This window comes from Eretmochelys imbricata, chromosome 21 (assembly GCF_965152235.1).
Source record: "Eretmochelys imbricata isolate rEreImb1 chromosome 21, rEreImb1.hap1, whole genome shotgun sequence".
Classification (NCBI taxonomy): Eukaryota; Metazoa; Chordata; order Testudines; family Cheloniidae; genus Eretmochelys; species Eretmochelys imbricata.
In genome coordinates, this window is record NC_135592.1 from 8,848,111 (window position 1) to 8,918,425 (window position 70,315).

The 70,315-nt window shown below is 47.9% G+C and overlaps 3 protein-coding genes across 4 annotated transcripts in view; 2 read left to right on the forward strand and 1 right to left on the reverse strand.

Moving 5' to 3' along the window:
• Positions 1–13,544, forward strand: part of CCND3 (cyclin D3) — a 21,007-nt gene extending 7,463 nt beyond the window's left edge. Inside the window, exons 3-5 of the mRNA XM_077839029.1 lie at positions 4,922–5,081; positions 6,091–6,233; positions 11,476–13,544. Coding sequence (XP_077695155.1) covers positions 4,922–5,081; positions 6,091–6,233; positions 11,476–11,646 — 474 coding nt within the window. The 3' untranslated portion in view covers positions 11,647–13,544. The remainder of the gene's footprint in view (positions 1–4,921; positions 5,082–6,090; positions 6,234–11,475) is intronic.
• Positions 13,545–21,107: 7,563 nt separating this feature from the next.
• BYSL (bystin like) lies at positions 21,108–29,165 on the reverse strand. The gene is made up of 7 exons (XM_077839411.1): positions 28,846–29,165; positions 27,073–27,238; positions 26,312–26,450; positions 24,796–24,929; positions 23,646–23,806; positions 22,758–22,860; positions 21,108–21,864 (listed from the first exon to the last, which is right to left on the reverse strand). Exons 1-7 carry the CDS (start codon positions 29,123–29,125, stop codon positions 21,516–21,518), a joined length of 1,332 nt encoding a protein of 443 aa, XP_077695537.1. The 5' UTR covers positions 29,126–29,165; the 3' UTR covers positions 21,108–21,515.
• A 2,404-nt stretch (positions 29,166–31,569) lies between these two features.
• MED20 (mediator complex subunit 20) lies at positions 31,570–43,953 on the forward strand. 2 transcript variants are annotated; one of them, XM_077839362.1, is made up of 4 exons: positions 31,570–31,762; positions 37,086–37,240; positions 40,067–40,320; positions 41,657–43,953. In XM_077839362.1, the coding sequence occupies exons 1-4, from the start codon at positions 31,593–31,595 to the stop codon at positions 41,870–41,872; spliced, it is 795 nt and encodes a 264-aa protein (XP_077695488.1). In that variant the 5' UTR covers positions 31,570–31,592; the 3' UTR covers positions 41,873–43,953. The 2 variants fall into 2 exon arrangements, with proteins under 2 accessions (XP_077695488.1, XP_077695489.1); XM_077839363.1 differs by lacking the exon at positions 31,570–31,762 and having other exon boundaries at positions 37,128–37,240; positions 40,072–40,320.
• Positions 43,954–70,315: the final 26,362 nt, after the last annotated feature.

Sequence of the window (70,315 nt, forward strand, 5' to 3'; positions counted from 1 at the left end):
TTAGACAGATAACACAATGAATTGTGCCAGCAGCCCATGGTAGGTAGAGATAGGGAAAGAGAGACAGCAGTAGACTGTGGGAAGTGATGACTGCTCTTGGCAGAGCATTTCCAAGGAAAGCAGATCAGGCAAGTTTTGCTTAATTCTTGGGTGCAACTGATGTGACCGTTCTGTTCGGGAGTTGGAAGGGGGCAGAAATTGTTCCAGCCTTTACTATACACTGGAGCCTGAGCTCCAATCCTTCACAGGAGACAGACACAAAGAGTTAACCAGAGTTTCCTATTTGCAAATGGACTTTCACATGCTGCTCATTTCAGTAATTCTGCATCTGTTGCTAAGTAGGCTAGGTGACCAACTGCAGCTTTGGAGTTTCTTCCCACTCACTTCTTGAGTCAGCCGAACGAACGTAGAGGAAGGAGGTCGGAGCTGCTCAAATCTGCTGTTTCTAATATAAAGTGCCAGTCTGCTGTGAAAAGTGAATTTACAGTGGCACCTTGCTGCTCATCAGCTCTGCTGACTGTAGTGACAAAAATTAGCATGAACTTCATCTCCCATTACTCCTGCAGAGCCAGCAGAGTGACGGGAAAGTGAGCCGGCTTCCATTCCTCCTTGGGCGTCTTGAACAGAATTGCTTCCTAAAGTCCAGTCATTTAAACTAATGCAAACTCATCGAAGGCAGTGAGGTTGCACAGGTATTTCTGAGGGTAAAATTTGACCTGCAGCATCTTTATTGAGAATGAAGATCTACAAGAAGGAAAGGACCCAGCTTGACTCTCAGATCCAGGTTGAGTTTGCAGGGCTGCAAAACAGTAAAAACATCTTTATACACGTAAGCACTTGAGCTAGAAATCACTGAGACATGTTAAACACAGGGTCCCTTGAGGCTATGTTTCAGAGTAGAACCACATTTTGGTGTCATCTTGACAGGAGAAGGGGAGGTAACGCACAGTGGAAGCTGCATTACTAAAACCAGTACTGGATGCAGTGGGGAGAGATCAAGAGAGCAGATTTGCTGGTGAAGAACCTGATTGTGTGTGCTCTCCATGCATAGAAATCCCAGCCAAGTGGAGGGGTGTTCTGCACACTGAGTATCCTGCAGGACTGGGACCTGACTTTCTCTCAGTACAGAGAAAATGCCGAGCTAGCTGGGAAGTGTTGATGGCTCTCCAGAGCGATGATAAACGCTGCAGTCTAAAGAAACAAAGGATAATTTCCTATTTTTAATTTTTTTTTAACCATTCGGAGCAAGCCAATTAGATGCCAAGGAAACTCCAGGAAAAGGATGTTTGTGATCTTGAGAACACTGTCGCTTTGGTGTGCTGCTCTCCTCTCTGGTACAGCCTTTTGTTGTGCTTCTTCTAGTGATTAAGAAATTCTGACACGCAGTTCAAAGCTGGAAGCCAGGGAGGGAGGGTGGGGGGCAGAGAGAGTAGCGAGAAGTTTTTATTGGACAGGGTGGCGCAAAGCTTCCATGAGAATGATCCTTTGAGGTGCTGAGAATCTGTAGCTCCAAGACTGTTTTGAGCCTCCCTGCATACCCTGGGAAGAGCGGCTGCTTTGTCTTTCGTGAAAGGACAGATTGAGTCACCCAGACAGGTAATAAAACCAGATCAGTGTCAGTGCTGCAGGGGGGAAATAACCCTCCACACACTCTAAGCCTGGCCTGGTGTGTCCAGGGTGAGCTCCCATGGGCCGCCAGCTTTCTCAGCTGGGCTTCAGTTTTTCCTTGTAGGTGAAAGGGGATGATCTTCTGCCAAACATTTCCTGCAGTTGGGACAGGCTCCCTCTGTCTCTTGTTCGCGGTTGGTATGTCTTGTGTCTCTTCGGTGCTGGGTGGGAGGTCCCAGACTGACAACCTTTGAGGCTTCAGTCTCCTGTTAGTAGAGTCATAGAGTTTATGGCCAGAAGGGACCATTAGATCATCTAGTCTGACCTCCTGGGTAACACAGGCCAGAGAATTTCATCCAGTAACTCTTGTGGTAAGCCCAATAACTTGTTTGACTAAAGCTTATCTTATTAGCCACAGAGCAAAACTGAGCAGTAGCCATGCTTGCTTTCCCATCAGTGCCCCAACCCCACAAAGAGGCCTTTGGGCCTGACCTGGACAGTCTACATATCGGGGCAAAAGGGAGTGTTCGCTTCAGTACGTCAGCCTTCCCGGTGACATTGGCAACAAAGGGATTCGAACCCCGATTCCCAAAGACTTGGATTGAGCCTCGGCAATCTCATTTCACACAGGCAGGCAGCCATCAGGTGGTAACAACTTTCAGTCAGGACTGCCCGAGGCTGTGTCCTAATTAGGAAGAGCTCTGTATCCCATTCCCGATCCCTGGGCTCTCCAGCAGAGGTCTGTTTCTGGGTCCTCTTGCTAGTCTTCTTCAGCAGCTCAGACTCCCCTGTCTGTAGCCAAGCCTGATGTCTGTTCTATATTCTCCTGTAATATGGTGCATCCCAAATGACCTTTTCCTGTGATCTTCAAGACCTGTGGTTTACAATCAGTCTTCTACTTGCTCCTTGCTTTTCCTCACTGCATTTAATTGAAGAGTGTATAGGTTGTTGGGTAGATGCTGTTCTTATGTGCTGCGAAGGTGGAAAGTAAGCTGGTCAGTATAAAAGACCAGGAAACCCATCTGGGGCCAGGAGGGATGGGGACCCAACACCCTAAAACAACCCTGATTCTAGCAAAATGCCATCCACTGGCAGGAAATGGCCTTGTAGCCACACAGTGATGATACCATGCGTTCTGCCCAGTGGGCAATTCAAAACAGGTTGAGCAATGCTGTTGTTTAACAACTCAGAACTGGTACTGTTGTGTAAGGAGGAAAGGTGGGGTTTTTGGTTTTTTTGTTTTTTTTTTGCTTTTAAATAAGCTAAGCCAGATCCTTCTGAAAAATCAATCTCACTTCTTCAAAACTGCTTATCCTGGCAGAATTGGCTGCCCTGTCAGTTTCTCTGGGGGGGCAAAATCAACCCTGTAATCTATTTCCATTTAAAGATAATGGGACTTCTGGTAATGGGAACTACACTCTGAAATCAAGTGACCTAGTTAAGGCCAAGTGATGTCAAGAGGTAGAGACACCACTTTATTTGTTGCACTTACATGGCCTCCATCCCAGTAATATCGGAGTGCTTCACACAAGCTTTAATATACCTGTCTTCACAACTCCCCTGTGGGGCCGGGCAGTGCTATTCTCCCCATTGTATAGGTCATCTTTCCTGTTGAGGTGGCCATGGAATGAAAGGGCTAGTTTTGTTTTGTTTTTTATTTTGTTTTTTAACAAAAGGAGGAAGTGACACCTATTGGCTACAGGAGATCCTGGATTCTATTCCTGGCTCTGCCACAGACTTGCTGTGTGATCTCGAGCAAGCCGCTTGACCTCTTTGTGCCTCGCTTTCCCCCTCTGAAGTGGGAATAAGGCTCAGGGGGCTCTTTGGAAGCTCCATTGGCATGATCCTGAGAGAGGGCAAGCAGCTGCCACTCCAGCTGAAATCAACGGGCGTGCTAGGGCACGGCACCTCTAGGGATCAAGCCCAGAGTCCGTAAAGTGCTTTGAGCTCACCTTGTGGAAGGAGCTATAGAAATGCTGCAGGCTCGTGTTCGAAAGGGTCCCTGTCATTCTGTCTGTTTTCTAGTCCTTCCATGTTTAAAAGTTGCTCTTGCAGCAGACCTGTCATCCCGCCTCACGCTGGGGTCTCACCAGGTCTTTTGAGCCAAGTGGGGTCAAGTTTGTTGGACAAGAGACCCTTCTGGAAAGGTGTTGAAGGAAGTGGGGTGGTGACTGGGTTATGCTCTTCTTTACGAGTTGGTAGTGAGCCAGTGACCCAGCCTGGTGCTAGGGGGCATGGTACTGTTGGAGGTGCTGTAAGTAGGCATCCTGACCGTTTGTTGTCACTAAAGACCCCAGTGCCCTGTTCCCCAGTAATACTGGATACTAAGCTTGGCATTGTAGCCAAATTCTAACGTAATCCCCCAGTTAAACATCCCTGTAGATGCCGTTGGAAAAGTTACTCTTCCTTTTCTAAAACAAGAAATGCATCACATAGTGTCGCGGTTATAGAATGGCTTCAGTGCTCCAACCTAGAGGTGGCTGCATTTCATTAGTCTGTGAAGCAGTCAGTATATACGGTCCAACCGTAAAGTGGTTATAGATGGAGGGTATTAAGGTTCATGCTCCAGGGTGAATTCTGTGATTTTTTTACTCTGGCAGACACCTATTACCATCAATGGGAGGTTAGGTTGAGTGAGGACTGTGCAATTTGGCCCGTAGGTTGGCTTGGTTTAGCTGCACACTCATTCTGTGCCTCGCTGTTGTAAGCATGTAAACTGCATCCACTGCTGGAATATTCAGGGCCGTCCCTTGTAAACTGCTGTGACCTTTCTTAGGTGCAGAACTCATCCGTGCCCGATAGCCCCTTCAGGCTGCACAGTCATAAGCCAGGGGCGTCTCCAGCAAGCACAGAGGAGGTGTACCCATCTCTGTTCCCCTACTTCAGGGAGACATTTTGGGAACGGAGAGGGGGAGTGGCCAGGGGGTGCCTACACCCTGCTTATTCTGCACTGTCCCAGAGGGGTTATTGCAGCAGGTTTGCAAGTTAAGGAAGCCTTTAGTGCTAGTTAAATAGAGGAGAGGCCTGTTGCTTCCTCTCTTGATCCCTACGCAAGGCTGTGCATCAGTGCAGGCATGGATTTGTCCCCCAGTCAGACTGGGGGGAGATGAGTCCCCCTGGCAGGAACTTTGCTTCCCCTCTTTCTGTCCTGCCTCATAGCACTGCAGCATGGATGGTGTGCCGCGGGGCTGGCTCCTCCCCAAGCACCGTGCTCTCACGCTCTTGGCTCTCGCTAACTCTCTCTGTAGCAAAGCACTTTCTGTACAGAAAAGTCTGACCTGTTTGTGTAACACTTGCTCTGTCCCCTGCTCAGGACTGTGAGGTTCTCGTCCTTGAGAAGCTAAAGTGGGACCTGGTGTCGGTGATAGCGAATGACTTCTTGGTTCACATCCTCCATCGGCTCCCGCTGCCCATGGAAAAGGTAGAGTTGGTGAAGAAGCACGCACAGACCTTCATCGCCTTGTGTGCCACAGGTACGGGGCTGCTTGTTGTGCTGGGGGCAGCAGAGCTGTCTCATTGGGGCCGGCCAGGCTAGAGCAAGCAACAAGGGCGGGCTGGTGGTTACATCACAGGACTGGGAGCCAGGTAACCTGGTTCTGATTCCTGCGTCTGCCATTCTGACTTGCTGAGCAAGTCACTTGGGGCCTGATTTCCAGAGAGGCTCAGCACCCACATCTGCTGGGGAAATCAAGGCCCTTAACCTCTCAGTGAGTTCATCTCCCGGTCTGAAAAACTGGGGATGATAATACATGGGGTTGCAAGGCTGAGCGCACTAATGTTTGTAAATTGCCTCGAGACCCTCGGCTGGAAGCTGCCACAGAAGGGCAAAGCCCCAATGTGAATATTATTACAATGGCTAAAGCCTGGCATGGTGCAGTCAGCTGTCTGCTAAAGTTACCATTTTGCCTGTGGTCAGCGTCTGCTCTTACCACCCAGCTGGGCCTCTCAAGTGGCGAGAACGGCACAAACACACCACTCCTGAGCGTCCCCCACCACCTGGCCCCTTGGCTCTAGGCCAGAGTTTTAATGTCAGATTCCAAAAGTTAGAGATGGCAAAGGCTTGTTGGGGTTTCCCAGGCCAGTGCAGCATCACTCCCTTCTGGGTGCTCTCCAGTCTAGATCTAACCACCCAAGCAATGCGGTTTCCAGCACTTCCCCCGCGGAGCTGAGATCTCAGTGCATTCCTGACATTCAGGCTACGCTTTCCTTTGCTTAGGGCTTGTCTACACGGAGTCTTACTCCAGAATAGCTATAGCACTTTAATTCACACCCAACCTTATTGTGGAATAACTTCCCTGTGTAGACAAGCCCTTAGTTTTACCCCTTGTTTCCTAGTCCTATCTACTGCACCACTGTAAGCCATGCCTCTTCCTGTCTTGGACTGCGCCACTTGTTAGTTTGACAAGGTTGCTGGAGGACGCAGCCACATTCACGAGGATCCTTGCTAACACTCCTTACTCCTTTCCCTGCCTGGGTTTGTAGATTACACCTTTGCTATGTACCCTCCGTCCATGATTGCAACGGGCAGCATTGGCGCAGCGATTCACGGCCTGTCTGTCTCGGCTAACTCTTTCTCCGGCGAGGCACTCACGGAGCTGCTGGCCAGCATTACTGGCACAGAGGTGGTAAGTACTGGTTTGGGGGAAGTGCAGCACAGAGGTCTGGGAGTCAGGGGACTGAGGATTCGGTTACTGGATTCACTGCGTGTCCTTGGGCATTTCAGTTCCCCTCTCTGTGCCTGAGTTTCCTCATCTGTAAAATGGACACCAGAATGCTGCTCGCCCACCTATGTAAAGGGCCTGGGGATTATTAGCTGGAAGGTGTTTTATAATGCAAAATAGTATTTATTATCTCTGCCCAGGCACTGCCAAGCTGATCAGACCACTGGATGTTGCTGTTCTGGGATGGGGAGACCACCAGGAATCTGTTTGGGGGTAAAGAGTTGGAATCTAAGTGAGAAGGCAGCACAGGGGCTAAGCGATTATGCCAAGGAAAGTCTGTCACCTTCACCCTGTTGGGTAGTTGGATTAAGCTAGATCTAGAAGGTCCCAAGGCATTTGTGCTTATTCCTAGTCTCCCAGCAGAGGTGCATGGGCTGGGGCTTAAGGCAGAGGAGAGGCTGCATACATACGTTGGGGAGAGAAACCTGTGTCATCAGGAATGGCCAGGCAGGGATGGGAGAAGTAGCTGCTCAAGCCAAGAAGTGTTACAGGGCTTCAGTGCCCAGGCCTGAAGTCTCATTCTGCAGGGAGGGAGGGATAGTTCTCTTTCTCACAGTCAGGTTTGGGGTCTAGGTCTCCTTTATTCTCCAGCTTCAGATATAGGGGTTGCTGCCCGCCCCCCATAAGTGACCCTCAAAGTAGAGAAGGGACAGGGCTTGGCCGTCATGGAACGAAATGGGATTCTTCACTGAGGCTGCTGGACACAGGCAGACCCTGTGGTTCTCTCTAGCTCCCAGACTAACTTGGTCTATGCTGCCTAGTGTCCTCACGCCAGGTCTCCCTTCGTCCTGGCCTGGACTAAGCAGTCATGGAAGGGATGCTGACTACACTATATCACCCAAATGTCCAGACTGTGGTAACCCTTTGAGTGTTTTTGTTATTGGAGTCCCCAGTCTCTCCCCGAGCATCTGGTTTCCCCTCCTTCAGGGCTGCTTCAGCCTCCCACCGTCTGCTCCTTCTCTCCTTGCTGCCGGAATTACAATGCTGGGAGGGGCGGCAGTGTGGCCTCCTGCAGACTGCTGTATATGCCTGCCATCTCGTCAGCCCCATCCTCTCCTCCCCAGCTGCTGTCCTTAGACTGAACGTATCTTCTCCACGCACCGTGTTGGCTCAGAAAGCTGTGGCTGAAGCTAGGCAGAGACTGGCTTTTTGGCCTGAGTCTGTACAACGCCTAGCACAGTGGGGGCCAGGGCCGTGACCGGGGCACCAAGATGCTACCATAATACAAATAATTAGTAATACAAATAGTGCTGGCCCTTGCCAGGGCTAGGTAGGCACAAGGGGCTGTGAATCTTCACTGGCCAGCAGTCACTGGCAGGGATGCCCTGGAAGGAAGCGTTAAAGATGCCGCTCCTCTCCTGCCTTTTCCAGAGCGTAACTACGCTAGCCCGAGGTACTATTCCAGTTCATAGCATGCAGCGGGGTGCGTGGCTGCTGCGTGCCGAGGTCTGTTCCCCCACTGCCCGGTCGTACGATGGCCCGGATCGCTTTCTCCTTTTGTCCCGCATGATGGGGGGCGTGCAGGAAGCCTTTGAAAAGCAGGCACAAAGGGAGGCACCCGCTCACCTGAGCGGACAGGTGTTAACGGGATTGGGTTGACGGTGCTGGGGGAAAACAGGCTCGGCAGCTGCTAACCTTGCCCAGTGTCCGATTGCTGCTGCTCTAAGCGTGGGCGGGTAGGGAGCCAGAAGCGGCTTGCCATTCCGGGACTCGTGATCAAAGGTGGATGCGCAAGGAGCCGTAAGGCAGGAGTGAGGGGAACTCGACCCTCAGCACCTTTTGGGGAGCAGGTGGGGGGCTTGAACTAGGATGGTTCAGTTCCCTGTCTTCAGTCATCCCTTGCTCTGAGCACTGGACCTCGGGAGCCCCTTTGATTTCGGCGTCTGCCCAGGCACAGAATGCTTGAACTCTGGCGCGGAGTTCGTTACCCTCCCCCAATAGCCGCTCTGGGGAATTGGGAGGTTTGGGGCTGTACTGGAGCCAGGAGAGGGATAATCACAGCCTAGCATTGTCAGAGGAGGGCTGGGGGGGGGCTCACTTTATTTGCTCAGCGGTTTTTGTTTGAGCCTTTAAAAAGTAACTTTGAATTGCCTGCAGCCAGCTGCTCGCAAGCTGCTTCAGTGAATGGGGCAGCGGCTGAATGCTGCCCTGGGAGCAGAGTTAATTGGAGCTGGCGGAGGAGAACAGGTGGGAAGCAGGGAAGATTTCAAAGGCCTGCGAGGGGGAACACAAAGGAAAGATTAGAGGGCACTGGAGTCGCCGAGACCCAGAGCTGTTACTAGGCTGCCTCCCCTTATGTAACCCCATCGGCGTGTGCGCTCAGTGCAGTCTTTTCTCCCAACCCCCTCCCCGTTTCCTTCAGCTTCACTCCAACTTCTCCATGCCAGTCCTGTCTTCAGGGCCCATCTCCTGAGCTTCGGCTGTTGTTATTTATTCTTTGTATTACTGCAGTACCTAGAAGCCCCCTTCCTGGACTAAGACCCCATTGTGCTAGGTGCTGTACAGACAAAGAGCAAAAAGTTGGTCTCTATCCCAAGAGACAGCCATGTCCTCTCTAGCTGCAGTAACCTTTCTTTGGGCTACTTCCACTGGAGTTCTAGTGGGTGGAACATGGGGGAAGGATTCCAAGCTTGGGTTCCTGGGCCCCGACTCCGCCACTGATTCAGTCCCTGAGCTTGGCCAGGTCTCTTCCCCTTCCCGTGACTCAGCGTCTCCACTCCTTAAATAGAGGATGATGATAACCTCCTTCCCTGAACCCTTAAGGCTTAATTCATGAATGCTGGCGGTGGTGCAGAGGCATTAAGGACATGCAAGGACTTAGCATTCTGCAGGCTGTGCTGCATTGCTCTGTTCTGCCTCTGGTACCAGGCTGATAAATTCCTGCCAGGGGTATCTGGGCCGTAAGGACTCAGGGCCTCAAGCATCGAATAGGTTTGTTAATCCTTAATGATTTTATCTTAAGCGTATGATCACCGAGGGATCCCGTTTACTACTTAACAAGTCTTTGCTCTCTGATAAACGTGCCCCATCCAAGGTTTGAATAGGAGGGTGCAGCATTAACCTGCCTGTCTCCCTGGGGATAGAGTCCTCCTCCCCCTTCCCTGTAAGGCATGGGACCATACCTCATTTTTTAAAGAGGCATCTGGTGGAAGGTGACAGCCCTAGATTCTGGGCTCCTTTACACAACAGGTATTGCAGGGGCAAGGGGCAGGGCAAGCGTCCCACAGCATACTCAGCCAGCGTGCAAGGCCCCTCCAGAGAGCCAGAGGAGAGCTCCCTCTCGATGCCTAGACAGTCCATAGCATCTCTGCCGAAATCACCCGCAACGGGGCAGGTTGCAGTGGTGGCTTTTATGAGACACAGACCTCTGTCTCGGTTCCTAGTAGACCTAGCCGCTGAATTCAGAGAGGCCATCCAACAGTGGCAGCTTCTGGTTACTGCCGACCTGGGCTGAACTCAAACCAGGGTCTCCTTGTCTATCCCCTGCCCCTGCAGCCCATAGACGTGGCCTGCCGGCTGTCCCCTCTCCTTCTCCTGCCCTGGGTCTAACACAGCAGGGAACTGGCCAAGAGGGGGTTTAGAATGGCTGTTGCTGGGGCCCCGTGTACAGCTCTTTTCGCCTCGTTGCTGCGGGTAGAAGGCTAGAGGCTATGCTTACTGGAAATGACTTGGGGAAGGGGAGGTGGGTGTTGCTATTTTTGCTTGCCACATCCTCTGTCAGTTTCTAAGAACCAGTTGTGGATTCCTGGTAAGAGGTTCTATGTATGACACAATCCTGTGAACAGAGACGGCCCAGAGTCCAGCCGGGCTCTGGCCAGAACCCCAGCTCTCGCATGTGCAAAATGCCACCATCCCTCATCAGAAACTGGGGGCAGAGGGCAACCTCTGCCCTTTATAGATGCAGGAGGTCCCAGATTCCGCTGCATCTTGTGCAGCACTCTGGTGAGTCACTTGCAATCTAGTGTCAAACTGGAGGAGTTTCCTCACCCTGCAGAGGCTCTAGGGGGATTGTCTTCCATACTTGCCAGGCTCTGCTAATTAAAATCATTCTTGCTTCAATGTTTCCCTGAGGCTGGGCATTTCCCTTGCACCAAGCAATGCATTGGACCTAGGATCCTGGACAGTGTTGCTAGGAGACGCAGTATTGGGCTCCCAGTGCATGAAGAATCTAGGGAAAATGAGATGAAGCTCTCTGATGGTATAGAAAGTGTAAGAGCCTAGTGAGGAGCATACTTCATCATGTAGATGTACCTGCATCCTAAATGTGTTAATGTCCTCTGCAAAAACTGAGAGCTTTGCATGAGACCCTTGGATTGGGATAGCTGACTGGAGTCTGAGAAGTCTGGGTCTAGCTTTCACAGAAAGAAGGCGTGGAGTTAAGTTGAAAACTGTTCCCCAATGTTCCTCACTTTACTAATTTCCCCCACACAGCACAGCTTGGTCCTCTGTCCGAAATGAAGGACCAAAAACTGGGGGTTTAATTTAACTCCCCAGAAGGTGCCAGATACCGTGGTGATTTGGGGCTCTACAAGAACTTAGGCAGCCCCGTCAGAGACTGAGAGCTCTGAAGGAGGACAAATGGGAGAGAGAGTGAGTATGTGTGCACTTGCTGAAAGGCCCAGGTGACTAAAGAAACAAGCTTCTCTTGGAAGTATTGAAAAACTTCTCTGTGCGTTTAGGCTAATGTGTGTGCAGTCTGACACAGGTCCTTGCTCCGTGTTATTAATATAGGTAAATAACAGTGCAGAAGCTGTTTACTTCCAATAAGAGAGGAAACAAAAGTAGGAAAAGCCATGATATTGTGGAGCTGAAGAAGGGATCATGCCTAGGGAAATTGCCTTTCCAACCTCTCCCAATGCTCCAGAACAACCTGCACCCCTCCGTAGGGACCTTCATGAGAATCCAGTAGAGTGGGGAGAAGAGGTGGAGTCATTGCAGAGCATTGTCTTAGAAGGGGCTTAAAGAATAAACTCAGATAAAAAAAATTGGAGACGCTGTGTCTAGGACTAAGCCCCGTCCAGCCATTTAGATGCTCGGGCGTGAAATATAGCCCCGCACCTGTTTAGAGACATCAGCAGGGCTCTCTGATTTCCGAGAGGCAGAGTGGAATTGAAGCCTCTGGTCTTGTTTCTTTCCTCTCTCGCAGGATTGCCTGAAAGCGTGTCAGGAGCAGATTGAGGCAGCCTTAGCCGAGAGCCTGAAACAGGCTTCCCAACCCCAGCAGGAATACAGCTCCAGCAAGACTCCAGACTACCCGGCCAACCAGGACGTCAGCATGACCAGCACGCCTACAGACGTCACAGACATCAACCTGTGATGAACCCCCCTTCCCCATAGTCACCCAGCCCCATGAGAACAGGACCTCACAGTGGAAGGGGAGAGACCTTGTGGAACCTGCTGCCCACTAATTCTGTCCGTCTGAAACACACCAGGGACTCGGTCCACTCACCTGAGAGGCAGCAAGGACCCATCAGCTGTCCACCCATCAGCCCAGTAACATCAGAGGGGGGGTGAGAGGATAGGTGGTGATGACCTCTCAAGAGGAGGCTCAAGCAGGTCGGCATCTGGCAGTAGTTTGCTGTCCACACTGTTAACCTGCCTCACCAGATGGGGGGGGGGGACTTTTTGTGGGGGGCAGGGATTAAAATATATCTGGGGAGGGGGTGAAAGAGCCTAACTTCAGTTTTAAAGAGTTTTTCAGTTTGTTTGTCTGAAACATAGTTGGTGCACCATTGCCGTTTGCTGTCTCCTAGGGAACCTTGGCCTCAACCACAGCTAACCCTTCCGTGTGCGCACTTTACGCACGTTAAGGGCTAGCTCTTTTATTACCTTGGCTTCTGTGGTGAAGAAACATTTACCCAATGCCTCCTGCCGTGGAGCAGCCCTCAGTCCCTAGTACAACATGGTGGCTTGGTTTTGGGCTGAGAAGATGGGTTGAGGGGGAGCCACATGGAGGAAAAGGAGTGGGTGAATCCATCTCCTCACTGCTCAACACCAGGCTGGTTGGGTTTCTCCTCCTGGCAGGGAATAGCAGGGTTGCTTCTGTCATTGTTAACAGGGAGAACAAGGGTCTGGCTTTTTGTTTTTTGTGCTTGCTTTGTGCAAGTGCTCCCTGATTTGGGGTAAGTCTTAAGAGCTGGTACCTGGGAAGAAGGAGACCTTTAGTGTGAGGCTCACTGGGTGCAGGATTGGAATTGTCCTCACTGCACGTGAACTACCTTAAACCACCTTTGCACTGTGCCATTCTCCCAAGAGGCGTTAACCAATTGCTTAGACAAAGGAAGAAGAAATGGAAGATGATTTGCAACTTCCTGGCAGGAAACTGAGGTGTATTTCCCCCCCCTTCCCAAACAGTGCCTTTAGCATCCTTCCACATACCTCCATCAATTCGCTGTGCCACCAGGGCTCCCACGGGGAGATGAGTTAGTTCAGACACCACTCTTATTTTTAAGTATATACTGAATGTGCTGCTATAGTCCTAAATTTCTATGAACTCCTCCAAAAGGTCTCAAATCCAACTGGAAAAATAAAAAGCAGGAGGGTGAGGGCAAGAGAGGGGGCAAATAAATATAGAGTGTTTTTATAGATCACACACACACACACCACACACACAAAATAGGCCATCAATACTTCCAAGCACTTATGGATGGAGAAAAGATTTTTGTTGTTGTTGTTGTTCCTGTTTTAGTTTTTTAAAAAGTTTAAAAAAAATGCTGCTTTGATCAGAGAGACTTTTACAGATTACTATTTTATTAAAGGGCAGAAGCCAGCTGGACTCTTGTCTGCTAGGATGGGAGGTAGACATTGCTGCTTACGTTGATTTCTGGGCACTGATGGTGTGTTACTCTGTGACTATGTCGCCCTCCAGGGAGGAGAGGGGGGAAAAACTCCCTCCTAGGCTGCCACTGGAAACAGTCTTGTTTATCAGGCTGCTTTTTCCTTCCACCCATCCTCCCATCGTGCTTAGCCTGATTTGCCAAAAAGGAAAGCTGTCTGCCACTGACTTCTGCTAGCTATTAAAGTTAGGAGGGGATAGAAATTACATGATGGTTGGGGGCTGTTTGTATAAAAGGAAAAATATATATATATATATTAATGAGTTAATTTAAAAATAAAATTGTTTGAACTATCCATCTGCAGCAATCCCAGTGCTGGGAAAACCAGATGAGAGCATATGATGTTGCAATAAAATAATTTTTAAAAAAAGTTGAAGCATCTGAATTTTCCCCTGAGTCAGATTATGTCTCTCTTTTTTGAGTGCCTGAGCAGGGCACGGCCCTGTATACAAAGAGATCTCTTTAGCCAGGTTCTTATACTCCGAACAGCAACAAAAACAATAACTGTCTCTTCCTTTCTAATCCCTAGCCCAGAATTTACAGCCCAACCCAATGCAGGTGACGTTGTTCAGACATGGCTCACAGGTGAGGGATCCAGAGTTTGACTGATTCCTCAGCTGTGGGCTAATTTGCCATGTCATTGTCCATGAAGTGCATTGTTCCTGAAGGACACTGGAGAGGAAGCGAGTTTGAAGGAGGGAGCGCAAAGTATCAGTAGGGCTCACATGGGAGAAGGTATAAAGAAGAGATGGGGAGGAGCCAAAGAGGATGGTGAAGGGAAAAGCATACACTGGATTAAGAGAAAAACTGGAGGATGGGGTGGAAATGGGCAAGGCCTTGAGGCTGAGAATCTACTGCAGGTAAGAGGGAAGCTGGGTTAGGAGGAGGATTTCAGTGGGGTGTCCTGGACAGTAACAGCTTGGTTGGTGGCAAGGTGAAAAAAAATCAACTGGCCTTAAACTCACTTGAGAAGTGGCTCAACTAAACCAGAAATGTATATTAGAGAAAGACACTCCCCTACCCCATGATCAGAACCCCAGCAATAGGCCCTAGCGGGAGTACCTGAGTAAACCCAAGACTTGGGCACTCCAGTAACTGGGGTCCTTAATAACATGCAGGCTTCCACCCTTCTACAGCCTGGGGAAAATTTTGTGTAGTACCTTATTACTTGCTTTGTTGATGCACCTGTCAGAGGCTAGGTTATGGTGTGGAGGTGGTTGGATGAACACAGTGCTCCAGCTTGAAAGTGGAACAGAGCTCGAGGTAGAAATATATATTTAAAAGCTTTTTTTTTTGGGGGGGGGGGGGGAGGAGGAGGATACCTGGATCAGGACAACAAGGCCTGGGGGAGGGGGCACACCGTAGAAGATAGTGACTTTACAACCATCTACTGACTCTCTGAAGTATCTGTGCCAAATGGTTCAGTACAGCAGATACAACTTAGCATTCACTAAGGAGAGTCTAGAGTCTTCATCTTATCTACTTATGACTTTAAAGGGAGAACATCGGGGAGTGTAGGAAAAGGGGCAGTCCCAGGTGGACAGGCTCCGGGCAAATTACCTAATTTCAACGTGATTCAAAAATGGCACTTCCGTCCTCAACAGCTCTGCTCCTTCTGTAGAGCAGAGGCGAGCTGCAGGTGTTAGAAACCTTTACGCTGTCAATACTGCAGAGCCCCAGGAGAGTGAGCTGGAGTCTGCACCTCTGTCCATCACAGGCAGAATATTCTGTTACCTTTCAGTAATGGGGCCAATCCCTCATGCCTGTGTGAAGGGTTGCACAGATGTCACTGAGAGCCTAAGTGATAGATAAGGAAGGTATCCATGCCTGAGAGCAGGATGTGGTGTGCAGACCCTCTGACTGGTGGCAACACATACGGAGGAAACCCAGCTTGACTCTCAGCTCCCAGGCTGTTTACAAGTTATCATGTTTTATTACAGAGGGAGAGAAAGGAGCTTTTTACACGTAAATGGTGAATTCTTGATCAGGACAAACATGGAACCCCATGATGGCAGAGTCACTTTTCAGAGCTTAGAGAGCTCCCTGAGGGTTGAAAACAAGGCAGCTGGGGGGGTCATGACCACCCTGCCGTTCCCCTTTTGATAATGTTAGTGGGGGAAACCCAGCTGCATGGGAATGGGGCCCCCCTGAGAATCACTGGTAGAGAGCAATGCTAGCAGGGAGCATTTTGCAAGAGTAGGATCATCCTGCTATGCTAGCATGACTGAGCAGCTCCAAAGGAAGGAGTAAAGCTCATAGAGGCCCAGCTTTAAGTGGAGCGACGGCCATGTGAAATCCGGGTACAAGGGGGAAGCCTTTGGGTTAGAAAGCCAAGCAGAACACGAGTGCACATGGCTTGGGTGACCCGGGGAAGGTGAGCTGACTAGCGGCTCTGAAAAGCTTGTGCTTGAATTAATCAGGGTGACTGTGAAGTAACTGCATCGAAGCATGCACTAGAGAGCGCTGGCTAGCAGGGGTAGTTGGAGTGGCAGGGAAGGACTACGCTGTAGTGTGGTATGGGCACATACCAGAGAATGGGGGTGCAGAGTAAGAGCACGAGGGAGCTGGGACTGGCCCACCGCAGGGAGGGCCCCGCCAGGCACCCAGCTGCTCCCAGGAGTGACTGTTTAGCAGTGGGTACCACAAGCTGACAACTGGAGGTTTCCCCCTTTCTCAGCTCTTTGCATTTGGGGGATTCCCCCCTTCAAAGCCACCACGTTGCTTTCTCACACTCCCCTCCTCGGCTCTGCCTGAGGCCGTTGCGTGTACTTTCCACAGAGCGCTGTGGGGATACGGTGACAGCAGGAGGGTTTGGGCTCCGGCTGCCTGAGCGGAGGATGATGTAGGGCTGATGCGAAAGCCGGCTTCGCGCCTTGCTTCCTCCCTGCCATTCTGCCTGGTAACAGCCAAGCCTGCAGCACATCCTCCAGCATCAAGAGAAACTTTTTTTTTTTTTTTTAAACCTCTTTAGGGTATTAAAAACATCTGAGCCACCACGCTCTTCCCCTAAGGTCATGGCATCTGCTCTGCGAGGGCCTCCCCTTCCCCCTCGTGCCAGCTCCTGGCAGCCTGCTGAGTAAGCACAGAAGCCCTGTTCCCGGGAGGGGGGCCTCACAGCAGGTGATTCCACCAGGACAAGCCATGCCTGGCAACACAGCGGCTGCCACCCCCAACACCGCAGTCTCCAGGGCTTTAGCCTGGAGCACTAAGCACTTGTATGCCTTCCTGCTCCCTCTAGGGTAGATCTTATCCCTGCCTGTCACAAGTGAGCACGGCTCCCGCTTCTTCTACACGCTGGAGAAAAAGAAGGGGGCTAAGAAGCATGTCACCTGCCTCCTAGCAGAGGACGGCACCCCCCTCACGGATCCGGCGGAGATTTGCGGGAGGGCCAGGGTCTTCTATGCAGGCCTTTTCTCCCCGGATCCGACAGATCCTAACGCTTGCAGAGTGCTCTGGGACGAACTCCCGACGGTCAGCGTGGGCAACCGAGACTGGTTAGAGCTGCCTCTCACTCTGGCCGAGTTCTCGGAAGCCCTCCGCCGCATGCCCACCAATAAATCTCCGAGCATGGACGGGTTGACCGTGTTCTACCGCGTGTTCTGAGACATCCTCGGCCCAGACCTAGCCACCGTCTGTGACGAGTCTTTGCAGAGCGGGGTCCTCCCTCTTTCGTGCAGGCAAGCTGTGCTCACCTTATTGCCGAAGGGGGACCGCCGCGATATACGAAATTGGCGTCCCGTCTCGCTCCTCAGCACAGACTACAAGGTCGTAGCGAAAGCCATTTTGCTGCGGCTGGGGTCTGTGCTGACGGACGTGATCCCCTACACCGTCCCGGGCCGCACCATCTTCGACAACCTCTATCTGGTCCATGGCCTCTTGGAACTGGGGTGTAGGGACAGTCCGTCGTTCGCCCTCCTGTCCCTGGATCAGGAGAAGGCGTTCAACAGGGTGGATCACGGGTATCTCCTGAGCACTCTGCGAGCGTTTGGCTTCAGACCCTACTTTGTGGGTTTTCTTCAGGTGCTGTACACCTTCGCAGAGTGTCTGGTCAGGCTCAGCTGGACCCTGACCAAACCAGTCAGTTTCGGGTGAGGAGTACGGCAGGGCTGCCCCCTCTCGGGACAGCTGTATGCTCTGGCAATCAAGCCCTCTCCTCTGTCTCCTCCGTAGGAGGTTGACAGGGTTGGCGCTGCGGGAGCCGGAGCTGCAGCTGGTCCTGTCGGCGTAAGCCAACAATGTGCTCCTCGTAGTGCAGGACCCGGGTGACTTGGTGTGGGTGGAGGCTTGCCAGCCTCCTCCACCCGGGTCAACTGGGTCAAGAGCTCTGGCTTGGTGGTAGGGGACTGGTGGCAGGCGAGATCCCTCCCACCCGCGCTTCAGGCCATCCGGTAGAGCGCAGGTCCGCTGCTCTATCTCAGCATTTACCTTTCTGCCACGCATCCGTCCCCGCCGGAGAACTGGCATGGTTTAGAGGGCAGGGTGGTAGAGCGGCTCCGGAGACGGACGGGACTACTCCGGTGCCTCTCCCTTCGAGGGAGGGCACTGGTGCTTAATCAACTAGTCCTGTCCATGCTCTGGTACCGGCTCAACACCCTGGTCCCGGCCCCGGGTTTCCTGGCCAACCTCCAAACATTGATTCTGGAGTTCTTCTGGTCAGGACTGCACTGGGTCTCTGCAGGGGTTCTCCATCTACCCCTGGAGGAGGAAGGGCAGGGCCTGAAGTGTCTCCGCACTCAGGTCCATGTCTTCCGCCTCCAAGCCCTGCTGAGGCTCCTTTATGGTGCAGGTAGTCCGGTGTGGAGCGTACTGGCGTACGCCTTCCTGCGCCGCTTCCGAGGGCTCCGATATGACCGACAGCTCCTCTATCTCCACCCGAGAGGTCTTCTGCGAGCCCTCTCCGGGCTGCCGGTCTTCCACCAGGACCTCCTCCGGACCTGGAAACTGTTCACAGTGACCAGGTCCGTGGCGGCCTCTGTGGGGGAAGATCTCCTTGCGGAGCCCCTGCTACGCAACCCCCAGCTCCGTGTGCAGGTGGCGGAGTCCCCCTTGGCGTGCCAGAGGTTGGTCTTGGCAGAAGTCACCAGAGTCGGAGACCGCCTGGACTACGACCGGGGAAACTGGCTGGATCCCTGATGCTCGCTGAGCGCATGGGGCTCTCCAGACCAGGTACTCCCCTGCATGTACTTCAGGAGGTGAGGGCTGCTTTGCTGCCCGCTGCTCAGATTTACCTCGACTGGGTCCTAAGGGAGGGCATGCCCCGCCCACCCTCCACCCCAGGCCCTCCGGACCTTTTCATTGGGCCCCCGCCCCTTCACCGCAAGCCGGCTACACGAGCTGCAGCAAGTCCGTTTCCAGACCACACCAAGGAAACATCCATACACGCTCGAGCTCCACACCCTTCACGTCCTCACCCTCGTGTCCCGCCCTGACACAAAGTGGCGGGACCTCCTGCCACCTCTAGAGGGTGAGGAGCCCCGGTGGGCCAGCCTATATTCCACTCTGGTCCCGAGGCCCGCCGGGGATATCAGTTGGCGGCTCCTGCACGGTTGTGTACTTGGCACGGTTCACCCCAATCCCGGACACCTGCCCCTTTTGCGGCATGAGGGAAACCCTGGCGCACGTCTACCTGGAGTGCGCCAGGCTGCAGCCCCTATTCCGGCTCCTCACAAATATTTTGTTAAGATTTTGGTTGTACTTTTCCCCTCACCTCCTTATCTACGCACTCCCTGTCCGTGGCCCCACTAAGTCATGGGACCTCCTGGTCAACCTCCTCCTGGCCCTGGCTAAAGTGGCCATCTATAAAACCAGGGTGAGGAGGTTGGCCGATGGAGTCTCCTGTGATTGTGGGGCCTATTTCCGATGCGCCGTCAGTTCACGCCTCCGGGCAGAGTTCCTCTTGGTGGCATCCACTTGATGGCTTCGAGAAGCAGTGGGCGCTGTCCGTGGTTCTCTGCTCGGTGTCCCCATCTGGTTACCTTTGTTTGACCCTTTGACTACACTCCTGTCCCCGTTGTTCATTAGTTGTCCCCTGTAATTATTTGGTTTTCCAGGTCCTGTGGACCCACCATCAGGCTGGGGGGGGATCCTTTAGCAGTAGGCAGACTTTGCCCACCCACTTCCTGGATCCCAATAGGACAAGTGAGGCTCAGCGTGCTTGCAGAGTGAGCGGGAGTTAGTAATCAAACCCAGGCGTCCTGATGATTTTGCATCCTGCTCTCTTGCAGTCAGGAGCAGCAGTGGGAGGATTTCTCCTCTCCCCGCAGGGAAGGAACTGCCCTTTGCCCTGTCTAGAGCAGGGGTTACATAAGGCCTCCTCTGACGCCCACTGCGCCTGCCCCTTTGCCTGCTGTGTTCTGCCACCTCGTGGGGGACTGAGATAGATCAACCCCAACTTCCTTTAGCTCAACGCAGCGTGAAAGCCTGTGAGCAGAGAGATAACTAGACAAGGAGCTGGCTTAGCAGGCTAGGGCACAGACCCTCAGCCTCCTGTGTTGCTGGGGGAACAATTGCCATAAAGGCCATGGAAGGACTAAGGCCTCCACTGATTTCAAGCCCTCAGCTGTACAGACCCTGACAAAGGCAGTCACCAAGCCCAAACTTCCTGTCTCCTTCCACCGCCTCTCTCAGCTGCCTCCGGCAGCCCCAGTAAATACTGAGATGGAAGGAGCTGACTGCAGTAAAAGAGAATAGGGCCCTCCTCTAAAGGAGTAACCATGGAGCAGGAGCCAATTGAAATCAATGAGAAGGGGGGGGAGGGGTGGTCAGTGCACATCACAATTGAGCCCTGAATGGCTGGGTAGGATCAGTTATGGGCCTCTTCTTTAGCCTTGGAGTGAACAGCACACGTATCATTTTAACAGGCGAGTCCCACGCTCTGCCCCGCATGGGTGATGGGGAGGGAAGTAACTTCCCGTTGGCCAGATGGAGAGGAAAAGCTCAACCAGGCTTTCTGGGCTCTCCTGCATCAGCACATCTACTCGAAGGGACACAGCCAAGGCATGGTTTGTGCTTAATTAGGGTGGGGATCCAAGGACATGGGGAGATACTCGCTCCCCCTTCATTACACCCTGTGGGGCCCGGTGACATCCCCGAGGTGGCAACTGGAGACAGTAGCACCTCCTGCCTGTGGCTTCTTCCCAGCTGCCTCCTCCACAACGTACAGAACTGACACCAACACCCAGCCTTGCTTTTGGCTTCCCTTTCTGTCCCCAGCCCCTCCTGGCTTGCAGGCGGCTATCAATCACTTACTCCGAGAGAGCTCCTTTCAATGCGAAGCTGGGTAATTACAGAGTAGCTGCCTTCCCCCGTGACCGTTCCCGCTAAACGCTACGGAGCAGATTGATGGGAGCTCTGCAAATTGTTCAGTAATCTCCGTGCTAGTGAGTGGCTGTCCTGAGGGAGCCAGCTCTCTACAAACAAACCCACTGCTCCATCCGTCTCCCCTGGAGCTAACCCCCCGTCGCATGCATTACTCTTCCCGTGCCTGCCGAAGCAGCATGGTGCCGACTGCACCTCAGGCGGGGGAATGACGGATTCGGCTCACTGAACTGAAACGTCCGCAGCTGCCAACCCAGGCACCAAACCTTCCCCGGGGCATCGCCCGCCAGCAGCCAAGATGTATGTAGGAGCGCGCCATCTCGTTCCCTGCTGTGCAGGGGAACCCGGGGCTGCCTTTCAAATGTATCCTCAGTGAAACGAGGGACAAGACAGAAGGCAGGCTTGGTGCACCGAGAGGAAGGGAAGAGTTCTTCAGCGTGCAACAAGGGGACAGCGGTGCTGACGGAGCAGGGACTGGAGTAGACTGCACGTGCCCTCAGTGACCGCTGCTGAATGCACCACCTCTTCCAGAAGAAGGAAGGAGCCGGCTCCCTGCCACCTGACTGTCCCTTTAAACTGGCTGCAACTACATCCTTTCAATTCCACCAGACATTAGTGCACGCTCTGAATGTCCCAGGGAAAGGTTTTATTCTCAGACACAGGAGCAGCCCAGAGCTCTTTCACCCTCCCCGAGACACCTGTTGGTGTCAGGCCAGTAAGCACATCTTCAGATCCGAGCCAAGCAGGCAGGCAGCTTCCACCACTGCAGAGTTGAACTCCCAGGGCAGGTCCAGGTGAAGAGCACGGCCTGCTTCCACCACCCCCCGGACTACGGGGAAGGAGTCTAGGGGGATCTCAGTGACGGACACCCGCTCGCTTGTTCCAGCGGAAGATCTAGTTCGCCAGCTGAGCCCCTCGTCCGGTGAAGAAGGCAGCCATGGGACAGCGTCCCCAGCAAGCCATGAGCAATCAGACAAATTCTGGGCTGCCACTTCTCCCTGACAGAAAGAGGCCCCACCTCCCTCCCCTGGCCTCACTCCATCGCCACCGGCTGCAGCCCCTCCACGTCCCGAGACTTGGAGTTCACCAGCTCCCTCCTGATCTCTGCCGAGATCTGCGGGTGGCAGTGGACCTTGAGCAGCTCCAGCAGGGACTCCTTCTGCTCCGAGGAGAGGTCCTCCTTATAGCGCTGGGCGAAGGTCAGGAGGGACTGGTGCCACAGCACGGGCAAGGTGCGCCGGTCCGTCTGGAAGGCCAGGAAGTGGAAGACCAGGGCGTCCACCACGCGGAAGGGCAGGGCGTATTTCTTGTCGATGAGCAGGCGCAGGAAGATACTATTGGCACCGCTGTACTCCATCTCGGCGAGCTTCAGCATGGCAGCACTATGGGGGGGGGAGAGCAAGGTCGAAGCGTGCGCGAGGGTGGTGAGGACTTGGGGTAGGTGCTTGTCGGTCACACTCCGAACACAGTACGGAGCTGCACTCGCGAGTGGGTCTGGGCACCTTCCAACACGAACAGGCACCCTGCCCCTATGGCATCTTCAAGGACAGGCTTTGCCAAGGCCTCCCCTTCTCCCACTTCAGAGCACATTTGTTTCTGGAGTCTGTGACCGCCGCTCTTCCCCCTGGCGGCCTGTAAACTTCCCCACCGTCTCGGGCCAGGGATTGAAGGCTGGCGCGCCCAGGGCACATCAGCTACCAGAGTGGGCCACACCCTCCTCCCACCTGTCCCTGCAGGTGTAAATCTGTTCCCACTGAGCCGGAAGGGTGTGAAGTCCCCACCCCAAGACTGCGCTGTGGCATCTGACCATCTCGCTACGCGCCCAGGCATGACCCTAGCACTCGCTCCGCTTCTCTACCCCGGAGAGACAGAATCAAGAGTGGCAGTAAGGATCTGGTCCCGCACAGCGCCAAGTCCCCTCCACTGCCACTGGAACAGGTGGGATAACCCAGCAGGGACACGATCTCCGGGCTCTTACTGTGCTGCTGAGCTAGGAAACTCCCAGCTACCAGCACCGTGGAGCTGTGGCTAAACTGGTGGCTCTTGGCCCAGGAGCTTGCCAAGGGGGAGAGCCATGAGAATGGGGAACAGTCTGCCCATGGAAGTGATGGAAGCCCATTGCTTGGGCTGGAGTAGGTGGGACCTTTCCTAGCTCTGTGAAACGCCAGAGAGGTTTTCTGGCAGAGCCGGGACATTGCTGTGGGACTCCCTGAGGAAATGGGAGAACCAGCGCCTCCCAATCCTCCCCCTGGGGCCCCAGCCCTCCCCACGTTACCTGGAGTGAAGGACGGGGATCGAACACTTAGCAAGAATGCTCCCTATGATGATGGCTTCCCGTAGCGTGCAGGTCCCCAGCTCACACAGGGGGATCAGGATCCCTGGAAGAGAGGGAGGGAGGGAGAAGAGAGTCGGACAACAGTGCTCTTAACACAAGACGGCTGGACCTGCGGGGCTCAGAGCCTGAAGCCTACCCCAGCCGACTGACCCCTGCCCCACGCATTCCAATCCCCATGCATGTCCAGCCTGGGAGAATGACCTCTCAGGGGCATCGATGCCGCATCCCTGGGACCCGAGCACAGAGTGTTGCGGGAGGCACAGGATGGGCTGCACTCTTTGCCCCTGCCAGCCTCATCAACTGACAATACAAATGGACACAGGAGATCAATTCCCAGCTATAGGTCGCCTGCCGCGAATGGATCTCGCCCACCTCTGACAGGTACCAAAGGGGGCTGTCTGTTTTTGGCACTTATACAGCTGATGGTGCCAAGAGCGTTTTAGTAAACTGAATATTCTGATCTAGCCACTGCTGGTTCAACAGGCTTCTTGCCTGCAGCTGAAGGACCAAGCACATTTCTGCACCTCACTTGCTTTTGCTCTCATGGTTTCAGCCTCCCTCCCTCCCTTTGCTGCTGCTGTTCAACTCTGGAGAGCATTTCGGGGTTGCTGCGTACACGAAAAGTTCACTGTGCAAAAGAAAAGGTTAAACATGCTGCTACTGGAGGGCCAAAGAGAGCAAGTAGGTATCCAAGTCCTCCACCGCCCTCCTCCCAGAGAACAACTCCTAACCTAGCTATGACACCAGGAACGCTTACACAACCCAGCCAGGTCACTGCACTGCAAGCCGGACCCACCCTACTCTTCCTGCCACCCGGTTTCTTTTCACCTTTGAACCAGGCTCCCGGCTTGAACAAAGCCTTCTTCAAAGCCATGTAGAGGTGGAAATTGAGGCGCTTGTACTCAGCGATGTCATCCCTCACTCGTGGAAGCAGCACCAAGTTATAGAAGCGCTGGGCCATCCTCTCCTTCAGGTTGGAGGAAAAGATCCTGGCAGGAACGAGGGAGCGGGAAGTTGAACTGAAGTCTCAGCCCCCATCCCAGCGGCCCCAATGAAACCAAGAAGGAAGCAGTGCCTAGTACTCCCATCTGAGGATCTCCCTTTCCCACCATGCACATCCTAGTTTGCTGGTGGCGGTTTTGTTACCCCATGTTTGAAGCTTCTGTAGGAGAAGCCCAACACGCGTCCTGCTGAAATCCAGGCTGGGTTGGGGTAGCCTAATAGAGGATGAGGACTCCTGGGGTTCTGCCACTGACTTGCAGGGTGAACTGATCCTCTGTGCCTCATTTATAAAGCAGGAACAATATGCCCTACCCTCCGAAGAGGGGGAAGGCCCTGAGGCTCAGTGAAGGGGCTTGGAGAGCTGGGCTAAGAAGTGCTTAGAAGCGTATAATACTCTGCTTTACCTGCCGGGCTTAGTACCAGAGTGCAGGGGAATCAATGAAGTGACTAAACAGCTTCTTTTTAAAGACTGGTACTCCGGCTACTCAGTTAGACTCCAGCTATAGCTTCAGAGACTATGGTCCTGTACTCCCCTGCCTGATTGTGCAGAGCCCAGAGTAAAACAACCAGTGTTACGCAACGTTTTATAGTTTGGGATCTGAACCTGTAATATCTAAATCGGACACGCTTCCAGCTTCAAGCGTCACAGGCTGCAGTTCTCACCCCAACTGCAGGCAGGACGAGCACCAAGCTAAAGGGCAGGTTACTTAGGAGTGGTTACAGCTATGGAGAACACACTGAAGGGAACTGTACACTGGATCAGGATGGAGTCAATCTCCACTCTCTCTAGCATCCATGAAATGCCAGATCCACAGCACTAGCATGGGTTTCCAGAGGTGGCAAGCAGCTTGCTTCCTCTGTCTTTCGGCTAAGCTGAGAGCCAGAGGTTGGTTAGGATTTCAGCGACATGGCAGGAGTCCATAGAAAGCTCCCCGTAAAACCCACAATCAGTAAAACCACGGCAATTATATCATACCTGGTTGCTTGATACATGGCAGCTGCAGTCCATGTTTCTGGCTCTGTGATGTAAAGGATCTGCTCCCAATTTGACAGCGCTGGGATGATTTTAAATGCTTTGGGGAGTTTGCCACTCCTGTATTTGGATAGCACCTTTAAAACAAAAAGTATGTGGAATGTGGCCTAGTGGTCAGAACAGGGACCTGAGAGCCAGGACCGTGGAGTACCGTTACTAACTCAATGTGTAATTAACAGGGTCAGCTACCTCCTGAGCACCTCCTCATGACCGGAAGTCATTCTGCGGCACCCTGCCTCTGTTCCCCTCTTCAAGGTCCCTTAATACCTCGCTCAAAGCAGCTTGAAACATTCATCTCCCATAGTCCAATTTATCCCAGGCCCCAATTCAGTGTCTCTCTCCCCTAAGGTAGGAAATACCCAACCATTTTCCCTATAGCTGGGTCCCAATTCAAAGCCTCTCTCTCGTCAAGCAGGAATTTGGCCCTCTAGGCCCCAATCCCCAGGGTCTCTTCCCCTTAAGTAGGAAGTCCCCATCCCTCCTTCCCAGGGCTGGGTTCTAATTCAACAGTCACTCCCAGGTTTACCTAGCTAAAGTTCAGCTTTCTAGTTCTCACTTCTCAACTCCCCTGGTGTCAGGGTCTTCTCTGCAGGAGCCTCTCTCATTTACTGTAGTTTCCCAATCCCGCCCCCCTCTCTGCAGCCTCCTGCTGCTCTTTATACGGGAACCAGCTGTCCTCCATCAGGCCCCATCAAAGCTGCTAACATGGATCGAGTGGTCTGGGGCAGTTATTTCAGTCATCAATGGCGCCAGGCCTCCAGCCCTTAAGGGGAAAGCCACCCTGTTACAATGACCTTAAGAAAGTCACTGGATCCACTTTCTCCATCCACAGGATGGATATAGCAACGCACCTTCCTCAAAACGCTGGTGTTTGGGAGGCATCGTTATTTGTAAAGCGCTTGAGATCCTTGAGTGAAAGACTCAGTGTAAACAGCAGTTAAATCATTTGGAAGCCTGCGGAGAAGGAGTCTATGCCTAGTGAACACTAACGAATCATCCTGAAATTCCTCTCTGTTCACAGGCGCACACGCTTCTCAGGGCTCCTGGACCAAAGAGAATTTTAAAGCCAGCTCTCGAATGCACTCTCACTGCCAGCTGAGCAGTAAAAAGTCTCTCAGCGTAAGTGTATAAATTAACAGCCCACGTTTTTTTGCCTGCTGCAGATATAACGATAGCATGGAAACCTCAGACCCTGCCGAGTTTGCAATCTCCTTAATTACCCTGAAGAGCTACACAGCATTGCTGTACAGTGACAGCTGTCACGTTCTGCCCTGGAGATGGGCACACGCCAGCTGCAGGAGAAGATATTTTTCAGCACGGGCCATGAGGATAAAGACACAAGCCACAACAATTACGAATACTGGCTGCTGGAGCCGCTGGGCTCGATTCGACCTGGCTCCTCACAGAGGGACGGCGTTTTGAAAGTGGAGGCTGCTACATTACATGCTATTGCTCTTACTTCTCGGACACCCTTGTAGACCTCCAGTACGCGGGGGTCCAGCTGAGGCATGGGGTGGCCGGATATTTCCGACATCATTGTCTCCACCTCTGTCTGCTTCTCCGTGATCTTCTCCATGATGATATCGGCGAGCGTGAGCCTGGCAGACACAGGGGAAGGAAACTATGTAGAGCTGGTCTCTGGCCTAGAAGAGCATCAGCCTGTTCCTTGGCGAACCAGGCAGCAGGGCCTAGGGGACTGAACACTGCAACAGGAATCAGAGGACTTGCTGATCAGGGGCCTGCTGGGTGACACTTCCCCTTTTTGTGCCTCTGTTCCCACTCCCACCCTTGATCTCCCCTGTCTTTGGGGTAGAGACTGTCTTACTGAGCGTGGGTACAGTGCCAAGCACAAAGGGAACCCTGATCTCAGCTGGGCCTCTCTCTAGGCACTACAGTAATAGGAGTTACTACGTATGGCCCCGTGCATGTGTGATCTGAGAGGAAATGAAGCATTATCTACTGTTTGGAACACAGGGGGTCAGGACTCCTAGGTTCTATTCTTAGTTCTGCCACAGACTTGCCTTATGAGCTTGAGCAAGACAATTCTCCCCTATGCTTCAGTCTCCCCAGCTAAAGAAGAGTGACAGAGCTTTAACCAAACCCACCTCCCAGGGGTCAGTTAACCTCTTCAAAGTGCTGTTCTGAACTTGAACCCTATTTGAATGCTGCGAGGCTGCAGGGAAACACTTCTATCCCACGGCTCAGGGATTTGTTTCCTACCTTAGCGGCGGATTCTTGTTCATGAACATTTCAATGGCTCTCTCGTCCTCAGGGTCCACTGTCACCTCCTCACAGTACTCCCCCTTTCCCATGGATGCAGCAGCCTTCTCCAGCGTGGGCCACTCATCATCCTCCGCGTCAGAATCCCCATCGTGTGATCCAGACCCTGGAATAAACCAGGCACAGTTAAGGTTGGACAAGTCAGGGAGCAGAGCAGCTTGCCTGCAAAGATACAGCTCCACAAGAACATTCCACTCAGCTCTCCACACTCTGATCTCCAACCCTCTCGTGTGGCTAGTGAGGTGAATTTGCAGAAGCCCTTTCTAACAGCAGTCAAACACCCGCTATGGGAAGGGGCACCAGAGATTTCCAGGGGCAGTCCATCTGAAGGGACAGTCAGAATTAACATCCAGGCCCAAGATTTGCTTATCTTCTGCCAATCGCCTAATTAACTAATTAACGGGATCAACCAATAAGGTTGGAGAACAGCCGTGCAATTAAAAATTACCCTGCCAACTTGAAGCTTCATCAACTAAAGAGTTAAAAGCAGTTTCAGGTCCTACACATGTGCCTAAGTCCCCCCTGCTCGTTTTTGTGGGATTCTAACCATGGTTTGTTTGTTTAATTTTTCTCTCTCCTGTTGCCATGGGAAGAAATCGCTCAAGCCCACAGAAAGCTGACTTGAGGCCCTGATCCTGCAAACACATACTGAACTTCATACTCACACTTTAATGCAACTAATCACATGTGTACGTATTTGAAGGATCACTGACTAAGGCTCACATTGTAAAAGGTATTTAGGTGCCCAACTCCAACACCTTTAAAAAGCTGGCCTTAAGTGACCATTAAACTGACTCAACACCATGTGCTGTCAAACGTACGGTAAAAAACAATATATGATTTGGGACAGGAAATAAGGAAGAACCTCATACCCAAGTGAAAGGATGGTCTGTTGAACAGATCACTGGACTAGAACTCAAGAAACCTGGGTTCAGTTCCTGAGTCAGCCACAGATTTCTTGTGTGACTTTGGGCAAGTCCCTAGATCTCTCTGTGTCGCTGCTGAACGGGAAGGATACTTCCCTTTGTCTGAGAGGTGCTGAAAGGATCAGGTACTAGAGCGATGAGGGCTGTGTAAGTATACAGACAGGTAGATAAAAGTGGAGGAGGAGGAATGAAGGGAGACAGAATGCCTTCCCAGGACACAACTCAGCCGAGGCACCCAAGTAAACACACCTATAACTTTCGCTGCATGATCAGGAGCCAGAAACTCTGTTTTACATCTCATCTGAAAGGCAGCAGCCAAGGCAGCCCAACGCCCCCTTCCACTATGCTGGGACTCTCGTTGCAAACGGATTTAAGGTGAGCACTGCCACCTACTGAACTGCCAACACCACTTCCTGAAGCCTTCTGGGGCGTCCTGGGGAAACCTGGGAAAGACCATAGTATGTCTATCCAGGCCTAGCTTTTAATACTCTTCGGGCCTAGGAGGGTGGAGAGAGATCTCCCATGAGAATTCAGCAGGGGGTTCGTCTCTTCCCCATCAAACCTGCTATGTCAAAGGGAAACAGATGGGGGGTGGCTGGGTTGTGCCCACCCGGCCGAAACTGAGAAGCAGAGATCAGGCTCGTTAATAAGGGACTGAGCCCACCCCCGTGCTCGCTTCGCGGGTGTGTTTACAGCCAGCTCCGCGCTTCCATAAGGAGCGGCGTCCACCCCGAGCAGACCCAGCCCCGCTCACCCCACCCCTCTGGCGTGCTCGGTGCCCGCTCACCCAGCACCGTGGTCTTCTCCTTCTTCGGCCCGGTTCCTCTGCCGGGACAGTGCTCGGCCTCCAGCTCCTCCTGCTGGATCCGCGCCTGCTCCAGGATCCTGCGCGACAGCTTCTCATCCACGTACTGGTCCTCCTGTTCCCCACCGCCATGCTGCCCGCCTCTGCCCCGCCTCTTCACCCGCGTGGTGGGCTTCACCGCGTCCCCTTGTACGATCTGCTCGGCCAGGGGCACGTTCCCGGCCGCCTCCCCTGCGGCCCTCCGCCGCTTGGCCTTAGGCATGTTGATCCAGCCCCGCGGCCCGCGAGAAAGCCCACGTGTGCCAGGGAAGGGGAGGGGCGGCTGGAGAGGCGCCACCAAAGCGCATGCGCTCCTGGAACGTTGCGGCGCCTTCCGTTCCAAAACTGGCAACAGCCCTGTCGCAAGGCTCGGCTCTTAAAGGCGCAGCCGTCCTATTTTACAAGTGCCTTCTGGGAACCTCTCCTCAGGCGGAGTCCTTCATCCTTACAGGGTGGCAATTCTGCAACAGAAGAGCTTCAAAACCAGACTCCAAGGAGAAACTGCTGAGCTTGAATTAATATGCAAACTAGATACCATTAACTTGGGTTTGAATAGAGGCTGGGAGTGGCTGGGTCATTACACATATTGCATCTATTTCCCCATGTTAAGTATCCTCACACCTTCTTGTCAACTGTCTAAATGGGCGGTCTTGATTATCACTACAAAAGGTTTTTTTTTTCTCCTGCTGCTAATAGCTCATCTTAAATAATTAGCCTCTTAGTTTGTATGGCAACTTCCACCTTCTCTGTATGTATATATATAGCTTCTTACTATATGTTCCATTCTATGCATCCAACGAAGTGGGCTGTAGCCCACGAAAGCCTATGCTCCAATAAATTTGGTAGTTTCTCAGGTGCCACAAGTACTCTTGTTCTTCATCCGACAGAGTCCTTCATCATCCAGAGAGAGTTCAGCTTTCAAAGCAGCAAAGAGAGAAGGTGGATTTATTGAGACAAGGGCTGGACCCACCTATTAACTCCATTGAGATACATTAGGCTTGAAGAAATTGATGGAGGGCTAGGGAATATTGGTTACTTGGCTAAATAATTCTTAGGACCTTTCATTTTTGGTTTTTATTTTATTTTTCTCAGGAATTTATTGGTGTTTATTACAACAGCAACAAAAACAGGTGAAAATCAGTGGAAAAACCAATAATTTTTCTAGGTAAATATCTGGGTTTATTTTGGTGTATGGAAGGATGAGGGAAAGATATTCAGTAGATCAGGGGTAGGCACCCTGCAGCACGTGAGCTGATTTTCAGGGGCACTCACACTGCCCGGGTCTTGGCCACCAGTCCAGGGGGCTCTGCATTTTAATTTAATTTTAAATGAAGCTTCTTAAACATTTTAAAACCCTTATTTACTTTACATACAACAATAGTTTAGTTATATATTATAGACCTATAGAAAGAGACCTTCTAAAAACGTTAAAATGTATTACTGGCATTATTAGAGTGAATAAATGAAGTGAAGAGTGAATAAATGAAGACTCAGCACCCCACTTCTGAAAGGTTGACAACACCTACAGTAGATTAATGCTTTGATAAATGGACTTCAAAGTGGTTTGCTGCAGAACTAAAACAGAACTCAAAACACAACGCCACCTCTAAGTTTATGAAAACAATACCTCTCTCTAATCCCCAAATAAAACTTTTCATTTGAATAAACAGTTTACAGTTGTAGACGTAGAACCAGTAGCCTATAAATATTTACATTTAATACTGAGGCCACACCATCCTTTTCGCCTCTTGTTTTATTAAAACTTTTGTATACTTACTTGTGTTCTGAAACATATTCTAAGACAGATTTTCGTTTTCTTAGCATTTTAGTTTGATGTGTGTCAGATCTTTAATCCGTTATCTGCTAACAGCTTGAAATGTGTACTTGGGTGGGCGTAAGATTCATCAGTACATTCAGATGTGCACACACTTCAGAGCCTGCGTGCCTGTTTGTTTATTGTGTGTATCTTCTAAACGAATACATAGCCTTACCTCGGCAGGCAGCTTTGCTTACACACACAGACTAATGTATTATCACAACAGCTATATCTCATGCCATGTATTGTATTTCCTAATCAAACAAGTTTTTTTATATATATTTGACTGGTACAAAGGTAGGGTGGAAAAAAATAATACTTTTTGTAAAACTCAGGCTTTATTTGGTAAAAATCCGTTTAAACTGAAAACGAAGGGGCTTAACAATTCTTTAGAAGAGCTGCCCCTCCTAAATGTTGCCCTCTTTCTGACGAAGGATTTTGCAACGTGTTTCCCTCAGGCCTTTGTCAATTTCCTGCTGGGACACTGGGGACCATTGACACAAGAATCGTGTCCCCTGGTTCTGCAGTCCCCTGCCAAGCAGTGTGTCTACTCGAGGGGGGAGAGACCAAGATCCGCAGCACACATACCAGATCTCCACTAGGGCGCGTTCAAATCTTTAGCATCAGTGGTCATGTGCCCCATGGCTCTTAAAACCTGGTTTTAATCTAACCCCCCCTGTTCGCGCTCACTGCCATCTGCCGCTCACAGTCTTTAGCTACTGATCTGCAAGCAGGAGGAGGAAGGTAGCACCGTGACCTACAGAGAGGCAGGGGGCCTGGCCTGAGACTGGTATCCTCCCCTCTTGATTACATCATTTCCTGCTTATTGCTGCTCACTGGGATAGTGGACAGGGAGGGGCTGCTGGGTTAGCAAATGTGCTTCCTGCCCAGGAGAGAGAGAGAGAGAGAGAGAGAGGCATCCATATACAAGTCACTGCTGCAAATAGATTTGAAAGACTACATAGTATCAGCTGAGCCTCCTTCTCCTTCCCAGGGACTAGTCCAGCCCTACGTGCAGACTTCAGGAACCATGGGAGTCACCTGGTAGGACTTTCTATGTTGCGGAGTTAAAAAGCATGCCAGTGGCTGGGTCTTTATTGACTTGCCATGAATGTGACTGCATGAGGTTTGTAGACTGGTGTCTGCCAGGAGCACCTCTGCGACAGCAGGTTAGGTCCCATCATTGCACGGGGGGTGGGGCGAGCTCCTGGCACCGAGCCCTGAAAGGTTAGTTCCTGAGAAGGATGAGCTCAGGGATGCTGATCCAGACTGCCTTGGTCCTTGCTGGGATGTACCCTGGCAGCTTCTTCAGCCTGTGCTCCTTGTTGGTGTTTGAGCTGCTGCTGGCGCTGGCGAGCCAGCACCACCATGCTGCCCCCGCTTGGTCATCGTCACATGGGTCCCGGTGGGGATAGCGGGAGAAGGCACCCCGCAGAGAAGAACACGGGTGAGGCAGGATTCTTGTTTAGGAGGGTGTGGAACATAAGAGTGGCCATTCTGGGTCAGACCCATCATCCATCCAGCTCAGTATCCTGTCTTCCAACGGTGGTCAGTGCCAGGTGCTTTGGAGGGAATGGACAGAACAGGGAATCATCAAGTGATCCATCCCCTGTTGCCCATTCCCAGCTTCTGGCAGGCAGAGGCTAGGGACACTTCAGAGCATGGTTTTGCATCCCTGCCTATCCTGGCTAATAGCCATTGATGGACTTCTCCTGTATCAACTTATCTAGTTCTTTTTTGAACCTGTTATAGTCTTGGCCTTCACAACATCCTCTGGCAAAGAGTTCCACAGGTTGACTGTGTGTTGTGTGAAGAGATGCTGCTGTTCAGAGAATGCAAAGAGGGAGCTGGGTCGTGTTCTGTCAGGGATCTAGCTGGGCTTGTGATTGTAGAATCACAGAAGCTTAGGGCTGGAAGAGACCTCAGGAGGTCATCTAATCCCACCCCCTGCTCAAAGCATGACCAACATCAACTAAATCGTCCCAGCCAGGGTTTTGTTAAACCAGGCCTTAAAAACCTCTAAGGATGGACATTCCACCACCTCCCTAGGGAACCCATTCCAGTGCTTCACCATCCTCCTGGTGAAATAGTGTTTCCTAATATCCAACCTAGACCTTCCCCACTGCAACTTGAGGCCATTGCTTCTTGTTCTGTCATCTGCCACCACTGAGAACAGCCAAGCTCCATCCTCTTTGGAACCCCCCTTCAGGTAGTTGAAGGCTGCTATCAAATCTCCCCCTTATTCTTCTCTTCTGCAGACTAAACAATCCCAGTTCCCTCAGCCTCTCCCCATAAGTCATGTTCCCCAACCCCCTAATCATTTTCGTTGCCCTCTGCTGGAATCTCTCCAATTTGTCCACATTCTTTCTGTAGTGGGGGGCCCAAAACTGGACGCAATACTCCAGATTGGCCTCGCCAGTGCATAACAGAGGGGAATAATCACTTCCCTCAATCTGCTGGCAATGCTCCTACTAATGCAGCCCAAAATGCCATTAGCCTTCTTGGCAACAAGGGTAGGCTGCTGACTCATATCCAGCTTCTTGTCCATTGTAATCCCCAGGTCCTTTCTGCAGACCTGCCGCTTAGCCAGTCGGTCCTCAGCCTGTAGCAGTGCATGGGATTCTTCTGTCCTAAATGCAAGACTCTGCACTTGTCTTTGTTGAACCTCATTAGATTTCTTTTGGCCCAATCCTCCAGTTTGTCTAGGTCACTCTGGACCCTGTCCCCACCCTCCAGCGTGTCTACCTCTCCCTGCAGTTTAGTGTCCTCTGCGAACTTGCTGAGAGTGCAATCCATCCCATCATCCAGGTCATTAATAAAGACGTTGAACAAAACCAGCCCCAGGACTGACCCCTGGGGCACTCCGCTTGAAACCAGCTGCCAACTAGACATTGAGCCGTTGATTACTACCCGTTGAGCCCAACAATCTAGCCAGCTTCCTATCCACCTTATAGTTCATTCATCCAATCCATACTTTTTTAACTTGATGGCAAGAATACTGTGGGAGACAGTATCAGAAGCTTTGCTAAAGTCAAGATATATCACGTCCACTGCTTTCCCCATATCCACAGAGCCAGTTATCTCATCATAGAAGGCAATCAGGTTGGTCAGACATGACTTGCCCTAGGTGAATCCATGACGACTTTTCCTGATCACCTTCCTCTCCTCCAAGTGCTTCAGAATGGATTCCTTGAGGACCTGCTCCATGATATTTTCAGGGACTGCAGTGAAGCTGACCGGTCTGTAGTTCCCCAGGGTCTCCTTCCCATTTTTAAAGATGGGCACTATATTTGCCTTTTTCCAATCGTCTGGGACCTGCCCCGATCGCCATGAGTTCAAAGATAATAGCCAATGGCTCTGCAATCACATCAGCCAACTCCCTCAGCACCCTTGGACGCATTAGATCCAGACCCATGAACTTGTGCATGTCCAGCTTTTCTAAATAGTCCTTAACCTGTTCTTTCACCACTGAGGGCTGCTCACCTCCTCCCCATACTGTGTTGCCCAGGACAGCAGTGTGGGAGCTGACCTTGCCTGTGAAGACCGAGGCAAAAAAAGCATTGAGTACTTCAGCTTTTTCCACATCGTCTGTCACTAGGTTGCCTCCCCCATTCATTAAGGGTCCCACACTTTCCCTGACCTTCTTCTTGTTGCTAACATACCTGTAGAAACCCTTCTGTTACCCTTCACATCCCTTGCTAGCTGCAACTCCAGTTGTGTTTTGGCCTCCCTGATTACATCCCTGCATGCTCGAGCAATATTTTTATACTCCTCCCTAGTCATCTGTCCAAGTTTCCACTTCTTGTTAGCTTCCTTTTTGTGTTTAAGCTCACCAAATATTTCACTCTTCCGCCAAGCTGGTCGCCTGCCATATTTGCTATTCTTTCTGCACATCGGGATGGTTTGTTTCTGCACCCTCAATAAGGCTTCTTTAAAATACAGCTAGCTTTCCTGGACTCCTTTCCCTCTCATATTAGCCTTCCAAGCGATCCTGCCCATCAGTTCCCTAAGGCAGTCAAAGTCTGCTTTTCTGAAGTCCAGGGTCCGTAGTTTGCTACTCTCCTTTCTTTCTTTTGTGAGGATCCTGAACTCAACCATCTCATGGTCACTGCTGCCTAGGTTGCCACGCACTTCTACTTCCCCTACCAATTCTTCCCTGTTTGTAAGCAGCAGGTCAAGAGGAGAACGGCCCCTGGTTGGTTCCTCCGGTAGTTGCACCAAGAAGTTGTCCCCAACACTCTCCAAAAACTTCCTGGATTGTCTGTGCACCGCTGTATTGCTCTCCCAGCAGATGTCAGGATGATTGAAGTCCCCCATTAGAACCAGGTCCTGTGTTCTGGAAACTTCAGTTAATTGTCCGAAGAAAGCCTCGTCTACCTCATCCTCCTGGTCCGGTGGTCCGTAGCCGACGCCCACCACGACATCACCCTGGTTGCTCTCGCTTCTAAACTTAACCCAAAGACTCTCAACAGGCTTTTCTCCAGTTTCATACTGGAGCTCTGAGCAGTCATACCGCTCTCTTACATACAGTGCGACTCCTCCACCTTTCCTCCACTCCCTGTCCTTCCTGAACAGCTTATACCCATCCATGACAGTGCTCCAGTCATGTGAGGTACCCCACCAAGTCTCTGTTATTCCAGTCACATCACAGTTCTTTGACTGTGCCAGGACTTCCAATTCTTCCTGCTTGTTTCCCAGGCTTCTTGCGTTTGTGCACATAATACCTAAAATAACTAGCTGATGGCCCTGCTTTCTCAGTATGAATCAGGAGCTCCCCCCCACTCCCCCTTTGCACCCTCCTCCTTGTGTTTTCTTCAGGTATCCCACTTACCTCAGGGCTTAGGTCACCATCCCCCGGCGAACCTAGTTTAAAGCCCTCCTCACTAGGTTAGCCAGCCTGCCTGCGAAGATACTCTTCCCTCCCTTCGTTAGGTTTCAACAAGCTATGTCCATATTGCAGCTGGTAATATAACCTAATGGGATAATATTGCAATGGACATTAAGGGCATGGAGGACATGTATTTAAAAACAGGAGATCAAGGCTTTATACTGCTCAAGAGGGAAACAGAAGAGCTCTAAGAACATCTGTGGTCAAATGTGCTCTTGGTTATCTGGAGCTACCAGCGTAACAGAGCAAAAACCTTGTGTAAAACCTTCTGTGTGATGCTTGTTTTATATGTTTATAGGGTGACAAGGAAAATGTATCTTGACAGTGTCCCATCTGTCCTGGCACTTGGCCAGCACCCACTGCAGTGGTTCTTTGTTACTGCCTGTTACACTTGCTCTGCGTGCCTTGGGGTTTTCTTAAACGCCCGTCACAGCTGAGTTGGGATGGCTGAACAGTCTAACAGGCCAGATTCAAAGCTCTTCTTATCCTCTCCTGGGTGTTCTAGCTTCCTTGTAGAGCCATGGGTTCAAATCCTGTTCCTGACCTATCTCTTTAATGCAGCAGTGGGCAAACTATGGCCTGCAGGCCAGATCCGGCCCACCAGCTGTTTTAATCCAGCCCTCGAGCACCTGCTGGGGAGTGGGGTCTTGGGCTTGTCCTGCTCCAGCCGGGGAGAAGGGTCGGGGGCCGCTCCACACAGCTCCTGGAAGCAGTAGCATGGCCCCTCTCTGGCTCCTACGCATAGGGACAGCCAGGGGGCTCAGCTCTGCACGCTGCCCCCGCCCCCAGCACTGCCCCCGCAGCTCCCATTGGCCGGGAACTGCAGCCAATTGGAGCTTCTGGGGCGGTGCCTTGAGATGGGGCAGTGTGTAGAGCCGCCTGGCCACAGCTCCGTGTAGGAGCTGGAGAAGGGACATGCCGCTGCTTCTGGGAACTGCTTGAGGTAAGTGCCGCCTGGAGCCTGCACCCCTGAGCCTGCCCCAGCCCTGATCCCCCTCCCACCCTCTAAACCCCTCAGTCCTAGCCCCATGCCAGAGCCCTTACCCCCTCCCACACCGCAACCCCCATTTTGGGAGCATTCATGGCCCGCCATACAGTTTCTATTCCCAGTTGTGGCCCTTGGGCCAAAGAGTTTGCCCTTCCCTGCTTTAATGGCTGGATGTCTTTCTAAAAGCAGTGCTGTAGCTCAAAAAGAAGTGTATGGGTTTGATAGGGCAGGGAAACTCAGCCAGTAATTTTTCTGTGTTATTCAAGAGGTCAGACAGGACTATCACAGTGCTCTCTTCTGGCCTTAAAGTGAATGAGTCAAGTATGGAAGTACTCTACAGATCAGATAACTATCATGCATGTTGGCTTCTAATCTCTATTCTAGACTTTATAAGTACATTGACTGGCTGAATTTGATTCTGACTTGGTTATCATATCTCTATGTATGCGATTACTGAATCTTTTCTGTTGCTTCCTTGTCTTCTATGACAGTGTGTCTCAGATGCCCGTGGCAGAGGGGAAGAGCGTCCAGCAAACAGTTGAAATCCTAACGAGGAAACTGGAGCTGCTGGGAGCAGAGAAACAAGGAACATTTTGTGTGGACTGTGAGACCTACCACACCGCTGCCTCCACCATGGGCAACCAAGGTCTGCATTTCACTTCCTTTCATGGAGCGATCAAAGCGCCCTGTGGCTGATGGCTGGAGTTGGTATAACTCCACTCGAGTAATGTTCGGGGAAGTAGTTGTGCTCTCATTTTCTGACAAGGACGTCTAATGCCAGCTCTGAGTCTGAATCTCAATCCCACTAATGCTTTTTCCCCCCCTTCTTTTCTCCAATTATTCAGGGTGTCACTACTGCAATAACTTGGTGGTAGCTGTAGGGAAGAAAAGTAAAATAGGGACCAGATGCATGGATTCTGTTCTCAGAATCCATGCATTCTATTCTCCCTATGTTTAAAATGTACATAACAATACTGACCTACCTCACATGGGGTTGGGTGGCTTGACTGCTGATAATACAACGCTTGATGGTCTTTGGATGAAAGATGTTTCATCAATGAAGATTATGATTCACTCCCCAAAAACTTCATTAACACAGAGTTAAGACTGACCTGCGATGCCTCGTACCTTCTGAGTGCATCTGTACTTAGACTGCTGAAAACCAGGAAGTACAGAGTTATGGTACTCACCAGTCCTGCACCCTTCATACTACCCTCTTTGAGTGACACCCCAAACCTGCTGTTTCAGACAGTAATAATCGGTCCTTCTGCTTGTCATTCTGCAAGGGTACAAGGAAATGCTGGTCAAGGTTAACTGTTAACAAGTATTTTAGGTAGTGAATTTCCCTTGTTCTTTGAGGAAGTGGTGGTACTGAGGGCAGGGGACAGTTTTTCTAGGGAGACCAAGAATGGTGTTGTCACTCTTTTTAAGTGGAGGGGCTCTATCTCAGGGCACCCTTTCTTAAGCAACTTCAGATGTAAACCCCTAGCCCTACCCTCGTTCCTCAGGATGCACGGGAATTTTTCAAGACCATCTGAGCGAGCATGTAGACTACAGAGCGCTTTAAAAAAGCGACTCAACTAGTCTCACCTTCAACTGTCATGGTGTTAAGCTTCGCTGTAAGTGTCTCTAGAGGTCAGCAGTGAGCCTGTGCATCGCGTATCTGTCTGGTCTGTGAAAGTTGTCTGTGCAGAGTTCTCTGTGAACACTAGGCTCTCTGGCTCAAGGTATTTCTTGCAACCTTGCCCTGCTGTTGGATTTTGCTGATCACTTACATGCAAACAGCGTGGAAGAAAAGTAACAGAAGTTTGATTTTTATATATTTTTTTTTTGTGATTTCCATGGAGGGAAGTCTTGTCTGCACAAATCTGCTCGGGGGCTAGTTCTTTAAATAGGCAGCTGCACAGTATCCTAGCTCTTAGTTGTGAAGCCCGATGTAAAGCAATTATAAAGCGTACACTTTTCCTTGAATACCCAAAACAGCTTTCTGCTGAGGGCGTGCCCTAGTGGTTAATGAATCAACAGTGATCAGAAATTTAGTTTTGGGTCTTTTCCTATGTAACATCTTTAAAAAAGAACTTCCCTTCACAGCTAAGTAAAGGCTACGTGGTATGGCATTTCTTGTGTTAAGCTCTCATTAAGAGTCTAATTATGGTTGTTGGGCTTGGTGTGTGGGTGACTGGGTGGTGTGGTGGCCTGTGATATACAGGCGGCCAGACAGGATGATTCGGTGAATGAGAGTTAAGACTAGACTCCACCTATCCCCCTGGACACCTACTCCAGGGATGGACAAGGACAGTAAGCAGGTGCCCAGACCCCGGATCTACATGGGCAAGGGGGATTCTTTATTTCCCCTAACTCCCGTGCAGGGATGTACAATGCAAGTCACAACCTATGTTATTGGAACCCCCTTTTGTGCATGAGGAATTACTCATGCTGCTAATCTCGTTGACTTCACTGGGGCTGTTTGTATAACTGCTCTTTCGCAGTTTGGCCCTTAGATTGTTAAAGCAGAAAGAATATTAGAAATCCAATGTACTCCTCAGTGTTCATGCTCTTTATTTACATGTTACCCTTCTCTCATCTTGGGCAGCGTAAATCAAGGTCACTTTTGTCTCTCGTCACTTTGTCTCAGCACTGCAGGTTTTGGGTTGTGCGTACTGTGGGAGTGGAGCAGGGGTTATTTATCTAAAAAACTGTTTCCACTGGGATTTGAAAAAAACCAATTCCTATTTGTGTTCAGTTTTGCAGAAGTGTTGGAAGGGTTCTTAGTTTCACCCCAGTGCCTAAATTTTGGCCCAAACATGAGTTGACGGTGCCCCTAAGGAGTAAAGTTGCTGAGACTTCATCGTGGTGGGTCAACGGTTCGATCCGTTCATACGGAATATTAAAGGAAACCTGGCTGCAAATATTGAATTTGTTCAAGTTGGGCTCTCTTTTTACAAAGGGTGGAGAGCATCCAGTATGCGCGCTCTTTGTTAGACATTAAGTATCTTCAGTTCAGTAGACCGTTCCCACCTCCCTTCCCCAGTAAAATGTCCCATTTCCCAAGCTGACATACGTGTGTATGAGTGAGTGAATTGGTAAATGGAGACACGGCAGTAAAGTTAGCAGTCAGATGGCTCTCTAGAGTAATTGGTGCAAAACATATTTATAAATTTGAGTTTTGGGCTCCTACATCTCAGCGGGTGCAGGAAATACAGAGATCAGGGCATGCTTTGGAATGGCAGAAAGCTTAATGTACCAGCTTGAGGGTTTTTTTTTTTTTTATGTTTTGTTTTTAGATCATAAACCAAACCCATACGCCCAGTGTCCAGAATCTCATTAAACATTCATTAGGAATACAGAAATCCTGAAATAGCGTTTCTTTTGTCCCTGTCTTTGTTGATTGTAACAGCTGTTTCTTCTTGAAAGCATGCAAGAGGGAAGAGGCATCCTTTCTACAGTTAAAATACCATTGCTCTTGTTCCAGGGCAGGCTGGCAAGCTGATGTACGTGATGCATAACTCTGAATATCCCCTCAGCTGTTTCGCTCTCTTTGAAAACGGCCCCTGCCTCATAGCAGATGCCAACTTCGATGTCCTGATGGTGAAACTGAAAGGCTTCTTCCAAAACGCCAAGGCAAACAAGATAGAGAGCCGGGGTACGCGGTACCAGTACTGTGACTTCTTGGTGAAGGTTGGCACTGTTACCATGGGGCCCAGTGCCCGAGGAATATCTGTGGAGGTAAGGCTGTTTGTTCCTTGAGGTGGCTAGTCTCATTGACTTCAATGAAACATAGAATCACAGAATCGTAGGACCGGAAGGGACCTTGTGCTCCCTCTGTCTAACAATGAGAGGATTGCGGTTAGAGTCAGGAGCATCAGTCCCAGCACACCAGCTGCCTAAATATGGGCAAGTACTTTGTAGGCATCACGACAGAGGTGCGTTTGAAGGACGATGCCATGGCTTTGCCGACGTTCAAGGGGAGATCTTCCAGTGTGTATGAGATGACCCGGGAAAAAGTGCAAAGGTGTTTGAGGGGAAAATAAGACTAATGGGTAATAACAATTGGCATCGTTAGCAGAGTAGAGGCATGTGTTGAAGGCTCAGTCGTGTGTATGAGAGGATAGGTGGGGCTGTGCTAAGCTAGGAAGCGCCCCTGAAAGTGAAAATGAGTGGTTTGTTTTAGAAGCAGTGGAAAAGGGGAGCCAGATTTTTGTCTTTTTTTTTCTAAACACTTTTAAATCCTGTTTTACAAATATTTGATTGATCACCTCATTGGACATCTCTAAACATGCATTTCAGCGTGCCTAGTCAATAGCATTATTCTATATTTCTGTAGAATAAAGACAGTTGCCATAATGATAGCAGCATTTCTATTGATCTTAGGGTTAGCAGAAGCTTGCCTTATACCAAACTTGAGTTTGGGACCCAATTTGAGCTGCCTGTCTTGTTTTTAGTTAAACAGGGTTTCCAAAGTACGTGTCTGGTCTTAATTCTGCTTATAAACAATGCCCCCACCCTCACCCCTTCTTCCAAAACACCAAGGCAAACAAGATGGAGAGCCAGGGTACATCAAAAATGTTTGAGGGTTTTTTTTTTTTTCTTCACACACACACACAATCTAACAATCCACCTCACTTCTGACACGCAACATCCTTGTTATTCCAGACCCAAGTCCCTCCTGGGCAAAGTGGCATTTGAACTAAGGTCTGCAGAAGTGAAAGGCTAGTGCATTAACCTCCGCTGTGCCATCTAGCCCCTGGAGTACCTAGGTCATTTAATAATGATGCATCTGCAGCTTTCTGATAACCTTTAACTTCCCTCATCCCCATTGCTTTTGTAAGTAAAATTCAGGTGAGTTCCTTGAATGTTTTCCAGGGTGCTGGCTCGTTTAATTTTTTTCCCTCCTTCGCTTATTTGATAAACATCTCCTTTTAGTTTGCATATATGAGGAGGATTGTATATCCCTTTGTCCCCAAGGGATTGACGCGTTCTGTATCAGGGTTCAAAGTTAATTGTCTCCTGTGTGGTTCCCATCCACTGCTCCGTGCTTCCGTGCTCCTGTTTCTGTTGCCAGGTGGAATACTGCCCATGTGTGGTAGCCAACGACTGCTGGAACCTGCTCATGGAGTTCATGCAGAGCTTCATGGGGAATCACACGCCTGGAATCCCATCTGTGTTTGGCAACAAGCACGACAGCATCTACAGCCCAGGTGACACAATGGCTCAGTACATGGAACTGTTCAACAAGATCCGCAAACAGCAGCAGGTGCCTGTAGCTGGGATCAGATGAAGAAGACGCCAGGAGACCGTTCTTTTTTCTTAAAGTGACTATCCTCTTTTTTCCCAATTGTCCTCATGGATCCCCTTGCTCAGTAATGTCCTAAAGATGTCTCCCCCTGTAGAAAAGCACCATTCATCTCCATATAGCAGGGGTAGAATAGTTTTTCCTACCTCCACGCTTGGTCTCAAATATAGTGTGTGTTTCATCGCTCCATTCAGTGGTTAGTCCATTGGCGCTGGTGTGTCTCAATGCACCGGTAATGCTTGATTCTGGGGATAAATGTTCTTCTGCAGAAGGATAAAGTAGAAGATCCAGCTGTGTGTGCACACAGGCAGGGTTTTATTGTCCCTCATTTTCCCTAGCGGCTGACTGGTGAATGTGGGTTTGGGGGATATTCGTATGGAAGCATTTTGGTACCACTTTAATAATAATAATACTTTTTTAAAAGGCTTATTTTCATATAAGGATGTGGAGTCTCTTTATCCAGCAAGGGTAGTCTGTCAGTCTGTGTGTGTGTCTGTAACAAATTTTAATAATTTTTCTCTGGTGCAGAAGTTGTGTCTTAGCCGCGTTTATCTTCACACCCTCGATGGCAAATAATTTCCTTTTGTGACAAAAATCTCTATCAATTCTTTGCTGTCCCCTTGCGGTTATGTTCCTAACTTGCTATCATCTTTGATAGCTGATGAGTGGATTAAAACCTTCTGGCTCTCCGATGATACAAATGGAGTCTGGCCTTCCTGAAGGATTCTTCTCATCTGTTGAAACAAAGTATCTGCCACCCTATCTCATAGTTAGAAAGGGATCTGATAATATGGATAGAGGTCCCTTTGCTTTAAATCTCTACTCACCTGCGAAGTCCCATTGATTTCAGTGGGACTATTGAGGTGAGTAAAGGTTTGCAAGAGGCAGACTGTAGATTTACTGCAGGGCTTGAATATCATACAGCAATGATTTATGTATCTGGATGGAAAGCTAGGGCAATTCCCTCCCTTTAAACCATCTGTGCCCTTGGCTCTAAACACTGAGTAGCTGCCTGGCTGGGGAATGTAAATTCCTCTCTCCTCTTTATATTTTTCTGTGTTTTGTGGTGTTTGCTAAATAGATAGCAGCATGGCCTGTTTACCTCGGTTCTGCAGCTGCAAGACCTTTGTGTAGCTTCCCTGAAACGGCTTCCCAAGGAACTTCACAAGTAAATAGCTGCTAGGCAAGGATCTTTTCTGCTTAATTTCAGAATTCTGCATCTTTGAAATGAGCAGGACTATCCTGGCCCTGCAGCCACTCCTCCTGCTGAACTCCCACTGAGGTCAGCGGGAGTTCCATGTCCAGAGGCTTTGCAGGGTTGTCCGTCCTTAATTCATGCCTTATGTCACACCAGTTTGAGCAAGTAACCTGAGGGACCAGAGTGTGCCTTCTTTAAAAAGCAGATTCTGCATCTCCAGCCCATACACGGAACTTGCCCTACAGCCCTGTGTCTAAAAAGTAAACTGGGCAAAACAGAAGTCTTGGACCTAAAGAAACCCGATGATCTTCCAGGCAAGCTGCAGTTGGACAGGGTCTGGGGAGGAAGGTTGAAGATATGTTTCTGGAGGATTGGAGAGAGAACAACTGTTTTGTTGCTTTGATTTACTGGTTGGCTGAGTTAGTTAATTCATTGTTTATATATGATTGGTTGGTTGTGTTTTTTGCTAAAGGGGGGGGTCATTTATGTCTGTAAGTGTAATTCATTATTGTTACGGCACCTAGAGCTTGTTATATGGACATTTTTTATTATTATTTAACTCTGAATAAATTAAATAACTTGGCAGTGAGTGTTGTAAGCCCTGGTTAAATGATTTGCAACAAACAGTATTTAAATAAATTAGCAATTTGAACATATTGGAAGCAGGGGGAGCTAGTTTGGGGTCCAGTCTTGCAACTCAAATGCAAGTTACTCACTGAATTCTAATTCTCTCACTGACTTCAGGGGAGAGTCTTGTGAGTAAAGCTTGCAGAGTGTGGCCCTTAGCTCATTATTACTCTGTGTAAATAAGTGTGGCTAGGATCTTTTTTTTTTAAAGAAAATACTGTGGAATTGTGACTGGAAGATTAGGAACATCAAATGTTGCAAATGTCTCTTTCAATACAAAACACGTTTTGGTATCTCAGATGCATTTTGTAACCAAAGTCACATGTCTTTAAAGAGTATAATGTGTGTGCTGGATCTTATTGGTGTTCATTCTCTTCTTAAAGCCTGTTACTGTTCTGCAGTCACAGAGCTGGACCCCTTGGGCTAAATTCTGCTCTTAATCACATCTGTACCACTCCAGAGACGTCAGTGAGGTTGCATGGGTGTGAGGATAGGATCTAGGCCCATTATCTCTTAGTAAAGGCATCCATTGATGTGACTGCCTTCTCTAAAGTAGGGGATTGACATTTCTTTTGCTCTCTGGGGCCCCTGTTTTGATGGGGAAAATTATTAGCCCTTCTCCCCCTCCCGTCAAGGCTATTCCAGGGCCAGCTGACTTGGCTTCAAACAGCAGTAGTCTGCCGCTGAGTGTTAAGAAGGTTTTTCAGTCATGTCATGTTAACTTTATTGAGCCAACGTAGTTGAAAACTCTACCATTTTTGCCTGTCATTACAGGGCCTGGGAGGTTAGATTTCCCTGCTACTTTGCAGCATTTTCAGAGTGCACATACAATTTTGAAAGGGAGGCTCTCCTGTGCACCAACTTGGGGCTTGCCTCTGCTTCTCTGGAAGTCACTGGGAGTCTTTGCCACTGATTTCAATGGGAGTAGGATTGGGCTCTACGTAACAGTGATCGGCTCTAGATCTTAGTGCTTTTTGAATGGAGGGATGTATTATTATCCTCATTTTACCACTGAAGAAACTGAAGCACAAAGAGATTAAATGACTTTACCTAGGGTCACACTGCAATTCAGTGGCAGAGACAGGAACAGAATCTGTCTCCTGACTCAATAGTGGCTTCAGGGAGGGAGCCAATAGCACAATGAGACTATTATTACTGATACAAAACTATTCAAGATAGTTAAATCCCAGGCCGACTGCGAAGAGGTACAAAAGGATCTCTCAAAGCTGGGTGACTGGGCAACAGAATGGCAGATGAAATTCAGTGTTGATAAATGCAAAGTCATGCACACGGGAAAACATCATCCCAACTATACAAATACAATGATGGGGTCTAAACTAGCTGTTACCACTCAAGAAAGAGATCTTGAAGTCATTGTGGAGAGTTCTCTGAAAACATCCACTCAATGTGCAGAGGCCGTCAAAAAAGTGAACAGAATGTTGGGAATCATTAAGAAAGGGACATATAAGACAGCAGAAAATATCATATTGCCTCTATATAAATCCATAATATGCCCACATCTTGAATTCTGTGTGCAGATGTGGTCGCCCCATCTCAAAAAAGATATATTGGAATTGGAAAAGGTTCAGAAAAAGGCAACAAAAATGATTAGGGGTATGGAATGGGTTCCGTATGAGGAGAGATTAATAAGACTGGAACTTTTCAGCTCGGAAAGGAGATGACTAACGGGGGGATATGACAGAGGTCTATAAAATCATGACTGTTGTGGAGAAAGTAAATAAGGAAGTGTTATTTACTCCTCATAGCACACAAACTAGGTGTCACCCAAATGCAATTAATAGGCAGCAGGCTTAAAACAAACAAAAGGAAATATTTCTTCACAGAACACACAGTCAACCTGTAGAACTCTTCCAGAGGATGTTGTGAAGGTCAAAACTATGACAGGGTTCAAAAAAGAACTAGATACATCCATGCAGGATAGGTCCATCAATGGCTATTAGCCAGGAGGGGCAAGGTTGGTATCCCTAGCCTCTCTTTGTCAGAATCTGGGAATGGGTGACAGGGAATGGATCACTTGGTGATTACCTGTTCTGTTCATTTCCTCTGGGGCACCTGACATTGGCGACGGTCGGAAGACAGGATACTAAGATACTCTGAAACCTGAGCTAGATGGACCTTTGGTCTGACCCAGTATGGCGGTTCTTATGTTCTTACCACGTACCTTTATTCTCCTTACTTATACAGTGCCTGCATGTTGATGCAGCACTTTACCAAGTGAATAAGTATATAAAGGGCCAAAATAACCCTTGGTTTAACTTCTTTTGACATTAAAGGAATAACACCAAGGCTGAATTTGGCTGCAGTTCACAGTGTAAGGCTGCACTCCATGGGTAAAACCCAACTGAAGTCCAGGGTGGATCTCTGTTTAGGACCAGGGCCTAAAATAGACCAGTGGTGGGCCAAAGATGATGGTATGAAGAAAGTTTGAAAGATTCCTGGAAGAAGTGAGTTTCAAGGAGAGATTTTAATGAGGAAAGGGAGGTTGTTAGTCGACAAAGAGGCTCAGTCATTTCCAAAGGCAATTTAGATGACCTCTCCTTCAGTTTTTGTGTGTGTTTGTGAAGTGCTCTGAGATTGTCTGGGATCCACTGTGCCAGGACAGTCTGGATTTCTGTTGGAATGGTTCTGCCTTCTTCAAGACTGAGGCTGCCTACGTAGGTGCTAATGATAGAAAATGTCCCTGTCTCACTCGCCACTGCACTGTACCACACACCTCCCATGCCCCACGGCAGTGACCTGGGCAGCGGTGGTGCCTCACGTGGCCTGTGCGGTGTGGCAGCAGATTATATGGCCCCATGGCAAAGTTCCCGTGCAATGATGGGGCCAGATATGGTCCCATAGCAGTGGCCCTGCCTGACGTGGCCCTGTGGCAGTGTCACCATGCAATGGTGGCGACTGATGTGGCCCCGTGGCAGTGGCCCTGTGCAATGGTGGTGCCGGATGTGGCCCCATGCAATGGTGGTGCTGGACGTGGGCTGGTGCCAGTGGCCCTGTGGGATGTGGCCCCATGCAATGGTGGTGCCGGACGTGGCCCATGCATGGTGGCATGCCTGTGGTGGCCCAGTGCAATGGTGATGCTGGACGTGGCCCCAAGGCAGTGTCCCCGTGCAATGGTGGTGCTGGACATGGCTCCATGGTAGTGTGCCCGTGCAACAGTGGTGCTGGACTTGGCCCATGCATGGTGGCATGCCGGTGGTGGCCCAGTGCAATGGTGGTGCTGGACGTGGCCCCGTGGCAGTGTCCCCATGCAATGGTGGCATGCCTGATGTGGCCCTGTGTAATGGTGGTGCTGGACTTGGCCCGTGCATGGTGGCATGCCTGTAGTGGCCCAGTGCAATAGTAGTGCTGGACATGGCCCCATGGCAGTGTCCCCGTGCAATGGTGGTGCTGGACATGGCTCCATGGTAGTGTGCCCGTGCAATGGTGGCATGCCGGACGTGGCTCCATGGCAGTGTCCCAGGGCAATGGTGATGCTGGACATGGCCCCATGCAATGGTGGTGCTGGACATGGCCCCATGGCAGTGTCCCCATGCAATGGTGGTGCTGGACATGGCTCCATGGCAGTGGCCCCGTGCAATGGTGGTGCTGGACATGGCCCCATGCAATGGTGGTGCCGGATGTGGTCCCATGGCAGTGTCCCCGTGCAATGGTGGTGCCGGACGTGGTCCCATGGCAATGTCCCCGTGGAATGGTGGTGCCGGACGTGGACCCATGGCAGTGGCCCCGTGCAATGGTGGTGCTGGACGTGGCCCCCAGGCAGTGGCCCCGTGCAATGGTGGTGCCGGACTTGGCCCCATGGCAGTGGCCCCGTGCAATGGTGGTGCTGGACGTGGCCCCCGGGCAGTGGCCCCGTGCAATGGTGGTGCCGGACGTGGCTCCATGGCAGTGTCCCTGTGCAATGGTGGTGCTGGATGTGGCCCCATGCAATGGTGGTGCCGGACATGGCCCCATGGCAGTGGCCCCGTGCAATGGTGGTGCCGGATGTGGCCCCATGGCAGTGGCCCCGTGCAATGGTGGTGCCGGACGTGGCTCCATGGCAGTGTCCCTGTGCAATGGTGGTGCTGGATGTGGCCCCATGCAATGGTGGTGCCGGACATGGCCCCATGGCAGTGGCCCCGTGCAATGGTGGTGCCGGATGTGGCCCCATGGCACTGTCCCCATGCAATGGTGGTGCCGGACGTGGCCCCATGGCAGTGGCCCCGTGCAATGGTGGTGCTGGACGTGGCCCCTGGGCAGTGGCCCGACCGGACTTGGCCCCTGCATGGTGACATGCCTAATGTGGCCATGGCCCCAGCTGGGACCCTGTGCTGCTGCCCCCCTTTCCCCAGCCCCGTGCTGCTCTGCCCAGGTGCACTGAGTGGCCTGGAGGCAGGGGGAGGGGAGGCCAGCGCCCTGAGGCCTGGGCCCCTCTGAGCGCGGGGGGGCCCGCACAAGGCGCTCCTGCCCCTTTAAGAGTCTCTTTGTCTCTGAAACATCCTTATTTACCCTCGTGTGACTCAACCAAACTTCAGCCTGCGATTCACAAAGCCCGCCTACGTCACCGGCCCGGGGGTGGGCTATGGAGTCCCCGCCCCTCCGCCCTTCTCCCCCTCCCATTCCGCAGCGCAATTGCCCTAAGCCACTGAAGCGCCTGCCCCCCGGCCGGCTACGCAAGCGCCGTAAGCTAGTCCCGTGTTCGAAAGCTCGGGCAACGCAAGCAGCGTAAAGCCGCGAAGAATTCAGCGGCAAAGCCTACGCCATTCACGTACACTAGTAAAACGTTCGCCGCCGGGGCAGCGTAAATGGCGTAACATAAAGGAACGTTTCCGCTCTGCTCGGCCACGGGCGTAAAGCGCCGAAGAACCCCGCAGGGCCGCTCACAAGAGCCTTGCGGAGATGGCGTAAGTGGTGTCGGTGAATGGGGCGTACAGCGCTAGCGAAGGGCGGGAACGATGGAGTGTGTGGCGTGCTTTCCGACCAATGGCGTCGGGGGGCGGGGCGGGGCTGGCGGCCAATGGGCGGGGAGGGGGCGGGGCTGGCCCCGGTTGGGGTGTCTCGCGCTCGGTGACAGCTCGCGCGTGCTGATGATGGCGGTAAATAAAGGGGTTAGTGGGGGAGGGGGGCTCTGACCCCCCCGGGGGAGGGGGCTTCACCCCCCCGAGGGGGGCTGGGGAGAAGGGGTTCAACCCCCAAATTGGGGGTGTGAGCCCCCCATATAGCAGGAGGTCCGGGGGGCTTCACCTCCCCGCAGGGGCTGGGTACGGGGCGTCTAACTCCCCGGGGTGGGGTGTGAGGGGGCTTCATCCCCCTGTGGGGAGGCTGGGGGGGTCTAACCCCCTTGGGGGGCTGGGGACAGGAGCGGTTAACCTCCAGTTTGGGAGGCGAGGGGGCTTCACCCCCCCCCCGTGGGGGGGCTTGGGGGGGTCTAACCACCCAGGGCGGTTCGGGACAGAAGGGGTTTGGGGGGTTAACCCCCAGTTTGGGAGGCGAGGGGACTTCACCCCTCGTGGGGAGGCTTGGGGGGGTCTAGCCCCCCAGGGGGGCTGGGGACAGGAGGGGTTACCCCCCAGTTTGGGCGGTGAGGTGTGCGGGGGCTTCACTCTCTTGTGCGGAGGCTGGGGGGGCATAACCCCCCATGGGGGCTGAGGGGTTTAATCCCCAGTTTGGAGGATGAAGTGCCTCATTTCTCAATGCGGGGGATCAGGTGAGTTTATTCCCAGAGTGGGGGCGGGAGGGAGCTGAAAGGATTCGTCTCTACGGGGGGGTTCACACACCCCTAGGCAGGGGCTAAAGAGGCCTTCATGCCCACAGTAGCAAGTGGGGACAAGGAGGCTGGGGGGGTCACCCCCTACAATGTGAGGTTGGGGGGAAGCTGGTGATGGAGGCCAAGGGACAGTTTACTGCCCTTTTGGGGCTAGGGTGAGGTTCAGCCCTGGAGTGGTACATGTGACTGGAGGAGGAGCTCAGGGAGCTGGAGGGAGAGCTCAGGGGATGAGGACTGGTGTGTTTGAGGGAGCTGAGATGGGCTGAAAACTAGAGAGTGCTGGTGCTGGAGGTGAAGGGGACCTGGGCACAGAGGTTATAAGGGAGGCTGGGGCAAGTGTTGAAGGGGAAAGGTAGGTCTGGGAGAAAGAGATGATGAGTGGAGGCTGGATCAAGGAAGAGGTGAGGATGGTGGTTGAGCAGTGGTTGGAGCCCTCGGTGATTAGAACAGGCAATATAGAGAGGAACCATGGGTTGCTGGGTAGGGAGTTGGAACTAGAGCTAACTATGAAGAGGCCAGGTCCCTCAGGACCCTCCCAGAATTGGGCCCTAATTGTGTAACAACTTTTCCTTAAATCCTTCTTGCCTTATTCACACCAGAAGAACCATTGAAGTCTGTGTGACTCTGAGTTTAAGGTGAACAGGATTTAAGTTGTGTAAATACTGCTGTTGGAATATAATGGCTGTGAGGGTGATACTTTGTAAATAACAAATTAATATAGTTTCATAACAATATTTAAAGTTCATTTTAAATGTATGGCACACAAGCTCCCCCTCTCTCTAACCAGAGCAATGGCAGAGTGTGTGTTGGGTGCTTCTTTATAAATAAAATGATTAACTCTCATTTTATCCAAAGCCCCAGTATATGCATACTAAGGGAAATAATTCGATATTGTAAGGGGGATAGACTAGATGACCTACTAGAGACCTGCATCCCTATCTCCCATGAGTAGTCCTTACTCACGTGTCCCACTGAAGTCGCTGTGCTTTGAGTAAATGTTGTAGGATGGAACACAAAATATTTTCTTCTTCCAACTACCACGATTTTATCCTCTATCTTCTAGAAAAGAGGGAACAAAAAAAATCTCTTTTGTTCACTTTGTTTGAAGTTTCCATCTGTTTTGTTTTATTTGGGAGGAGCGAGCATTAGTGATGGTAGTGGGGAAGAAGTTGAGGTTGGAGGAATGTGTTTACTGACAGGTTTTTAACAAAGAGAAATACATACTAGTTGATTTAGCCTCTTTGATACAAACAGTATTCTCCAAAAGCATTGCAGAGAGAGAGAAATAGAAATTAATAGCAGAGGGGCAGAAATATAGGCATCTCCTTTTAGTTCTTTTGATTGTTACTGTCAGTCTTGAGAAGCCAGACCCACATTTAAATCATATTTAAAACATAATTGCAACCTGGAGAACTGGCAGCAGCTTGAGTGCTCCTCCCACAAACATGTACTCTTTCCCCCCTGTCAATAAAGAAAAGTAAACTCAGACTATGCTTAGTTTCTGGAGTACTTGTAAAAAGACTCTAAGAATACATAATTATTGGGAATGCAAGAAGCTTAGTGTTCTTATAAGTGAATTTGAAGTTACAAGCCCAATGTCTAAAAGTTTGTGATATGCAAAGGAAGGGTTTTTTTAGATTATTTCTGGTCCCCCTCCCTTTTATCTGATTTAGAAAACCCCAGATTTATTGTTTTGTTCACAAGGGATAGGTCTGAAAACATTTATATGTTGTCTGCTTTGTAAGAATAAACATATTGTCTGCTAATATCTCTGTGCTCTAAATACACATATCAGTGTATTTATGTATATATTTGCAAACACAAACATGCGTAGATCTTTGAAAAGCTGCTCATTTTCAGAAATAGATATTTGCTATATCGTGTTCTATAATGCATTGGAAATGCAAACATGCTAATTTTTGTTCCTGAAAGAAATAATTCCTAATCTTAAGAAATGTTTGTTTATGAAAGAATTCTGAGTTCTCATTAAGGAGTGTCAGCTCTCTTTGGATTATATAGATGAACATAAGAAAAAAAAGCTGTGTTTTGTTTTAATAATCCGTTAGAGCTGGATTCCACAAACCCCTGAAGTGGGTTTGCAAGATCTGTCCTTTTTGCATAGTGCTGCTTCACAGAATATAGATTAAGTTGCTTGCTGGGCCCTGAAGAGCTTGAAGTGAAGAGGTTTGATGTGCAGTACTTTCTCCTTACTTAGACAAAATTCTAACTGACTTCAAAGGAAGTTTTTCTTAAGGAAATACAGATCAAACCCATAGAAAGACTAGGCAAAAACTGGGGACCACACATTAGATTAAGGATGGTAAGGAGGGATGATTGGAATGGGCAATAAGCTTACAAGGATTCTTGGAAGAAACAAGTTTAAAGTGATATTTGGATGGGAAGGGAAGGCTCTTGGTGGATGAAATCTGAGACGCTGTTCCAAGAGAAGGGAACAGCATGAATAAGGCTAGAGGATAAGGGTAGGAAAAAGATGAAAGGGGCAGTGGATATTGGGAGGGGGAGTAGAAGGAATTAGAGCAGATAAGTTGGTGGATGGATGAGATCGAGAATATGAAAATCCCTCAGTTTGTGTAAATACGGTCGGACAAATTCACCTTTGGCATAAGTGGGTATTACTTAACTGAAGTCAATAGAATAGCAGACTGCTTAAGCTAGTGGATAATTTGGCCCTGGTGTCTTGTACTTGATCTCTGTTGGTGTATGTCTAAGATAACTAGCTATACTTGGAGCTTGCCGTGACTTATTTGACAGTGGCATCTTCAACACATTGCTTTAATTGTTAAAAATATATATATATTTATTATATAGTGTTTACAATGCAGTAGATTTTTTGAGCTAAACTGAAGGAGGATTTGATATCTAGTAGGTATCCAGGCTCTATTTATCTGGGTCATTTTGCTTCATACTTTTAGTTTCAAAGTTTAGGTGCATAAATTGAAAGCTGAAGAACTGGAATCTGTCGGCTGGTATTCTGCATGCTTTATTACCATTTGTTGTTAGACTTTCTGTTTCCGCTTTCTGAGACTGCAGATTTCACAAGTATGGTTCTGTACCATATCATGTGGTTGAGTCCAGTTGAACTCTTGACAGGTGGATCCTATGGCACAGTTAAATATGAAATATTCCATTTTTAGTTCTCTCAGTTGTGTAGTCATCTTCTGAGTGTCTTTGCTTGAAAGGACTCATATAACTGTAGCAACACAATAAAAGTTGAATGGCACATGCATATCAAACCCTTCTTTTCATTCACTTACATTTCTCAAAATATTTGTTGTACTTAAATTTCTCATGCTTGGTTTCACCCTAAAAGGGAGTTTATAAATTTTTTTCATAAAAGCCTGTCAGCAGTTCTGAGTAAACTGTGTGTGTGAATCAGGAGCGAAATTTTTCATCAGTTGAAATTTTTTTCAGAATCTGTTTTCATGCTCAGGTAACAAAGAAATGACTTTGTTTTAAACCTTGTCCCCTCTGAATGAGAAATGCAAATTTGTGCTTGTTTTAAAAAAATTGTTTGGAAAATAAAAAGGTGTGAATATTTGAAAATCCTGTGCTGACCACTCACAATGTATAACTTTTCTCTTACTTAAGCATGCACCAAAGTGTGACATTCCAAATGTTCCCAAGGCAGATGCTTGTTTTTCTCACTAAGAATTCTAGTTAGTTTTTCTCACTAACAATTTTAGCTGATTTCACAAGTGGAAAAGGAGTGGTTTGGAACTGACAGTTTTTCACATCTGTAGATATTTCTTGGCCTCATACAAGTTTCATTCATTCATTGATAAAGAGCTTTGCCCTTTGGCTTAGAGTGAACTCTGCTCGACAATAGCTCCTTTAAATTGTCAACATCTCAAATAATAGTTTATAAAATGTTAAAACTGATAATTTAACAAACTAATTTTTTTAGCAGGTGTGCATCTGAGGATTAATTTTTGCATAATTAAGCCATCTTTCACTGTGATTTCTGGGATGACTCGAATTATAAGTGCTACAGGATGTTGTGGTTGACAAGACATTTGCTGGCTGTTTTTAAGAACTGATAAGGTTTGAATATGCCTCATCTGGCCTGCAAAGCTAAGCAAGGCTTGGCCTGGTTAATACTTGGACTGCGGACCTCAAAGAGAAGTCTTTGAAACAAGTATCTTTTGTACACCATATTGTTAATCATAGCCATAGGACTACTACTGACAGAAAAAGAAGATTCTCATTTAGTTCAATATGTATCCCTTCTGCTTCTGGATGTGAAGGTCTCTGGTTCAATTTCTTGCTGCAATGGATTCCTCACAAGTAAGGATAATCCTTCATTTGATGTTTGCTCACTTGGAATCCTTTCAGTATTCTGTCCTGTCCACATCAGGCTTTGCAACTCTTTTTTTTTTTTTTCTTTGCCAGAATTCACTTAATCATTAGCTGTTTTTATTAGTCATGGTTGAGGCAAAACATTTAAGAATACTCTGTGAGAAATAATTCTGCCTTGGCATAAGATGGTATAAAGGATGGATCTCCCATTTCTAATTTATGTCATTCTTAGTGGCTTATGACTTTCCTGAATTACTGCCTTTTGAGTTGAAATTCCTCCTGACTATTCTTAGGGCCCCTAAGTGAAATAGTGTTTTAGGAAGTTTGGAGAAACGCTCTTTTTGAGGACCAGTCATTAAAATAAATGCAAATGTATCTTCTGACAAAATATTTATTGAAATGCATTATAAAAAGGACATTTATACAGATTTTTTTAAAGCCCCAAAGTATGTTAAAATGACAGTAAGGATGAGGCTTTAATTGCACAAAAATCAGGAAATTCAGAGATCAAGTTTCCACAGCAACCTTAGCTCTGACCATTTCTATCATCTTGCCATGAAAGACCTTATTGTAAGGCATACAGGCAACAATGAGCAATGTGAATGTTCAGCAAGTACAATATAATGAAAAGGAACTACTGTTGCTCCAGTAAAACTCAGTGACTATGTTGAAATGTATTTACCTACATTGCCAATTGCTGTAGGATTTCTGTGCCTCACATTATTTATAAATATAATAATAATAATAAACCATCCTATCTGATACTATTTTAGCCTAGTTGCCAATCTTTATTGGGTGGTAAATTTATCCAGTGCACCATTCAAGAATTCATAAAAATTTAAAATTTTCTTGCATTTGAATGCACTTTTCTATATAACCTTTGATATGTATGTATAGCATTTAGTATTGCATATATATTTTCAAAAAGAAAAGGAGTACTTGTGGCACCTTAGAGACTAACTAATTTATTTGAGCATGAGCTTTCGTGAGCTACAGCTCACTTCATCGGATGCATACTGTGGAAACTGCAGAAGACATTATATATACACAGAGACCATGAAACAATACCTCCTTCCACCCCACGCTCCTGCTGGTAATAGCTTATCTAAAGTGATCATCAAGTTGGGCCATTTCCAGCACAAATCCAGGTTTTCTCATCCTCCGTCCCCCCTCCCCCCCCCACCCCCAACTCACTCTCCTCCTGGTAATAGCCCATCCAAAGTGACCACTCTCTTTAAAATGTGTATGATAATCAAGGTGGTCCATTTCTAGCACAAATACAGGTTTTCTCACCCCCCCACCCCATACACACACAAACTCACTCTCCTGCTGGCAATAGCTCATCCAAACTGACCACTCTCCTTACAATGTGCATGATAATCAAGGTGGGCCATTTCCAGCATAAATCCAAGTTTAACCAGAACGTCGGGGGGGGGGGTTAGAAAAAAACAGGGGAAATAGGCTACCTTGCATAATGATTTAGCCACTCCCAGTCTCTATTTAAGCCTAAATTAATAGTATCCAATTTGCAAATGAATTCCAATTCAGCAGTTTCTCGCTGGAGTCTGGATTTGAAGTTTTTTTGTTGTAAGATAGCGACCTTCATGTCTGTTATTGCGTGACCAGAGAGATTGAAGTGTTCTCCGACTGGTTTATGAATGTTATAATTCTTGACATCTGATTTGTGTCCATTTATTCTTTTACGTAGAGATTGTCCAGTTTGACCAATGTACATGGCAGAGGGGCATTGCTGGCACATGATGGCATATATCACATTGGTGGATGTGCAGGTGAATGAGCCTCTGATAGTGTGGCTGATGTTATTAGGCCCTTTGATGGTGTCCCCTGAATAGATATGTGGGCACAGTTGGCAACGGGCTTTGTTGCAAGGATAGGTTCCTGGGTTAGTGGTTCTGTTGTGTGGTATGTGGTTGTTGGTGAGTGTTTGCTTCAGGTTGGGGGGCTGTCTGTAGGCAAGGACTGGCCTGTCTCCCAAGATTTGAGAGAGTGTTGGGTCATCCTTCAGGATAGGTTGTAGATCCTTAATAATGCGTTGGAGGGGTTTTAGTTGGGGGCTGAAGGTGACGGCTAGTAGCGTTCTGTTATTTTCTTCGTTAGGCTTGTCCTGTAGTAGGTGACTTCTGGGAACTCTTCTGGCTCTATCAATCTGTTTCTTCACTTCCGCAGGTGGGTATTGTAGTTGTAAGAATGCTTGATAGAGATCTTGTAGGTGTTTGTCTCTGTCTGAGGGGTTGGAGCAAATGCGGTTGTATTGCAGAGCTTGGCTGTAGACAATGGATCGTGTGGTGTGGTCAGGGTGAAAGCTGGAGGCATGTAGGTAGGAATAGCGGTCAGTAGGTTTCCGGTATAGGGTGGTGTTTATGTGACCACTGTTTATTAGCACTATAGTGTCCAGGAAGTGGATCTCTTGTGTGGACTGGACCAGGCTGAGGTTGATGGTGGGATGGAAATAGTTGAAATCATGGTGGAATTCCTCAAGGGCTTCTTTTCCATGGGTCCAGATGATGAAGATGTCATCAATATAGCGCAAGTAGAGTAGGGGCGTTAGGGGATGAGAGCTGAGGAAGCGTTGTTCTAAGTCAGCCATAAAAATGTTGGCATACTGTGCGGCCATGCGGGTACCCATAGCAGTGCCGCTGATCTGAAGGTATATATTTTGTGGATTGTGTAATAAAAGATCCTATTATGGGTCCAAATTATGGCCTCCTGTTCTTCCAGGTATGGAAAACCCTTTATGTAGCAGAATCAGTCAATACAGTGCTGCTGCTTGAGGAGGAAAAGGTAGGATTGTGGGAGCCTGTGCAGAGGATTCATGCCATGCAAGCTGAAGAGCATAGCTCCTTGTGTTTCACTGCAGAAAGGAAGGTTTAGGGTGCAGTTTCAGGGCTGGAGGATGTGCACCTGTGTGGAACCACTGCTTTTTAACTTGATGTAGCACACGCTGTGGCTATCAGTCTGAATATCAAGTTTTTCTTTGGGGGGAAAAACAAGCCCAGACACACACACCCTCAGAGATTTTTGTCTCAACTGCTCTATTGTTGACACACAAGGTAATTAACAGTTCACCCTCTTAAACACTTAGCCACTATGAACAGTTAATTTGATTGTGGCATGCTTTACAGAACAAAGTATTTCCCCCCCTTATTTCAGTGAATGGAAGATCTCCCTCATTAGTGTAAAAACTTAAAAGATGTATTATTTTGGAAAGGGATGGGCAGTGATGTAAAATTTCAACTGATTAAACACAAACGCATACATTTTTTAAAAAACAAATCCTAGTATATTTAAAGATTTAAATGTACTGATTGTGTTGTATGTAGTGTTTGTAAATGTACGTAGTGTATGTAATAAAAATCCTTAGGTCTTATATAGCACTTTACATCCGTTGATCTGGGAAATACTATTATCCTAATTATACAGATGGAAATTGAGGCATAGGGCGGTGGCTTGCTTACATTCTAAAGGCACAAACTGGTTCAGTGCTAAACTAGAGATACAACCCAGAAATGGAGTAGAAAAGCTTGGTTTATTGGTGTGCTTCCTGCGCGGAAGAAGGCAAGGATACGTGGCATGGGTTTTAGCCAGGCTGCAACTTTATTAGTCAAATTACAGCCAAGGTTCCCATCGAGAACTGCTCAGTGCAGTCACTTGCATCCAATTGATCCTTTGCCAATTCTTGGGGTACTCCCACAACGGGGAGCCAATCATTGCAATAGGAGGTTCTCTTGGCACCTCCCCCGCCCACTGACATTCCTCCCCTTTTCAAGGGTTGAGGTGAGAGTGTGCCTTTACTCCAGCCAGCAGTGCCATAAAGCACATTGGTGGGCTAGTGTCCCAGCCCCTGGTTTGCATTTGGCCCCAGGGGTTTAAAAGTGTTTCCCCATCCCTTAAGGAGATGCCCTCGGGATGCCCCCTATGTTAACTTTTTGGATCTGGAGCCTAAATCAGTGAGTTCCTACACTAGGCACTTGCTAGAAGCAGGTGCCAGCATCACCTTGGCTGCCTCCATCCCACCCCTCACAGGCTACCTGGAAGTTTGGCAAACCTAATACCAAAATCATCCAGGAAGAAATCGGCACCTATATCAGAGAGGTGTACTCAGTCCTCCCCAGTTTGAGGGTGGAGCTGGTTCCCAGGAGAATGGTTGCACTGCATTTAAAACATGGGTTGTAAAGAGTGTTTTGAAGTAGGAGAGTGAGGGAACCTCACATGTTTATAACCAGACTGTTCTAGGCATAAGTGGTGGTAGAGAAAGCACCTTATTGTTGGGAGTGAGTGGAGAAAAATGGACCAAATAGGAGTAACACTTGGATGGAGGGGGCATAGGGAGAGATGAGGGGAGAGATTTTGGCAGTGGCATGCCTTAGAGAGAAGAATCTTGCATTTTATGTGGAAGAGAAGAAGCTTGAGATAGATGTTGGGAAGCCAGCAAAGGGATTTGAGATGGTAATAGTCATATTGGAGCAGCAGAAAAGGGAAAGGATGTTGGCAGCAAGTTGGATGACTTGGAGAGGGGAAGTGATAGAAGAGAAGTTTCTGTTTCCTTGCGTTCCAACTGCAGAACATAATATATATCCCAAATCTGAAAAGTGAGGCTAGTTATAATATGCAGGGTAGAATATGTATCTGTTTGCAGCATGACCGACTAAATAAAAACCCTACTCTGTGACTGTGACCGTGACCTTATCTTTTTGGCATCCATTTGGCTAACTAGCAGTTTACACTTTTAAATAGTTCTTCTAACATATCTGTGGCCAGGTCTGCACTACAGACTTACGTCGGTATAACTACATCACTCAGAGGTGTGAAAAATCCACACCGCTGAGCGACAGAGGCATACCGACCTAGCCCCCAATGCAGACGGTGCTATGTCAGCGGAGAGCTTCTCCCATCAAAACGGCTACCACCTCTTGCGGTGGTGGATTAACTAGGCCGATGGGAGAAGCTCTCCCGTTGACATAGGAGTGTTTTCATCTAAGCACTGCAGCAGTGCAGCTGTGCCAATGCAGTGTTTTAAGTATAAAGCTGCCCTGTGTGGAAACATCTGATACTCCAGGTATAGTTGCCGGAAAAGTTGCTGAGAGGGGAGGGCAGACACATGTACTCAGGCGCTTGAAAAGTTTAACCAATGTTGTTTTAGTAATGCAGGAGCCAGCGGGGGTGAAAAGTGCCATGTTGCCATGCTTCTTCCCCTCTCTTCCACACACAGTACCATGACTTTGAAACCATGCCTCTGGGCAATTTAAAGAAATAAACAGTTGTGTATTGTATTTAATTCTAACATTGTCAATCGTCTTTCTATTTAATACATTTTAAAACGTATCTTACAACATCCCTTATCTTTGTTACATCTCTTTACCCATCTTTGCTTTCCTCCATTTTCTTTTCTGTAACAGATTATTGTGTATCTTTTCTTTTTTCACAAATCCGTCACTTCTTTTCCTCCTTTCTAACCACACCCCATTATTTGTCTCTGACCCCACATTCCATTCACTCTCCTCTCACTGATATTTTTCTCTTTTCTTTCTTCTTCCCAACCACAGAAATTTCTCAGTTCCTCATTTCTTTTTTGTAACTTTTCCCATCATTTTTTCCCACCCAGCCACCCACACTAGTGCTTGGAAATGTTACCAGATGTCTCCTAGTCAGAGAGGACTAAACAATGCCAGCCTAAGATTTAAGATGAAAGATGAGTGGCTCTGCGCTTTATGCCCAGGTGAGAAAATAATCCTCACTTGCCAGATGGAAGGAAAGGGGAGGGTTCTGGGATTTCTGTTAGGTTGCTGTCTCTGGACCCTGCTCAGAGGCGCTCTCTCTTGGTCTACTAGATATCTGATAAAATTTGAAATACCTCCCACATCCCTCTCCTTGTTGGCCAGTCTTAGGGTGAAACAGTGCAGCATAGGATAGCAGTTAGAGGACTGCCAAGTAACTGCAAAATAAAAATGTGTCCATACAAATCTTACTCATTCTGCAATGAATTTACTCCACTTTCAAAGTGGATTATCTAATTCATAATAATTGGCCAGTTAACTTGCAAGAAGGGATTGCATTGTTTTGATGCACATCATTTTAATTAGAAAAACAAACCCCATGTAAAAAACCTCCCCATTTAGACAAGTCTTTAATCTGCTTCCCTCTGGAACTTCCTGGCTGTGGAGACAGACCTCTCACTACTTCTGTTATTGATCCTCTGCCCCAGTGAATATCTCCAATGCCTGCCTCTGCTGTGGTTTACAAGCAGCCACAGAGTGAAATAGACCTGATTTTTGTCCATTGTTGTTTGTTCCATTGTTGCCAGCAGGGTTCAAAATACCAGGGTGAAAACAGACAAAATTCTGCTGCAGCCTGGTAAAATCAGTATTGCTAGCCCTCCAAAAATGAGATTGGATTAAAAATCATTATTTAAAATAAGAAGAAAAAGAAAGTCAGAAACCCCCAACATGTTCTGGTTTTTGTGCCTTTAGGTGAATTTGGGTAACATTTTCAAGCTCTTCTCTACAGTCACGAGGGCTAGAAACTTAAAAAAAAAAAAAAAAGGAAGTTGAGAGTTCTCATCTAATCACATGCTTCCAGGAGCTGAGACTTTAAAAACAAACAAAAACAAACTCGCACCAAATATCGTGACAGTTGGCAACGTTGTGACTTACTTGCCATAAGCAAGTAGAATTTTCAAGCTCTGCCAATAGATTCCATGACTTGTACAGGGGAGAGCTCTGGGCTCCCTGTGATGAAATTAATTCTTTTTGTATTTGAACTCACTATGGAAAGTGCCTTGTGCCAAACACAAGACACATTGCAATATGAACTACAGTGCACATCCAGTGTGTTGGCATAATGAGACACAAGTGGTGTCACAGAAACATCGCCAGTGTAGTCAGTGCCATAGAGGAGATTAGGAGGAGGCATGGAAACATTTTGCCAAATGCAAAATTTTAAATTTGTTTTGAAATTATTTGGTGCATGGAGATTGGAACAAAGAGAGTGGGCCTGGAGAAGTAGGGGTGGGAGAAGAAGGGCAGGAGAGGGTTTTATTGTTTATGTGGGGAGATCCAGGACTTTCTGATGTCCCTTGAGTCATGTTATTTTTGTGGGAGTTAACACATCCAAGAATTATCTAATTTACCACGGTGGTATGTAGAAAGTTCTCAGGTCTGGGTAGTGGATCATTTGCATGATCGGTGGTCCAGATATGAAGGATGTGTGACATCAGAGGGAGAGTAGAGAAAGGTTTGAAAGGTCTTGGGTTTGAAAATAAGGAGAGGATGTCAAGATTGATGAGAACAAAAGTGCAGTGTGGTTGTTTTTTAAACTGACCTCATGCTTATCCAGAAAAATCTGTTGGTAGTCCCAAAATTAGAGCTGCAATGTAGATAAAATCTTCACTTTTCAAATTCAGCTGGGGAACTACTCTGAGCAAATATGAGGCTTTTGGTTCCTTTGCAGTTACTGGTGTGCCCCCATACTCCAGTGCATGGATAGGCATATGTCATGTACCGTGTTGTGTACGGTTTGTAGGAAAGATGATCTACAAAATGCAGTTGTATTTGCTTGCTTCATTCGTGTGAGTGGCAGTATTGAAATATAGAAAAATGGAGATCAGGCAGGATATTGAAAACCTTAGAAAAAGATGAGGCAACTGCTATGTGCTATAGAAACTGAAACAAACAAAGGTGGCAGGTTTAATGTCAAGCTCCCTACTTTTGACACTCTGTCACCCTGTGATAATTTTCAGATTGCCTATGGTGAGCTCTTTGTGCAGTCATGATGTTTAACATCACCATGCAGTATATATCAAAATACAAAATAAAATGTATTTTACTGCATTGCACTCGGTTACTGTTTCTTTTGAGCAAATCGTAAATTTTTGGCAAAATGTGAACATGAGATTGGTATCTCTCTTTGTTTTACCTCCTCTGTGGAGAAAACTCACTGCTTTGTGATAAGTGTTGTTCATCAGTTTTTGTTCACAGCATGGTAATGAGTATACATTAACTGTAACACCTACAGTATATTGGCAGCCAAAGATCAGAGTGTGAAATCTTTGAGAAAATGGAATACTTGTTAGGGGCACCTCTCCAGCAGTCAAGACATTTTTAAGAAAACCTAATAGATGGGTTTCATTAATTAGGTAATTATTATGCAATTCAGGGAGAAGTCTGTCATTTTTAGCCCTGAAATGGCAGAAGCCTTTTCCAATATCTTTTATTTCTCCTCTGCAGAAGCTCCTGTGTCCCACACTACCCTGCTTGTATAATTCAACAGTGTTTCCATACACAGAAAGAAAATTGATATATGTAGTTGCTGTTATCTCAGGAATAGTATGAGTTTTTTTCACTTGAAATTTTTCTTGTATAACATACAAATCGTAACAAACACTTTTTTTCTGGTGAAGCATCCTTTTTTCGTTTCAAAGAGAAAAACCACTGTCAGCACCACAAAAAAGTGTTTCTTTGGGTGGAATTTTTAAAAATCATGTAAGTTATATCTAGACCAGTGGTTCCCAAACTTGTTCCGCTGCTTGTGCAGGGAAAGCCCCTGGTGGGCCGGCCGGTTTGTTTCCCTGCCGCGTCTGCAGGTTCGGCCGATCGCGGCTCCCACTGGCTGCAGTTCGCTGCTCCAGGCCAATGGGGGTCGCGGGAAGTGGCGGCCAGTACGTCCCTCGGCCTGCGCCGCTTCCCGCAGCCCCCATTGGCCTGGAGCAGCAAACCGCGGCCGCTGGGAGCAGCGATCGGCCAAACCTGCAGACGCAGCAGGTAAACAAACCGGCCTGGCCCGGCAGGGGCTTTCCCCGCACAAGTGGCGGAGCAAATTTGGGAAACACTGATCTAGACAATTATATACTGTAGGAATTAAGGGGGAAAGTTTCTTTTTAAAATAAATGCCTTAACCTTAACTTCCTCCATGAGATGTTTGTGAATATTTTTTAAAAAAATGAAAATAGTACAGTTTAAGATATTATGGTAAATTGAAATTAAGATTGTGATGTTAGGAAACCAAGAACACCTGAGCAAAAGGAGCCGTCTTGCTTCTTTATGGTGCGAGCAGTGAAGCTTTTACACTGAACACTTTATCATGTGTGGCTGAATAAGAAATAAAGCATTCTCATGGTGAATCCAGTGAATATTTTGAAAGAAGAACTGATTTAATAGGGTAAATGCTTTAGTGCATTTGTGTTCTTTCAGTCTTTTCTGTGGAAGATCAAGTCAAGAATTATAGGCCACAGCTGTGTTCTTCCATTTAAAACTTGTATAGGGTATCAGCTGAGCCAATTAAAAAATGGTGACCACAGCCTTATTCACTTTGAAAGGCAGATCCGTACACTTGATCAAGAAGTGCTGCCTTGCAATCATATTCTCCCATTCAGTTTCAGTGGGTGGCATTAGATCTGATTAAGAAATACTGTCCTACAGTTGCATTCTCTCTCTCGTGCATACTATGAAAGGGAAAGCCTCAGAAGACGTATTCAAGGCTTTTATTTAAATTAAAAAAGAAAGGGGGTGGGGGAAGCATTCTTGCAGCCTTTGTAAGTGGATATGCAGATGACCTGAAAGAGAAGTGCCATTTGGTCAGAAATATTACATGAATGTCTTGAGAAAGGAAGAGCAGTCAGTGCTGGTTTGTGTTTCTGTCCCACTAGCTGCTTTGTTCCCCAGACTCCTAAGAAGGATCAATGGCTCTGATCCCATTTTCTCCTCTCTCTGTTCCAATAGACTCATAATATATGTATTCTCCCCCTTTTTTTAAAAAAAGGGGATTTTATATTGAAGCTTTCATTCTTGCCATAAATGTGATATGAACTGGTCGGCTTCTTGACACTTTTCAGAGTAACAGCCGTGTTAGTCTGTATTCGCAAAAAGAAAAGGAGTACTTGTGGCACCTTAGAGACTAACCAATTTATTTGAGCATAAGCTTTCGTGAGCTACAGCTCACTTCATCGGATGCATACTGTGGAAACTGCAGAAGACATTATATACAAAGAGACCATGAAACAATACCTCCTCCCACCCCACTCTCCTGCTGGTAATAGCTTATCTAAAGTGATCACTCTCCTTACAATGTGTATGATGATCAAGTTGGGCCATTTCCAGCACAAATCCAGGTTTTCTCACCCTCCGCCCCCCGCCCCCCAAACTCACTCTCCTGCTAGTAATAGCCCATCCAAAGTGACCACTCTCTTTACAATGTGTATGATAATCAAGGTGGGCCATTTCCAGCACAAATCCAGGTTTTCTCACCCCCCCTCCCCCTTTTCCAAAAACTACACACATAGACTCACTCATACACACTGTAAGGAGAGTGGTCACTTTGGATAAGCTATTACCAGCAGGAGAGTGAGTTTGTGTGTGTAGTTTTTGGAAAAGGGGTGGGGGTGAGAAAACCTGGATTTGTGCTGGAAATGGCCCACCTTGATTTTCATACACATTGTAAGGAGAGTGGTCACTTTGGATGGGCTATTACCAGCAGGAGAGTGAATTTGTGTGTGGGGGGGGGGAGAGGGGGGGCGGAGGGTGAGAAAACCTGGATTTGTGCTGGAAATGGCCCAACTTGATTATCAGACACATTGTAAGGAGAGTGATCACTTTAGATAAGCTATTACCAGCAGGAGAGTGGGGTGGGAGGAGGTATTGTTTCATGGTCTCTGTGTATATAATGTCTTCTGCAGTTTCCATAGTATGCATCCGATGAAGTGAGCTGTAGCTCACGAAAGCTTATGCTCAAATAAATTAGTTAGTCTCTAAGGTGCCACAAGTACTCCTTTTCTTCTTGACACTGGTTCTGCAACCAAGTTTACTTAATAAGAGTAGAATCTTAAAATAACTTGGTTAGAATTTCACATTATACTATTGCATACTTAACATGCTCCAATTGAATTATAACAAGGGCAGTGTGTTCTAAGGAAATTACATGGTGTTTGTGGTTGACTTCTAACTAGAGCAATATCTGTCTTACTGAATATTGAACTGTGGTCTATAAGAATAAATCATTTTTCATACACAGCTCTTGGGTAAAGAAACCTTTTACATTATTATATGCTAGCCTGGGTGGGCTTAAGAACAAAATAATTCACACTTTCTCTAATATGTATTTACTTTGCTACACCTTTTCCCTTTAATATAAATCTGTTTCAGTAGATAAGATTTTTGGCTTCATTTGTTGTGTGGTTTTTTTTTTTTTTTAAATATACATCTAGCTCTTCTTTGCATGGCACTTAAGTTTATTCTGTTTCAGTATCAGAGTTTCAAATTTAACCTGTGTTGTAGTTTGTCCTTTAACATGTTTCTGGTGGTTGGCAGCTGGACTAAATTACGGGTGGTTTTTTTCCCTTCATCAATATATGATTTGCTGCTTTAAGAGAAATTGATTTGGTGCTGCACAAAAGGGAAACGTAGTTTCTTTTTTCAGTTCTTACAAAGGTCTTTGAAATGCTACTTCCCTTGATTATTGTACCCTCAGTTTGTGTATCAGGTCATGAATCTCTCAGATTGGTCTGTGCCTCCAAACATGGGGAGATCAAACTTGTGTGGAGTATCCTTTCGCTTGTTAGTATTTTTTGGCTTGTTTGATACGTTACTTTTCAATCTAAAGAGACAGTTGTAGTTTTGACCTTTTACTTTGTTGGAAGGTTTCAAAGTTCTATTACATGAAGCTGCTTGCAATTTAAACACTTTCAGTAGTATTTGATAGTGGTTTTTCAGTATGTTCCCACTCAACTAAACTATATTGGCTCAAAGCCGCCTCCCCCTCCCCAAATATTGATGTGGCTGTTAAGCTTTGTTCTCCTTACTTGATAGTCTAGAAAGTAAAAAGGATAGATCCCGCAACCCTTATTCACTTGAGTAATATCTACTGATTCAGATAATCCTATTTACTTTAATAGGCTCAGAATGAATGTTTTAAATAATAATAATAGCCATTTTGGCAATAGAGATGTCTTGAATGAAAGTGTTATTTTATTTGGTATGTATTGTTACTAGCACCAAGTATGGTCCTGGCTCCTGAGTCTGAAAATCTTTTCTTGTGCAAGGCACGTACTTTGTTTTCTTAAGTATTCCTGTGTGCTGTCTATATAAATTGGTGGTTTTCATTTTTTTTAATCGTCTCTACCTTTTAATTTAATTTTGGTTAAAAATGCCAGCCAATTGAGGGATGATGAATAAGGAGTTGAATCCACTGCCTATTTGATTTCTATAATTTTTGTTTTCTTTCTAGACACAAATTTAGCTGAGAGGCTAGTGTCCTGCCTCTTAATGCCCACAACATTTTGGGTGTTTTTATTTACTGTGGTTGTGATGTTCTACATTCCAGTAATGTTTAGAAATGAACTTTAAACTAAATCATTCTGAGGGATGTTTGAGAAGTTTCAGATAAAATAAGAGTTGGAAAATAAGAGCTAACAATGGAAATGCCAACACAGCTTTCAGTATAGAACAGTGTATATTGCCAGTAGGGGTCTGATCTCTTGAAACTGAGATCTCTCAACATCTATAGACGTCAAAAGACGCTGAGCACTTTATAGGACTAGGCCCTGTAAATTCTTTTTTTTTTTTTTAACCCAAATAGCAATCATCTCTTCCTGAAGGTGGCAGACATATAATAGCACTTAAAGATTTAGTTATACGTTAGATAGAACAGGTGGAATCCATTCAGTTCTCTTTGAAATGTGTCAACACCAAAAATGTCTCCATGACTGGGCAACACTAGCTGCTGTGGGATATTTAGGTGTTTTTTACTGATTCATGAACAATGAAAAATGAGATGTTCTATTTTGGAAACTGTGGTGAACTTAATGTGAGCCAGAGAAGTATTTAATGATAGATTAACTGAATTTTGATTGGTCATCTGCTTCAAAACACACTCTTCACTGTTGTGTAAATCAGGAGTTTGCAGACTGTGGGATAGAGTTTCCAGGTGGCCCAGCTTCCTCTGGTCACTGATTGAGTTCAGCGCAACCTGGGAACATGGATGGCAGCAGGCTCACTTAAAGCCTCTCTCTCCTTCACGTGGTCTCCAGCCTTGCCTTTTGTGGCTCTTGATTAGCAGATATTGGGCTCTGATTTATTTTTATCTTTGAGGGGCTCTCTTCTTTCTGAACCCCACACTTTTCCTAATGCAGGGGTAGAGAAGGAATAAGTAAAGAATTTAGAGAGAAGCATTATTTGAATGATTTTGACTGTCATTCTATTGAACTGAGATAATCAGATTGATAGCTAAAAAATGCATCTATAATACTCAACCCAAACATAAGCAATTCACTGTTGCTCAGGTATTCTCTGCCCCCCACCTTCCTGGATTTTATGATGAAGTCATCACCTCTTGTCTGTCTCTGCTCTCTTATTCCTTATACAGTCTCTTTCCCTTTTCAGCCTTATTTTGCCCAGTCCACCTCATGCTGGTCTGTTGCTCCCTCCCCTTTGGGACTTTGACTTGAGGCAAGGTGCCTAACTGCTTTTCTTCCCTTGTGAGTTTTCTTTGTGCCCCACGCCCCCCCGCCCCGGGTCTCTTTTGTCACCCTTGTTTGCCATATTGTTCCCTGGAGATGCCTGTTTTACCCCTTCACATTGAGCCATTATAGCAGTTCTGAAAGGGAAGAGACACATTCCTTCAAACCTCTTGCTTTAACTCCCAGTAGCTGTCCTCACTGGCTCAGAAGGCAGAATTTTCTTCCCTTCCCATTGCTGCAGGCTCATTGGGGAAGAGAGATAGAAAGCTATAACCCCCTCCCACTACTCAACCCCCATCCCTTTAGCACATGGCAGAAGAGTTGAGAAGAGGCTCCAAACTGTCACTGCTGAGCACAGACTGCAGCCTCACTGTTCTAGTGAAGTTGTGACTCTCCTGCTGTGGGGAAGTGAAATTATGAAGGCATTTTAACAAAACTATGATCCTTATGGTTACCCAGCACATTTAAAGCCTGAGTTAATGTGGTGGTGGAAGGACCTGTCTGTTTTTGTCACACATTCTGACGTGACAGAGCATTACTCTTCTACTTGGTCACTGCATTGATTGCCCATTAAATTCATCATCACAACATTAACTTTAAAGATGATACAACAGTGTAGCTCTCTTTATGCTGCCTGACTGACCTGCTGCCTTCCTGTATGCATGGTTGCCCTCTGAGATCTCTTGCACTACTAGCTTCCTGACAGCTCCCAGCTTTATATCGAAGTCTTTGAGATGCCATGCTTCCCAGCTGCTACTGCACCTCTTGAATTTGGAATTCATTGCCTGTGCAAGTTTGACATGGTCTATTTATCTCTGTTTTTCAATCCAAACTCAAATTTTGCTGGTTTCTTTTGCGTACTCTGACTGAGCTTTGCTTGTTATACCTTGGTCTGCCCTTGTGAAAGGTGCTATATAAGCACAATTTCTGTTACTGCTTAGCTGAAGCCCATGAAGTCAAACTGTTAGTTGACAAACTGTAAACATTCTTTACTCAACATAACTCCATCAGACTAAGAATCCTCTTAATGCCAAACTTATACCGTCAGTGGTACTCAAATCTTACGAAATGTTTGATCTCTGAGAATGTTGGTTTGGCTTGTGATGCACAAAGCATGATCCCTTTCCATGAAACTGAATTAGACAGAATTTTTCCAGCTAAACATTCTTTCAGTGTCTTTGTGACCTGCAGTCTCACTTTCCATTGACCTTAATTCTGAGTTGCAAAAACTTCTGTTTGTTTTGTTTTAATCAGTTAAGTTCTGTAAATGCTTCAAGAATCGTTTGCAATGTGTACAAACTTTGGAAACGGCTAATTAGAGGGGGAAGGATGGCCTTGGAAAGTAGCAACTTTGGCACTTCATCTAACAGGTGACAAGACTTTACCTTTTATGAATGCTTCTTATTCACAGTGTCCTAGACATATATAAACTTAAAATTTATTTTACTGTTATTAGGAAACTTAGTGCTGGTGAAAGGTGTCAATCTGACCAATAGTTCTGAAGTCTTTTATCCCCCTTTTGGAACTGATCCTGTGATGCTTTGAAAAAAGAAAAGGAGGACTTGTGGCACCTTAGAGACTAACAAATTTATTTGAGCATAAGCTTTCCTGAGCTACAGCTTATGCTCAGATAAATTTGTTAGTCTCTAAGGTGTCACAAGTCCTCCTTTTCTTTTTGCGGATACCAACTAACACGGCTGCTACTCTGGAACCTGTGATGCTTTGAGCACTCTCAACTCCTGTTGAAATCAGAAGAAGCTGAGGACATTTAGCACCTTTGAATAGTTGCTCAGCATCTGATAGTATAGGATCTCAAATTTCCAAAACTGGCATAGCATGGGAAACAGCATGACAAACTTCTCCCACTAATGCATCTGGAGAGAACACCTCTGTGGGTGAAAGGGTAATTCTGTTTTGATGTCTGCTTAATCCTTGATTTCTTTGCTGAGTCCCCTACTGGCAGTTGTGGTTTTGTAAAGTGGAAATTTGTCCACTAGGAAGCACGCTGAGAATTATTTAATTTTATATGTTTGCTATTTAATATAAACAGTATTTCTATTAATATAAAATAAAAATCTATTTCAGGTTGGCAGCTGACGGGTTTTCTCAGTAGAAAGGAACCATTAACTTATTATTGAATGTGAGTGCCAGGTCTTCAAGCTTCATGGAATTAGATGGTCATTATGTTTTTAGGCAGATTGTAAGGGATAATAAAAGCAGACGAGTGAAAAGTAGCAGGTTGTGCTGGCTAGCCTTTTAACTCTGGGGAGAATAGTGAAGGTTGTTTATGTGTAGAAAAATTTATTCTTGCTTTCCTAATGTTGTTCAGGATTTGAGGAATATGGTTTCATTTTTTTGAGGGGGGGGAGAGAGTTCTAAGGTTGAAAATGGTATTAAGTGTTTCAAGAGAGAGGAGCTTGGGTAAAATTGTGGTATGCCTTTGCTTTTTAAAAAAAACACCACTTTTTGGACACAAATCAGATGTCAAGAATTATAACATTCAAAAACCAGTCGGAGAACACTTCAATCTCTTTGGTCACTGAACTACAGACCTGAAAGTTGCAATTCTTCAACAAAAATACTTCAAAAACAGACTCCAATGAGAGACTGCTGAATTGGAATTAATTTGCAAACTAGATACAATTAACTTAGGTTTGAATAGAGACTGGGAGTGGATGGGTCATTACACAAAGTAAAACTATTTCCCCTTGTTTATTCCGTCTCCCTACCCCACACTGTTCCTCAGACGTTCTTGTCAACTGCTGGAAATGGCCCACCTTGATGATCACTACAAAAGGTTCCCCCCACCCCCTGCTCTCCTGCTGGTAATAGCTCACCTTAAGTGATCACTCTTGTTACAGTGTATGGTAACACCCATTGTTTCATGTTCTGTATGTGTATTAATCTCCCCACTGTATTTTCCACTGAATGCATTAGATGAAGTGAGCTGTAGCTCACGAAAGCTTATGCTCAAATAAATTTGTTAGTCTCTAAGGTGCCACAAGTTCTCCTTTTCTTTTTGAGGATACAGACTAACACGGCTGCTACTCTGAAACC

Coding starts and splice junctions, on each gene's coding strand:
- BYSL (XM_077839411.1), bottom strand. CDS start 29,125: ATGCCTAAGGCCAAGCGGCGGAGGGCCGCAGGGGAGGCGGCCGGGAAC. Junction 24,930..26,311: donor TCTACAAGGGTGTCCGAGAA/GTAAGAGCAATA, acceptor TTTGTTTTAAAG/GTGCTATCCAAATACAGGAG. Junction 22,861..23,645: donor GCCGGGAGCCTGGTTCAAAG/GTGAAAAGAAAC, acceptor CCTCTCTTCCAG/GGATCCTGATCCCCCTGTGT.
- MED20 (XM_077839362.1), top strand. CDS start 31,593: ATGTGCTTCCTGCCCAGGAGAGAGAGAGAGAGAGAGAGAGAGGCATCC. Junction 31,763..37,085: donor GGAACCATGGGAGTCACCTG/GTAGGACTTTCT, acceptor CTTCTATGACAG/TGTGTCTCAGATGCCCGTGG. Junction 40,321..41,656: donor CCCGAGGAATATCTGTGGAG/GTAAGGCTGTTT, acceptor TTCTGTTGCCAG/GTGGAATACTGCCCATGTGT.